General features: G+C 47.7%; 1 protein-coding gene, 1 long non-coding RNA gene and 1 other non-coding gene across 3 annotated transcripts in view; 1 reads left to right on the plus strand and 2 right to left on the minus strand.

Moving 5' to 3' along the window:
• Nucleotides 1–3,579, minus strand: part of LOC138985586 (uncharacterized) — a 7,914-nt gene extending 4,335 nt beyond the window's left edge. Inside the window, exon 1 of the long non-coding RNA XR_011462627.1 lies at nucleotides 3,419–3,579. This is a non-coding gene — a long non-coding RNA (uncharacterized lncRNA). The remainder of the gene's footprint in view (nucleotides 1–3,418) is intronic.
• Nucleotides 3,580–13,116: 9,537 nt separating this feature from the next.
• On the minus strand, nucleotides 13,117–13,189 carry TRNAG-CCC (transfer RNA glycine (anticodon CCC)). Its single transcript has one exon. It is a non-coding gene; the product is annotated as a tRNA-Gly (tRNA).
• Nucleotides 13,190–20,577: 7,388 nt separating this feature from the next.
• Nucleotides 20,578–45,172, plus strand: YWHAG (tyrosine 3-monooxygenase/tryptophan 5-monooxygenase activation protein gamma). Its single transcript, XM_005892823.3, has 2 exons — nucleotides 20,578–20,872; nucleotides 41,793–45,172. The coding sequence occupies exons 1-2, from the start codon at nucleotides 20,786–20,788 to the stop codon at nucleotides 42,447–42,449; spliced, it is 744 nt and encodes a 247-aa protein (XP_005892885.1). The 5' UTR covers nucleotides 20,578–20,785; the 3' UTR covers nucleotides 42,450–45,172.
• Nucleotides 45,173–60,948: the final 15,776 nt, after the last annotated feature.

The following is a 60,948-nucleotide window of genomic DNA, read 5'->3' on the forward strand; positions in this document are numbered from 1 at the left end:
GCTGGGGCTGTTGTGTTCAACTTTGTGTGCGAGACCTCATACACGGCAGGTGCTCAAATAATAGTTGGCCAGTGAACAGAGGACCTGAGCAAATATTTCTGGAGCGCCCGTGTGCTAGTCTGCACACTGGGCTGGACTCTGGGGCTGCAGAGCCCCAGAAAGATCTAGACCCGTTTCTGTTTGCAGGGCCCAGAGGTTACCTTCAAGGCAAGTCCCGTGAAAAGCCACTGAACAAATCAACAGCCAAGAGATTTGGAGCAGTGATTCGTGCTAGGAAGAACATGAAGCAGGGTGTTATGGGAGGGAATGGATGGTGAGGGAAAGCCTCTGAGGAGGTGAGACTTGAGCTGGGCCTGGGTGGGAACCAGCCATGAGCCTTCTGTGGACCATGAAAAGGTTTAGGGTAGACCATTCCAGGTCTGTCACTAGGGATTTAGCCTGGCCTGCAGAAGGACCAGAAAAAAGGGCATTGTGACTGGAGCAAAGTGCCAAGAGACAAGTCAGGAAAGCTGGTAAGGGTCAGACCGCTCAGGGCTTTCTGGGCCACAGAGAAGAGTTCTATTCTAAGGGCAATGAGCCTCTTGGCCATCTTCCGCATCTTTCAACTTCCTGACTGCACCTTGCCTCTTGAGATTAATTAAAAGGGCCCATTAAAATAGGATACCAAGGATCCCTACCAAAAATCTCAGGAATTCTTATGGAGGTTAGTGAAGTGAGTGAAAGTCAGTTGTGTCCAACTTTTTGCGACCCCGTGGATTACACAGCCCATGGAATTCCCCAGGCCAGAATACTGGAGTGGATAGCCTTTCCCTTCTCCAGGGGATCTTCCCAACACGGGGATCGAACCCAAGTCTTTTGCATTGCAGGCAGATTGTTTCACCAGCTGAGCCACAAGGGAAGCCTAAGAATACTGGAGTGGGTAGCCTATTCCTTCTCCAGCAGATCTTCCCAACCCAGGAATCAAACTGGAGTCTCCTGCATCGTACCAACTGAGCTATGAGGGAAGCCCCTTATGGAGGTTAGGTCCTGCTAAGTCCCCCTGACTTTTGCTGATTGCTGAATCTCCCATCTGCTTTTGGAGAAGGCAATGGCACCCCACTCCAGTACTCTTGCCTGGAAAATCTCATGGACGGAAGAGCCTGGTAGGCTGCAGTTAATGGGATCGCTAAGCGTCGAAAACGACTGAGCAACTTCACTTTCACTTTTCCCTTTCATGCATTGGAGAAGGAAATGGCAACCCACTCCAGTGTTCTTGCCTGGAGAATCCCAGGGACGGGGGAGCCTGGTGGGCTGCCATCTATGGGGTCGCACAGTCGGAAACGACTGAAGCGACTTAGCAGCAGCAGCAGCATCTGCTTTTACCTCCTTTGTGACTCCCCCTTTACCTGTTCACTGACTAAGCCCTTCACCCCTAAAGTTCCACCTGTTCCGGGCTGCGCACAGTGCACGCTTGGCCACTGATCGGGGGCAAGCATTCAACAAGCAGCTGAGGGACTGCTCTGGTGGTCCAGTGCTTAAGACTCCACCTTCCAATGCAAGGGACTCGGATTTGATCCGTAGTTGGGAACTAAGATCCCACACACCTTGGGGGAACTAAGCCCTCATGCCCGTGGGCTCTGGAACCCATGCAGTGCCACAACTCGAGAGAAGCCCGCGTACAGCAACGAAAGATCCCACGTGCCACAGCTAAGACCTGACACAGCCATAAATAGATAAATAAATGTTAAAAAATAAAGATGCAGCACGCCACAACGAAGATCGAAGATCCCCGTGTGCCAAAACTAAGACCCAGCACAGCCAAAAAAATAAATATAAAGAACAACATTAAAGAACCAAACAACTGAAAATTAAAAATTAGATACCCTGTTTTTTTTTTAAACTCAAGTCCATTATTATTATTTTGGCCATGCCACACAGCCTGTGGGATACAAATTCTCTAACCAGGGATGGAACCTAGGTTCTCTGCTGTGGAAGCTCAGAGTCCTAACCACTGGACCACCAAGAAGTCCCTACATATCCTGTTTTTAAAGAGCTCTTTTGTATATTCACACAGGGCCACCATCACCACCACTGCACACACAGGCACATTCCCACATCATTTTTATTTTGATTTTCTTTACTCTAGCCCTAACAGCCTACCCCAAATGAGACCCTCCCTGTCTCCTACCCCAACGTTTGCAAGCCCTCTGACTCCTACATTTTTGCCTTTTCTTAAACAACAGCATTACTGAGATATAATTCACATATCATAACATTCACCCTTTTAAAGTGTACAATTCAGTGGTCCGTTAGCTATTTGCAAGGTTGTGCAACCATCACCACTATCTAATTCCAGTACATTTCATCACCCCACCAAAAAAACCTCATATCCATTAGCAGTCACTCGCCATCTCCCCACCCCTGGGGCATCTGGCAGCCGCTAATTCACTTTCTGTCCAGATGGCTTCTAGACATTTTGTAGACATACAATCAGGCAATATGGGAGACCCAGGTTTGATCCCTCGGTCGGGAAGATCCCTGCAGAAGGAAATGGCAACCCACTCCAGTATTCTTGCCTGGGAAATACAATGGACAGAGGAGCCTGGTGGGCTACAATCCATAGGATTGCACAGCCAGACATGACTTAGCAACTAAACAACAATAGCACAAATGATAATAACATGCTTAACATTTTGAGGGATTACCAAATTGTTTTGCACTGTGGATGGGCCATTTTACATTCCCACGTGCACTGCACAGGGGTTCCAATTCTCCACATTTTTGTTAATTCTTGTCATCCCCATCCCCTTAAAAAAATTCTAGCCATCCTAGTGACTGTGAAGTGTTATCTCCTGGTTTGGGTTTGTATTTCCCTAAAGACTAATTATGTCAAGTATCTTTTGTTGTTGTTGTTATTGACAATTTGTGTATCTTCTTTGGAGAAATGTCTATCAAGTCCTTTGCCCATTTTTCGATTGGGTTCTTTCCCATTTCTTAGGCAGAACTGTTTATTTTGTCTACTGCCTAGCCTCCAGGACTAGCTTTCCAAAACTGTCCCTTTTGTTTTGCTAATCAAAGCTGGTTCTCCTAATTTAATTCTGCAGCCACCTATGAAACTAAGTGGTTTCATATACATTGTATTCATTGTCTCACTGTCTCAACCTAAGAGATGGAGATAAAAATCTTTCTAGGATTTTACACAGGAGGATTTAGGGACTGGCTAGGATCACACAGCTACATAATTAAGAGGGTGAGATTCGCTCCCTGAACTGTCAAACTCCAGAGAAGCTCCATGCTTTTCCTACTAACTAGTACAACCGTGTCTCCTGACTTCTCCTGGACGTGTTTATCGCTGCTGTACAAAAGAAAAACGCAGGGTCAGAGAAGGATCAGTTTTTCTGGGTCACAAAGATCAGGGATCAGGTCTAGGGATTCTCACCTCTGCCCCCAAATCCTCCTCCCAGTCCCACACGCTCAGTGGCGTGGACCTGGAGGGGGTGACTTGGCTCGGCCCTTCCGGCCCAGTCGGGTCGCGCCTTCCTGCTGAGTCATGGCGGAGGGGCAGGGCGGGGTGGACGCCCCAAGAGAAGAGAGACTAGGAGCCGCCCTGCGTGAGAACCGAAGCCCCACCTCTGGCTCCGGGGTAGCCTTCTGATTGGAGAGGCTTGGACTGACATAGCCAATCACAGCAAGCTGCGGCGTGCGGGTGGGGCGGAGCCAAAGGCAAAGGCACCACCTCCCCTCCTATCTGAGAATCTGCCCTTTCCGGGCGCGCCCCTTGGGGCTTTGGGGAGCGTGCTGGGCTCCGCTACTGGAGAGGGGGGTGTGCCTGGAACTGGGGTGGAAGCATGGTGCCACCTATGCGGGGTCAGGAGAAAAGGGTCAGGAAGAGCGCCCAAGAACCTGGGGTGAAGGCGAGCTTTTCTAGTCTGTGCGGCCATTCTCAGTTTACAAAGAGCGTTTGACACTCCACCCGCCCCCAATCGGACCAGGCTGGGATCTTTATTCTTGTTTTAGGGGAGGATTACCCTGCAGAGGACTATTAAAATTATAAGGCCAGTTTTTATTAAAACTGGCATTTGGAAGGGGCAGGCCCAGGTACTTGCAGACAGGTGTACTAGGCTGAGAGTTTCACGACCAGCCGCTTAGGGGCACCCGGACAAAGGCCTGGGCGTGCAAGGTTGGTCCTGAGGGTCTTTGAGATATAGACAAGGGGCAGGGAGGGTGGTCTCTGGATCTCAGCAGTTTGTTCATCAAATTCATAGTCTAGGCCCTGTCTCTCCCTACCCCCACCCCGCCCCCTCCCCTGCACCGCCCTCCACCGCTCTGCACGTCTCTGGCCTCTGCCCTTGGTCTTGGTCTGCTTAAGCTTATCTTACTCTCAAAGACTGCTAGCAGCCTTTCTTCCTCTCAGCCTCACTCAGCTACTCAGCAAATATTAATATTTGAGCCCTTCCTTGTGTCAAACTGGAACAAACAGCGCATCCAACCAGGTCTCTGCTCCTGTAGAGTTTACAGTCTAGGCAGGAGATAGACCAATGATTCCATGAAATACTGGTGAGAGTTGGATGGGAGAAGAAAAGAGTGCTAAGTCTGGGGCAGCTTTCAGGGCATTCTTGCCTGGAGAATTCCATGGACAGAGGAGCCTGGTGGACTGTACAGTTCATGGGGTCACAAAGAGTCAGACATGACCGAGCAGTGTAACACTAAAACTAAATGAGTACTCCATGGAGACTTGAGAGTCCCTGGACAGCCGGTAGATCAAACCAGTCAATCCTAAAGGAAATTGCCCACGAATATCCATTGGAAGGACTGAAGTTGAAGCTCCAATACTTTGGCTACCAAATGCGAAGAGCTGACTCATTGGAAAAGACCCTGATGCTGGGAAAGATTGAAGGCAAAAGGAGAAGGGGGCTGCAGAGGATGAGATGGTTAGATAGCATCACTGACTCAATGGACATGAGTTTGAGCAAACTCTGGGAGATAGTAGAGGACAGAGGATCGTGGCATGCTGCAGTCCATGGGGTTGTAAAGAATCTAACAATACTTAGCAACTGAACAAAAACAATTGAGTCTAGGAGGGACCAGGGAAAGCTTTTGAAAGAAAATAGCTTTTAACCAGATGAAAGGGAGCCTGGATTTCTTTGAGGAATGGGAAAAGAAGCAGGTGGCTGGAACAGAGGCTCAAGGGAGACAGTGGATTGAGACGGGAGGAGAGCCTTTGTAGGCTCATTAATGATTAGGAAGATTATCCTGATGGTACTAGGAAGCTAACCATAGGATTTTAAGCAGAAGAGAGACATAATAGGATTTGAGTTTTAAAAAGATCACTCTAAGCATCCTGTGGAGAAGGGGTAGATAGTAGGGGAAGAAGATGGAAACAGGAAAACCAGCTGCATTAATTCAGGGGAGCTGTGATGATGGTTCAAACTCTGGTAGAAGCGGTACAGACCATGAGCAGAGGGATGAACTGTTGACCTGTCCAAGGGGGGCTGTAATGCTTTTGGAGCCTAAGAGTGGCACTCCCTCTGTGAGGTCCACTTTATTCACTCATTTATTCTTTCATTCAACAAATACTTGAGCACCACTCTAGTCAGAAATTATGCCTGGTTTCCCAGGGAGAGAGGCTGCCATCTGACCCAACTGGGCTGGAAGGGAAAGGGTAATGTCTGCAGATGGGTTGGTACAGACCTCACTGGGACCCCACAGCTGTACAATACCGGGACATTGGTGTGGCGTTCCTCTGCATTCCAGCTCCTACTAGAGCCTCACCTCATCTCTGCTGCCAGCCAGCCAGTGAATTCAATTCCTACTTGGCTGATGAAGAAACTGATGCTCAGAGAAGGGACTGACCTGTCCAAGGTCACCACCCTGAGCTAGAGGCAGACTTGGAACCTGAGTATCCAGGCTCCCACTGGCTTCTCTTCCCACCACAGTCTGGCTGCCCACATTTGGGTTGTTTTAGGCTCCGAGAGCCTCTCCGCCACTGTCAGACAGGAGGAGAAGCTGCAGACAGAGGGGCGCCTGCTCCCTGCCTCTCTGCGTCCAACTCCGGCCCCGAGATTGCAGTATTATTAGCAACAACCCACGACTGCACAGAGCTGTGCAGCCTCCAGCTTGCCAAGGGACTTCACATGCAATATCTCATTTGATCCATCTGGCCTCGCCAGGAAGTGAAAATTATTATCCCCACTTAACAAGTGAAGAGACTAAGGCTTAAAGACATAAACTATTATGCATCTGATGAACTCTGCTGAGGTTCAAAAACATATGTATCCATTGACCTCTGATCCCCTGCAACTGTGCTGGGTTCCATAGAATGCAAAGATGAATAGGATCTGTACTCTGACCCCAAAGAGGAGACAATCTGTAAGGATACTGTGCATATACATTCCTAGCCCTTGAGTAAGACCCTGGTGTATGCAGCTTTGGAGAAATGTGGGCTCAGAAGCAGAAGGAGTCACTCCTAGGGACTTCCCTGGTGGTTCAGGGGCTAATTCTGCATTCCCAATACAAGGGGCCTGGGTTCAATGCCTGGTCAGGGAACTGGGTTCCACATGCCGCACCTAAGAGTTTGCATGCCGCCATGGCGCAAGGAAGATCGAAGAGCCCTTGTACTGCAACTGAGACCTTGCACAGCCAAATTAAATAAATAATTTTTTTTTTTAAAGAAGTCACTCCTAGAAGAAGTTCTGGGAAGCCTTCTGGAAGAGGAAGCACTTAAGCTGGAGTTGGAGGCCAAGGACTTGGATAGACGGGACTAGGGCCCCCTTGATGTCCCTTCCCAGCATCCTGGGCTCGTCTTCTCATCACATGTCTTTATTTGTCTCACCCGCCAGATATGATGCACCTAATGAGTACCCAACATTTGAATCAATGGAGGGACAAGTAAATGGTGGGGAGGCAGAATGAGGCCAGTGTGCCGGCAACCCTGATGATCAGGAGGGTCTCCTCCGGCCCAGTTGTGGAGGGCTGCCATCTGGGGCAGAGCTCTTAGGTAGGTGGGACAGAGCGATGATACGTGTCCTTTTGTCCCTGTGTCGTTGGAGCTTGACAGCCAGCATAAGTGCCGGGGTTTAGGGGTGAGGGGAGGTGAGTTGCTGTTGTTTAGTCTTCCAGTCGTGTCTGACTCTTTTGCAACACTATAGACTGTAGTCCGCCAGGCTTCTCTGTCTGTGGGATTCTCCAGGCCAGAATACTGGAGTGGGTTGCCATTTCCTTCTCCTGGGGCTCTTCCCAACCCAGGGATGGAACCCGAGTCTCCTTATTGGCAGGTGGATTCTTTACCACTGAGCCACCTGGGAAGCCTGGGGAGGAGCTTTTAATTAGTGAGATCTTTATCAGTGATTCCTGGGTTGGGAAGATCTGCTGGAGAAGGGATAGGCTACCCACTCCAGTATTGTTTGAAACGCTGGACTGGAAGAAACACAAGCTGGAATCAAGATTGCCAGGAGAAATATCAATAACCTCAGATATGCAGATGACACCACCCTTATGGCAGAAAGTGAAGAGGAACTCAAAAGCCTCTTGATGAAAGTGAAAGTGGAGAGTGAAAAATTTGGCTTAAAGTCAACATTCAGAAAATGAAGATCATGGTATCCAGTCCCACCACTTCATGGGAAATAGATGGGGAAACATTGGAAACCGTGTCAGACTTTATTTTTCTAGGCTCCAAAATCACTGCAGATGGTGACTGCAGCCATGAAATTAAAAGACGCTTACTCCTTGGAGGGAAAGTTATGACCAACCTAGGTAGCATATTCAAAAGCAGAGACATTACTTTGCCAACAAAGGTTCATCTAGTCAAGGCTATGGTTTTTCCTGTGGTCATGTATGGATGTGAGAGTTGGACTGTGAAGAAGGCTGAGCACCGAAGAATTGATGCTTTTGAACTGTGGTGTTGGAGAAGACTCTTGAGAGTCCCTTGGACTGCAGGGAGATCCAACCAGTCCATTCTGAAGGAGATCAGCCCTGGGATTTCTTTGGAAGGAATGATGCTAAAGCTGAAACTCCAGTACTTTGGCCACCTCATGAGAAGAGTTGACTCATTGGAAAAGAGTCTGATGCTGGCAGGGATTGGGGGCAGGAGGAGAAGGGGATGACAGAGGATGAGATGGTTGGATGGCATCACTGACTCGATGGACGTGAGTCTGGGTGAACTCTGGGAGTTGGTGATGGACAGGGAGGCCTGGCGTGCTGCGATTCATGGGGTCGCAAAGAGTCGGACACGACTGAGCGACTGATCTGATCTGATGGCTCAGTTGGTAAAGAATCTGCCTGCAATGTGGGAGACCTGGGTTTCAATCCGTGGGTTGGGAAGATCCCCTGGAGAAGGGAAAGGCTACCTGCTCCAGTCCTCTGGCCTGGAGAATTCCATGGACTGTATAGTCCATGGGGTTGCAAAGAGTCAGGCACGACTGAGTGACTTTCACTTTTAGCAGTGGTGCAGCCCTGGGAACTGGGGTCACAACCTAATGTCCTGACTCCCCACCTCTGGCCCAAACGGCTTGGCCAGATTTTTGGAACTCTCCTCAAACGATGCCAGGAACAGAAGACGTCAGTTGCCTCCAAGTTCTTGTGAGACCTGAAGGACAGCCTTGACGCCCAGGTTACTCAGGACCCTGTGGGGCAGGTGAAGACATGTCACAACCGCTGAGCATTGGGTGGCTCTTTCCATCTTACTGATGGTGATGAAGGGAGGTTAATGGCTGCCAGACCTCACAGTTAGTGAGAGGCAGACTGGGGTTGGGGGGGAGTGCTGTGTTCATGCCTCCAAAGCAGACCCCTTCTTCTCCCACTTCCTGCTGCCCTTGAGGAAACCCTGGGGGCACTCTTCAGTCTTTAGCAAGAGTCACCTGACTGGGCTTCCTGCAGCAGGTGGTGCAGATGGAAGGGATGCTGTGGCTGCCTGGCCTGGCGGCCTCTGCCTTCCCAGAACAGCCATCCATCTTGCACTGATTGGGTCCATCCCAGCAGCTTCCGGAATGAGCCATGGGCACGTGGCCAGTGAGCTCAGCACCTTCTCTCCACGATTCTGTCTCAGCCATCCTGCTTTCCTGTCTGTCTCTCTGTCCTGTCGGATCCTTGTCCCTCTGTCTCTGTTTATTTCTCTTCTCTCTCTTTTTTTTTTTTTGTTGCCTGCCTCGCGGCCTCCTCCTTGATCTTTCCCTGCCCCAGGAGTAGCCCCAGGACCTTCAGCGCCTGGGGAATTACGGCGGCCCCTACTCTGCCTGCTGCCTGTTCTTAGCCACCTGCGTGACCCAGTGGACAAAGCAAGTACATGGCAGGGGAATACTGTGGCCACACTCCCCTTTGCTCAAGCCCTTGGCTTCCTCTTCTCTGGTTGTGAAGTTCAGGAGGCCCAAATCATCCCGTCTTCCTCCCGAGGTAGAAGTGTTGGCCCAGAGATCAGAGTTACAGGAGCAAGATGCAAGGGTGGCAGGGCCCTGTGCCTGGCAGAATGGAAAGACATGAAGGTTCAAGCCACTAGCTGCCCCATGTGCCACGCTGCTTCTTCCAAACCCCCTGGGCAGACCCCCTTCCTTGGGGCCCAAAGCTTGTAGCTCTGTGAACTATCCCTGTGCCCTCAAAGCCTGGTCCTGGGTGGCCTTCCTGAGCCTTTGACCCCTAGTGGTCATTTTCCTCCTTCCCCAGGCCCTGCCTCATCCTGGGGACTTCCAGCATCCACAGGACATGGTGTCTTCAACTGGAGCCTCTCAAGAGAGTCTTTGCTCTAGAGCCTGTACATTCTCCAGAATTTCCTGCTGCTCTTGGGGGGCTTCCCACTCTCCTGATGCTCTGGCACCCCCACTTCACTGCTCCCTCTACCTGCTCTTCCCTGTCCCTGAGCCTTCCGGCCTCTGACCTCCTCCTGCCTTGATTTCCCCACCTTGCCCCATCCATGTCCTTGGCCAGTCCTAGCACCCACTCCTTTGATATATTGAGCCCTCTTGGCCCCCAGTCTCTTGGCCACAGCCGACCACTGCCTGCCCTGGGTGGTCTGACCTCCACCTTCGCAGCTCCTGATCCACAGTGCTGAGTGAGAACTGCTGAAGAAAACCACAGGACCCAGCAGATGGGGTTCCGGTGCACGCGGCCTCCAGGCCCAGCTGGTTCTTCTCCCAGCTCACTCCCCCACCCTCCCCAGAGGCTCCCTCAAACCTTCAGCCTGTTCACCAGCCTCTTCCCCTCCTCCTCCCATGACTCAGCAGATGACTTCAGCTTCTTCTCGGGGAAGAAGTTTCCCAGGAACCTCCCTGCTCTCCACTCGAAAGTCTCCACCTGCCTTCCTTCCCCGCTGGCCTCTCCTCCAGGGCTCCAGACCTCTCCCACATCAATTTATCTACCCGCTCCTCCCAACTTACCCCCATCCTTCCAGCCTCTCACTCTCCAGACTCTCCCCGAGGCTTTTAAACAACCCCCAGCCTTTTGCATACAAAGAAAACCCTCCCTCGGTCCTGAGCCTCCAGCAATATCAGCTTCTCCCTCCTTCATCTATTAAATGACTGATGAAGATAGTCATTTCTGTAACACAGTATTGTAAGTCAACTGTACTCTAGAATAAAATTAAAATTAAATTGAAAAAAAGAGAGAGACAACAGTCATTTCCAAATTCTGATTCACCACCTTGCTAACCCCTGCCATCCTGAGCCACTACAGCTCAACTCCACTAAAATCTCACTTGCCAAGGTTGACAAAGATGCCCTAGCTCAGCAAAGGCCTGCTCTGTGTCCTTCCAGTTTTCTGGAGGCACGTGGCACCGTGAGGAATGGATGGTCACATCTAGTGCTTCCTGGTGATCCCTCCAGGTCTCCAGAGCCCGTGTTCACTGGCCCACCCTGATCTCGGGTGGCCTCGGCCTGCACTGGCTTGGAGCCGGGCTTGGGTTCTGAGCCAGAGATTGAAGCTGGGTCACGATGGAGAAAGCACCAGACTCTAGCTACTAGACCCATGATCAGTGACAAGGGCCCTGGCCTTCAGCTTTGCAGAAAAGAATTCCCATAAAAACGGAAAGTAGTGAAGCAAGTAAAGTGTTTATTAAGAGGAAACAAGTACAGTATGTGTGGATAGATACGCACATGCACAGACTCAGAGGGAGAGTTCTTGAATTGCGCCCTCGTGGCAGTTAGAATTACTTTTGTGGGGTATTTCTTCTGGGTTTCCTTTAGCCAATCATTTTGATTTGCCTGGTTCACAGTCTATATTTGGTCCATCTCAGGATCCTCCCACGTGTGTGCACGCGTTTCTTAGCCAAGATGGATTTTACCGAAAAGGCGTCTGGGTAAGGAACATCCCTTGACATGACTCTCCTCTAACCTCCAAGAAGCCTTTTCTGCACACGTGTGGTTGGGGAGGTCTCCTGACTTTGAGAAATGAAATATGTGGTCTGGGCAGGGCCCAGCCTCCTCCCTTAGTTGTCCTGCTATTCTTGGAGTTGCAGTCCATAGGGAATGAATCTCCAATAGCTTTACTGTGGGAGGAAGGGGCGGGCAGGGCCCATCTGCCTTCTGCCTCAACCCCATACATCACTCCCTGCTCATTTATACTCTTCATTTAAAAAAAATACATTTAATTTATTTATTTGGCTGCACCAAGTCTTAGTTGTGGCCCTTGGGATCTTTAGCAGCAGCATACTGGATCTAGATCCCTGACCAGGGATTGAACCCGGGCCCCCTTACATTGGGAGTGCAGAGTCTTAGCCACTGGACCACCAGGGAAGTCCCCCATTTATATCCTTTAAAGGCCCATGGGTCCACCACCCACTGCAAACTCAAATTTCTATGTTGGGACCCAATCTGGGCATCTCACCTCCCAAACTGAGCTTGTCATTTTCCCCTTAACCCTGCTCTGTCGAGGAGAATGGGACTCTCCCTGTCCACCCACTTGTCTAGGAGTCGTGCTGGGCATTTCCTCCGGTCACCACTGCTGCCCTACCCTCACTCCCACACCTCCCACAGTGGCTGTTATAGGAACACCCCCACCCCAGTGGTCTCCCTTCCTCTGGTCTCCCCATCTGGCCCACCCTCTACTCCAGCTTCCAGAGTGACCATTCTAAAATGCAAACCTGACTCCTCCTCTCCCTTGCTTGAAATCTCCCCTGGCTGAAAAATCCAAAGGGCAGAATCTGGTCCAATCTGATCCAATCCAGTCTCAGATTCCCAACCTCAGGACTTTCTTGGGACTAGTTTTATTTATCCTCCCCTCCCTGATGCCCCCAAACCCAGGAAATCCCCAAAGTTTTCTTTGAAGGCTTCTGATTTGCACAGGGTGATTAGAGGTCAGGTTATTTCAACAAAGAGCAGAAAGTGTCAAGGTTTTAGTATTAACCCAAGTGGCTTTTTCTGTGCTGATGGATCATTAGTTCTGCGTTCCAGAATTAACAGAGATCCAGAGAAGATGTGTGATTTAAGGTTATTTAGCCCATCATTGGTTCAGCCAGTCTCCAGTGTTGTTTGCAGCCCCAGGTCCCTGAATCCAGCATGGACAGCCACTGCCTTGGGCAGGATGCCTGGAAACTGCTGTCCCTCCAACTTCTCCAGGAGGGCCTTGGCTTGGACTCATCCTCCTGGGGAATACACTCCTTCCCACTCTCATGAGAGAGCAGGTCATTCACTTCCTCTGTCAGGCTCCTCCTCCTACCCAGCTTGATCTGCATCCTCCCATGGGAGTGGTTAGAATTAAACCCAGCTGTGTGTGGGGAGTCGGGCCTGCCTCCACCCCTCCAGTGAAGTACAGGAGACATGTGAACCTCCTTCATGACTCAGCCCTTCCATTTACTAGCTGTGTGACCTAGACAGGTTACGTAACCTCTCTGTGCCTTGGACCCCTCATCTATAATGTGGAAGAATGGGGATAAATGCATATGCGCTCCTGTGTTTTCTCACTTAGTGGCCTTTCCTTGCCATCTGAGTGTTAGAAACAAGATGAAGACTTAGGGGGAGAGATTATAGACTTTGAGGCAGCCTCTGATACAGGCACCTGGCTCAGCCCAAGTTGGTGTGACTGCCCTGCCTGGGGTTGGAGGCCCAATCTCCACTTGTCATAAAGTGCTCTTAGGCCTTGTATAACCCTCTGGGCACACATTTCTTTCTTCTCTCTCACTCTCTTTTTTTCCTAGTTGTAATATATGGGATCTAGCTCCCTGGCCAGGGATCGAACCTGGGCCCCCTGCATTGGGAATGCAGAGTCTTAAGCACTGGACCACCAGGGAAGTCCCTGGGCACAGGTTTCTTGGCTTGGACGAGGAGAGAGGTGAGGAGCTCAGTACCATATATCTTGGTCATCCATCTCTTTGGCCATCTCTCCATTCCCGTCATGCACCGGACATTATAGATGGAGGGGGGTGGGGGGAAGGAACGTGCTAAAATCTACTCTTTGTTCCTGGAGAAATTTGTTCAGTGTGAAGACAAAAGGGCTTTATCTGTTCTGGCCTTAAATGTAAAAGGCTTTGGGGGAGAAGAAGGGCTCTCCTTTTTCTTATGACGTCCAAAGGTAGAATATAAGGAACAATGGGGAGAAGGACGTGGGAACCTGAGTGTTGTCCCACAGAGGAAGCGAGGGTTCAGGAAACGGTAAACTACCTGTGGCCAGAGGTGTGCGGCAAGGGCTGATGCACAGCAGGTGCGGTGCTATATAAGGGATTTCTCTATTGGATGAACAAAGGTCCTCCTGCTGTCCCTTCTGGTTTACCAACCTGTCTGGGAAGTCAGGGAGGGAACCTCTGGTTGGTTCTGAAACCTAGAAGACAGGGCAAGCCCCATGCTCCTGAGTCATCTCAATTCGCTTCAGGCTTGCTGCGGAGGGAATGCCTTTTGCTCCTGTCTATCCCCAGGCTCAGAGCGCGGAGTTGGTGCTGAGTGTCTGTGCCTACCTCCCGTCCCCTAGTGCAGCCTGGGCTCCAGTCTGCCCGCTGCGTCAGCACACCCGCGTTCCTATTACATGATCAAGTGGGGTTTGCAGTCTGGAAGCATTAGTGCTGGGCTGACTCTGCAGAGTAGCCAATGCAAGAAAATGCCAGTTCTGTACCTCTTCGGCCAGCTCTCTGAGGCCTCATGGCCATGCCACTTCCTCTTTGAGCAGCCTAGCATGGCCTTCTTCAGGGTTCCCAGGGTCTTTCGAGATCATTCTGGCAGACCACTGATGGTGGCAGAATCCCCCAGAGAGTTTCAGGTTCCCAGGCCCCATGGTTGGAGGTTCTGATCCACTCTATTGAACCTGAGACTCTGGATTCTAGACAAGTTCCCCTTGTCTGGGTATTGGCAGAGTGGCCATTCTGAAATGCAAATCGGACCCCATCTCTCCCTTGCTTGACATCTGCTCTGGCTGAAGAATCCAAAGGGCAGAAGCTGATCTGTTCTGAGATTCCTAGCCTCAGGGCTTTCTCAGAACGGGTTTTATTTCTCCTCCCTTGGATGTTGGGGGACTGCGATGCACAGCCAAGTTGAGAACCACTGCTGGGCATTACCTCCGAGTGGCCAGTCTTTTGGCCTTGCTTCTCTACTGGTCCCTCACCCCTGATTCCAGTCCTACCCTGCCCAGACTCAGCCCAGGCCATCACTGGACAGCTCCAGCTGGTGGAGAAATTGCCTCCTGGAAATGAACCGAAACTGATGGGCTCTCTGCAGCTTGTTAGTCATTCAGTCATGTCTGACTCTTTGCAACCCCATGGACTGTAGCCAGCCAGGCTCCTCTGTCCATGGGATTTTCCAGGCAAGAATACTGGGATAGGTGTCCATTTCCTTCTCCAGGGGTCTTCCCCACCCAGGGATCAAACCCGGGTCTCCTGCATTGTAGGCAGATTCTATACTGTCTGAGCCACCAGGGAAGCTTGGCGTTTTCTAAAAACAGAAAGCCCCTGCTTCATTCCCTGTGGTAGGTAGGTTGCCACCAGCCCCATCACTGTGGCTCCCCGCTGAGTCATTTGCTCTTTGTTTGAGTCAAGCATCAAGACCTTGACTTCAAACCCCTCTACTCATCCAGAGGGCATGAACACATTCAGAGTCAAGAACACATTCAGGGGGCATGATGGAGAGTTCCCTTTGAGATTTGGGGGGTGTAATGGGAGGTCCATATTGGAGAAGCACTTGGCCCAAGTTCACACAGATGAGTTTGAGGAGACGATTCTATCCTAGGCTCCTCTGCCCTGGAAAGTCCATCTCTTGTGAATGGAGACAGACCACACAGCACATGGAACTTCCCCGACTAGGGATCCAGCTCGTGCCCCTTGCAGTGGAAGCATGAAATCTTAACCACTGGACTACCAGGGAAATCCAACAAAGGCCTATTTTGCTTTTTTTTTTTTTTAATGGAGATGAACATTCCCTTGGTGTGGTAAACTTTGAAGTGGGCCTCTTTAGGGGAATGCAAAACTTGAAATGGAAAGATGTATCAGACTTTTCAATCTCTCCCTCCTTTCAGCCCAATCAGTTTTAGAGGATCTGAGAGACCCTAAATTTAGGGAAGCTGGTTTGGTGAGCAGTGGTCAGACACACGGAACAGAGAATTTCTGTGGTTGTCAGCCCCATGTCAAGAGGCTGTCTTTGAAATCCTGTCTGGCTCTTCTTAAAGACCGTCCTGTCTGGCTGTGGCCCTATCTGTTCCTGGATTTGTCTACACTTCTGCCTTCCTGAGTTTTGGCCACAATTTGATCATGGCCATTTGTTTGGAGGCAAAACCTTTTAAGTCCTCTTCAAGAGGTAAGACCATCGCCAGGTGACTCATTCTTGAAGCAGAGCCTTTTTCATTGAACAAAACTTCCTTGAGCATCTGCTCCATGCCAGGCTCAGAGCTCTGAGGTGACTCAGATGGATCTGTCTTTGAGAAATCCACTTGTAAGACCACAGGGGAAGACAAAGTCCTATACGCAGTGACAAGGTCTAGAACCAGTGCTGGGAGCTGGAGGGAGCTCCTGGGGGAGTGGTCAGTTCAACATGCAGTGTCTAAAGGCTGAAGAGGTGGGACGGTATGGGGGGTAAGAGTTGAAGGAGTTGAGATCCACTGCTGGGCAACACCTTTGCGTGGCCAGTATTCTGGCCCTGCTTCTGTGTTGGTCCCTCACCCCTGATTCCTGTCCCATCCTCCCATTCCTATCCCAGCCTTTGAAAAGGCCCAAAGTAAGAAGAGGGCACTGCCTGGTCAGGAAATGCCAGTCAAGTGTCCTATGTGAGATGTAGCCAGGGAGGTAGGAAGGAACCTCGGGAGAAGCCTGTGAACTCCAGGCTAGGGAGCAGGGATTTTGATGCATATGCAATGGGAGTGGCACGCATGGCAAAGCCAAGGCGAGGGAAGGAGAAGATCAAAGTGTTAGTTACTCAGTCGTGTCCAACTCTTTGCAACCCCATGGACTGTAGCCCGCCAGGTTCCTCTGTCCATGGGATTTCCCAGGCAAGAGTTCTGGAGTGGGTTGCCATTTCCCTCTCCAGGGGATCTTCCCAACCCAGGGATTGAACCCAGGTCTCCTGCATCGCAGGCAAATTGTTTACCATCTGAACCACCAGGGAAGCCCAGGAGAAGATGGGAAGCACATATAGAACCATCTTTCAGTTCTTATACTGGAGACGCTGGGGAGACACTCAGGTAGGGTAATTGACAGGCTGGAGGACCTTAAGAAGCATCCATCCAATTCTGTTATTTTACAGGTGTACAATCTGAGGCCCAGAGAGGTAAAGCCTCTTGTTCAAGGTCACTCCGCAGGATCAATATCAAAGTCAAGGCTTCAACTGGTGGGTCCTGCCTCCCAGCACAGGCTTCCTCCACTAGTGGCTCCCATATCCTCAGGGAGAGAGACAGCCCACTGAGATCTCCCTGTCGTCCTTTGCCTGTGAATCCGTCATTCGCCCTGCCCCTACTGCAGACCTGCCTGTTAGGGCAGCAGCTGGGAAGTGTTCCCAGAGGACAGGGTGGGGAGCGTTGCTGGTCTGCTTCAGAAGATGCTGCTGCTGCTGCTGCTGTTGCTGCCTCCGCACCAATCAGGGAGCTTTCTAGCCGCAGGAGGAAGCCAGGAGCCAGGGGATGGGGCTGCAGTGATTTACGACTGCCCAGAAACAGCAGGACACTAATGTCTCCAGCTGGCCTGTTTGTCGGCCAACTCAGCCCCAAGAAGATACCTCTGAAGGTCATATCCTCCAGCACTGGAGATGGAGCAAAGGGTTAGCCACACAGGGCACCTGCCCAGTGCCCCTGTGTCAAGTCGGTCCCCAGAGGACAAGGCTCCTCCTTTCCTGAGAGGTAGACTCTCAACAGTTTGGGCAGGAAAGGGTGCCCTTACTGCCTGAAGTCCAGAAGATCTGCCTGGGTTTGAATTCAGGCTCTAGGGGTCGCTGATGTGTGACCATTGGCCAGTCATACAGCTGATATCTCTGTGTCTAAAAAAAACCGAGATGGGGACTTCCCTGGTGGTCCAACGGTTAAGACTCTGGGCTTTCTCTGTACAGGGTGCAGGTTTGATCCTGGCCGGGATCCAAGATCTCACAAGCTGCACAGCCAGAAAATATTTAAAAATAAAATAAAAAACAAAGATGACTCTGAGCCTCTCAGCTCTGGCACTGAAGCAGCTCCCAGGTCTGTAGACAGATTCCCTGCTTCCACAGCTAAAGAATGTGAACAGCCTTCCATTTCAGATGAGGAACAGGCTGACTCTAATCTAGAACTCATCATGGCTGGGTGGAGCATTGAGTTTAATTCCTCACTTCAAAGGTGGGGAAATTAAGAGCCAGAGAGAACACAGGTCTTGCACGCAGAGCTGGGGGCCAGGCAGAAGGCAGCATGGCTGGCTCTCCCCGTCCCTGCTCCACATTTCTTTCAGCAGTACCACACAGCGTGGAGGAGGAAACCAGAATACTAAACCACTTGCTCAATGTCATGTCTCCATGCCTGTAAAGCAGCCCTCTAAACAGCTGGGGCCACTGGGCAGCTGCAGCAGTAAGCCTAGAGTCTTAAAAAGAATCGAAAGGGAAAGGAAGGCAGGGCCATCAGAGAGGGGTCTCAACATGGAGATTGCTGATATCATTCCTGTTTCCCTTTAGAAAATCCTTTTCTTTGCATCAGCTTTACTGTTTCCCCAAACAGATTTGGCCTGGATTTTTTTTTTTTTTTTTCCCCTTTCCATTGAACTGGTCAGGGAAAGAAGTGAGGTGGAGAAAGGCAGCATGAAATGTGCCAAAGTTCCTGAGATTTAGCTTCTGGGTCCTGAATCACTGACTGGGTCCTGAATCACTGATCCATTTAATCTACCTGCGGACAAGCACGGTTGGCTGTAATGGTTCCTTCTTACAGACCTGGGATGCCCGGGCCAGAAAGATTGAGGCCTGTCCTGCAGGGAGGAAGAGAAAGGAAGAGGAAGGACTTGGCAAATAGGCATGTAAGAGACAGAAGGAAGTGGGAGGGTTTATTCACCAGCAGGATTTCATGTTGCTAGGTGGTGTAGTAAGAGAGGAGGGACCAGATCCCATGTTGGAGGAGGGGTGAAGAGAGCTATTTCTAGGCTCTTCTCACTCAGGCCATCTCCTCCACTCCTGCCAGAGGAGTCTCCCTGAACACATGCGTGCATTCATTCATTTCTTCATTTCACACATTCTACATATGGATGCTGTGCCAGGCGCTGTACTCAGCACTGGGGAAGCAACGATGATGGAAACCAAATGCAAGCCTAGTCCTTTCCTGCCCTGGTTAAAATCTCTCACAGGTATTCTATTTATTTGGGAAGAAAGACTTCACTCCCTGGCCTGCCATTCAGGGCTCCCCAAGTTCTGGAACTCCCCAAGTTCAGTCCCCAGTCCCTACTACCCATCACTTCAGGCACCAAACACACTGGATTCTCTGTCTTACAATACATATGTCAGGTAGAAATCTGCCTCTGAGTCCCTTGTTTGTCCCCTCTGCCTGCTTTCAAATTCTACAGATCTTTTTTTTTCTTAAAAAGTTTTTTTTTTTGTTTTTGCCTTTCATTTCACTTTAATTAATTAATTTATTTTAAATCCTATACATTTTTAAGGGAGTGGGTTAGAAATGTTACCAGCTTTTCAGAACCTCTTCCTGGGAATTCCTTGGGGGTCCAATGGTTAGGACTCTGTTCTCTTGCTGCGCTGGGCCAGGGTTCAATCCATGGTTGGGAAGCTGCCTAGGAGCAGGCCCCCGACAAAAAAAACCCAAAAAACCACACACCAAACAACAAAAAACAAAACCTTTTTCTATCTAGCATGAAAGAATTAAAAAACAAAACAATAGTACTTAACACATTCTGAATTCCTTGAGGGCAGGGTTCCATGCTCTCTTCCTCCAGTGCCCAGCATAGAGCCTGGACTATTCCTTCACAGAAATTCCCTCATTCTCAGTTCTCATACACAACACTTCATGCCCACTAATTTTTTTTAACTAGGTATAATTTTCTAACGTACTCTACCCATTATCTTTAGCCTATTTTCTTGGGCAGAATTTTGTGTTGTTGTTGTTCACTGGTGTACCGCATTGCTTAGAACAGCTCTTGGAACATAGTAGGTGCTCAATAGATAAGTACCAAATAAATAAAACGTGCACTCAAAACTTTGGGGTATGTGAGCTACATGGAATATCAAAAAAAGGGAAGCATGTAAGCAAGAATTAGTCAGCCTGACCCCAGCGTGTATATCCTACGCGGGGAGAGAAGTGTTGGTCAACCCCCAGACACAACCCAATGGTAAGCATTCATTGGCTCTGGTAACTGAATTGAATCTTTAACGCTCCACCCTGGAGAGGAAGAAAGGGCTCCCCAGGGGTCAGGCTGCAAACAGCTGCATCCTTTCCTTATATTAACCAGAATGCCTGGCCAGTATTTATCTTTCCACATTTCCACCTGTCAGGTCCAAGAACCTCGAGGCGGGGAAGGAGAGATGGAACCTTGTGGGGGAGGGTGGCAGTCCCCCCCAAGGTTTGACTCTTAATTCAACCATCTCTGAGGTGGGTACCACCCAGCCAGTTTGGATCAATAGTGAATGCGTCCCATCTTCCCAGTCTCCCGGGGGCCTGCTGCTTTATCTCGGAAACAAAGTCCAGGGCTGAGGTCCTGGCCCCCTCCCCCAGTAATTTCCCGGAGAATATGGGGCGGGGCCGTGAATCAGCACTCGCTCGGACTCGGGCAGCCTTAAGTCCCCGCCAGGGGTCCCCAGTAGCCGCGGAATTAGACCTCCCCCCCACCCCCGCGCCCCACACCTCCTCCTCAATCGTCCTTCATCTGCCCGCTATGACCACTGGGAGATGTAGTCTTGACCGCCCCTTTGTCCTTGATCTCCCCAACATATCACCCCATCCCAGGGTGAACTACAACTCCCAGGGGCCCACGCGTCGGGTGGCCTGGCACGGCTGGGGTCTGCAGGTCCAGGGTGGGTGGGGGATCGTCTGGAGAAGCTAGGGCGCAGCGAGCCGGGTGAAGTGAAGCACGGGGCTTGTCGAGGGGCACCAGCGAAGAAGGGGATACCCAGGAGGCGGTAGCAAGCTGAGCCGGGGAGTGGAAACCCGAGAAGCGGAAGGGGCCGGGGCGGGGCCGGGGCGGAGGCCGCGCGCGGGCTGGTGGGCGGGGCCGGCTGCGTCACGCGGCGTGGGCGGGGCCGTAGGGGGTTGTCCGCCCGCGGCACGCACAGCCGCCGCAGCCGCCTCGCGCCCGGTCCCGCGGTCGCAGCTCGAGTCGCAGCCTCCGCGCCCGTCGCCTCGAGCCGCTCGCGTCTCGTGTGGGTCGGTCCCTCCGGCACACGGGCTCCAGCCGCGCCGCAGCCGCCCTCCGAGCCTTCCAGGCCGCCCCGGATCATCCTCGTCCGGCCCGACTCAGCCCGTGAAGATGGTGGACCGCGAGCAACTGGTGCAGAAAGCCCGGCTGGCGGAGCAGGCGGAGCGCTACGACGACATGGCCGCGGCCATGAAGAACGTGAGTTTCCCCTCCCCTCCCCTCCCCCTCCGCCTCGCCCCAGCCCTTTCGCGGACGCGGGCCTTCACGGGCTCTGCCCGGGGACTAGTCGCCCGTCGGCGACTGCAGTTCTGGATGCCCCTGAGGGGACCGGGGAGGGTCCCGAGAATACTGAGGACCAGGTGTGTGACGCGGCCTCTCCCCGAGCGTCCCCCAGGGCCGGCGGCCCGGCCGCCTCGGCCCTCCCCGCGCGCCCGGGTTGGGGCGGGGTCTTTTCGGGGCTGGGCTCGGGAGCGGGGTCTCCGGCCGCCGCGCCTTCGGGTCGGCTTGGGGACCTGAGCGGGGGGCCGTGCGCATCCTTTGTGCCCCACTTTCCCCTCCTCCCAGAGCCTGGGCGTGTGGGGGCGGGGGACCGCATGGATGCGGTTCCTCTTTTCTCCCTGATGTCTGGGCGGCGCCTTTCCCATTCACTCAGCAGGTCTCCGGGTTTTCTAATACTCCCCCCCGCCACCCACCCCACTCCCCAAATGTTCCCACTGCCTTCTGCAGACAGATCCTTTAAAGCTTCTTCGAGAAAAAATGTAGGCTCTCCTGAAAATCTGGACTCAATGGTGCAAAATCGAAACCTCCTTGCTCACGTTTTTCTTAACAAAAGGCTCCCCTCTCTCCATTCCCCAAAGCAAGCCCTCTTCTTGCCTTTAGGAAGGGGGGGCACGTTTGTCTCGCTAGCGTTTTCATTGATTGTTCTCGATATGTCATCTCCATTTTTTTCTTAGTGTGCTCGTATTGAAAGGGTAGGTATTGTCTCTAAAATAAAGGTTATGAATTTAGCCGACTGGTTCAATTTGTGACATATGCTGTTTCTTTTTTAAATACAGGCACACATCTGTTGAAATTCCTTTAAGTTGAAAAAAATATTCTTTCTGATCTGATATTGCAAACAAAGCGGTGGTGGGAGGCAGTATCAAGTCATTCCAGAAGATTCTGCATTTGTCATATTGCAGAGAGCCTAGACTGGGTGGAGGCTGGGGAGGAGTTATTTTAAAGGGGAAAAAGTCTTTTTTTTTTTTAATTTGTTTTGTTAGACACATCTGAAGCTTAAAAAAAAAAATCTAGCGCATCCTCAATGCTGATGAAAAGAGAATACTGATCTCCAGTTGTCGCATTTTGCAGATTCCTGCCTGTATTGCACCATTTTGTCAGTAATGCTACATTTATCTGATGGGCGGTCAACCAGTTTGATATTAGAGGAGGGGGACGTATTGAGCATTACTACATGAAACATACATCTAATGATTTCAGTCTCTCACTATTTTAATATCTAACTTCCTGCCTTATGTAACAAAGGTTTTAAAATGCATCTCCAGTGTGCAGCGGATACAGGAGTGTACCTTGCACGTGAAACCTTTAATGAAACAGTATAGGCATTACAGATTAATTCTCGAATAACTTTACTGGTTCACAGGAGATGACAAAGCTGATGCCTTTACATTTAAACCAGCTACATTAACACAGAAGATTTTTATCTCATTAAGGAAGAGGATTGGTTCTGAAATTGGGAGTACTGCTGTATTAATATATTGTCACAGTTGCTGTCTTTATAAGGCGCAAATGATAATTTGCACTTCAGTGGATATCAATATCTTTAGTTCACGTTATTTAGACTCTTCTAATTTTTCCGTATTTCTAGTTTCACAGGAAAGCGAGTGACCTCGCACCTATATCCATAGCAACCCAGTGATGTCACACACAATGACACAGAGGCTGCAATGCACCTCAGGGCTGGTAGGGAGTATGCAAATGGCATTTGTCCAGGGTAATGCAGAAGTTAGCAGATAAGCCAGGTGGAATTGAGCACTTCCTCTTCCGCCAGATGAGAATTGGTCCCCCAAAGAATGTCCTTTATCCTGACACAGACACACCAGGGATCTGTAGATATGCCTGTTCACCTTTCCTATTTCCAGTTTTCTGGAAAGTTTATAAGATACAGTCATGTTTTTAAACATTCATCTCAATAATAATCTTGGGCATTGAAGGGATAGAGATGGAAATTTTTAAAACAAGAATATGTTTTATACTCATAGTGTAGGGGTATATGTGGGTTTATTGCAACTTATTAACTTGGCAGGTTTTAATAGAAACCTTAAAAAAGATTATGACTTCCTACTAGGGCATTTTCAATAAACGTTAGGGAATGAGAATCTGCTACAGACATTTCAGCTTGAGATTTGGAAAACTTCTCTCGCCATGCTTATGCTCCTTAATGGAGTATGGAGGAAAGAAAACAGTTTTATAAAATAAAGCAGACGTTTTTCAAAGCAAATCTGTTCACTGTGATTTTGAGGAATTGGTCTTACGTCTGACCTTCCTTTTCTCATCTGTAAAATGGGTCAACACCTACTTGAAAAGTTGTGAGGATTAAATAAAAAATGTAGATGCTTTAAAAAGGTAACTATAAGACTTGTTTCTTTGTTTATATAAGTCACCACAGAATTTGGAAAATACAGGAAGATAGAAAATACTCAGTCCTACCACTTAAGTGAGTTCTAAGGTTTAACTCCTCCAGATGCTAGAGTGGTGAAATTTATTCCTATCTAGTGAAGGTACCCTAGGTAATAAACAGGACCTGTGATAGTTATAGGTGTGCGACCAAGATAGAAATAAATACGTGAGTATTTTGAAAAAGAGGGAAGAAGGAAGTTTAGTCTTTTAAGACAAATGTGTAGGCTTGTATCTAAAAAGAAGCGAACACCTATATATTTCCTACTTGTTAGACAATACTGACTTGTCCTTTGGATTTTAACAGCCTCTTGAGCTACTGGTATTTGCCTTGGGAGGGGGTGGGGAGAAAAGGTTCTAGGCAACTAATGTTGAAGTTACTGGGATAAACATTTGATGGTGTGTTGGCGGCAGGGGGGCATTAGTGGCAAAAGGCTATCCTAGTTACGTAAGAATGCCTTCCTAGCAGAATCTATATACTTAAAAAAAATTTTTTTTAAACTATGTTAAATATTCTGTTTTTTCTACTAGCTCTTCCAGGAGGCTAGATCAATAGCCATTATCACTAATGGAGTAATGACACCTCTGTAGACTCTTTGTGGAGTTCTGCCAGCCATTATTATAATCGAAATCATGTGGCTTCAATTGTTCTCTTTGGAGTGGAAGAATACAGATAACAGTTGGCTTTTTATGTTCACCTTCCCAATAACTGAAATGACTACTAAGTGCCTTTTCTAATTATTTAAACAATTTCATATGGGTTTTTTTTTAATCGAGATAAAAGATGTTGCTGAATGTATATCTTCATTACAGCTCATTAGATTAACTACAGACCCTGGGAGGATTTCATCCCTTGGTACTTGGAGGAAGCCTTATTTATTTATTAAACCAAACTCTAGTTAAATTATTAAAAAGAGTAGAGGAAATGATTTGAGTCTTTTTTGTTGAGGTAACAGTCACAGGGCATGAACTAACCATTTTCAAGTGTACTATTCAGTAGCACTCTAGAAAAGGGAAAAATGATATTTTTAAAAAGTGACCGTGGTTGGCCATAGCTGGCTGGATTTCAGCACATGATTACTGATTCAGGAATGTGTCAGTAATGAAGTGCTCACAGCCAGTGGTAATCAGTATCCCTTTGTCTTTGTTTTCTAACATCTGAACCTTTTCAGCCTAAACTGGAAAAAAAAAAAAAGGGGGACTTCTTTTGGCTTGGTTCGTATTTCCATTTTAAAAGTTCCAGAGCTTAAAAACTGTGTGATGCCCACCCAAATAAGAACAGTTTACCTGAACTCTGAGCAAACTATTGTTAACTATTTGGAGATTATAGGAGTTATGCTGGTGTTCTTATGATCACTCATTCTCCACCCCAAGACAGACTGACTGTGTTAGACACGCTCGCCCTGCTGTGTGGCGGTGGTTCTGCAGCGCTGAGAGTCTGCAGTTCTGAGAGTCTGTTCACGCATGGGCTTCCCATAAATAAGACGCTGAATACATTGTTTTGGTGCTTCTGAGGCAGTCAGGAGCAATGTTTTGCCTCTGGTATGATCAGCCCTAACCCTTTTATCTGGCAGGGCATCTGATTATTTCTGTATTCCTCCCAGATTCCATGAGATGAGGAAGAAAAGTAGGCAAAGGCCCTATATACATTTAATAGAGAAAAAAGTCATATATAAGCCATTGTCTTTTGTCTTATTTTCTAAGCTCTTTTTGTTAGACTCAACAACTGTGATTATGGGGCACCCATTGTCTTTCTAGGTTATAAAGTCTACCAATGCGAGCTGCCTTACGGCCTTTGCTCTCATAACCATTTTTCTGTTGTCCTCCCCAGATTCCCTTTTAGGTATTAGTTTTGGTTTAGTACCAAACCCTGTTATCTTACTTTAGATTGGCACTTGCAGGGATCCTTGAAATTTTGATTTTACTAATTTAGGAGGGAAAAAATAGTTACAGGAAGAGCGATCAACAAAAATTCCCAAAGGAGAGCTTTAATTTTAAATAAATGGTTACATTGGATTGGTTCCATGATTTTGCAGAAACAATAAAAATCTATAAATCTTTTAAGACTAGTCTTTTTCTCTCGCTCTTTTGAAAGAACTGAATAAGTCTAAACCAAATTTTTGTCAGCATATTACTTAGAAGAGTGTCCCAAGAAGTAGATTTTTCCTTTACCTAATTTGAACAGTTAATGGGGTGCATAGCTTTAGTTGGGTTGTGAATAGGTAGGTAGAAATGAGAGTGTTCTTACATATAAGACATGAAAAAAATTCCAAGCAAACTCACTGGTCTTAATCTTGGTAGCAGTGTCTTATTTTTGGAGAGGTGTAAAGCCAGACTTGGTGAGCAGGATCCAGGTGTAGTGTCAGCTTTTCCCTCTTGAAAGTTCTGTTACTAGAAGCAGGGTGCCAGAGCTGGGCGTGTGACAGTGACGGCGGTGGGCAGCTGAACGTGGAATGACGGTAGCGCGGGAGGAATCCCCTTCCCCCCTCCCCACGGCCGAGTGTGAAGAGCAGCTGTGGCCGTGTGAGAAGTGAGAGAAGCCTAAGAGGTAACAGGAGGAACGCTTTGAAAAACACAGGTTTGTTTTGAAGAGAGATCATTTCAAACCCCTTGAGCTTTCTGAAAGGAGTTATTAATACGACACTTAAGCTGCCATATTCAGTTAACCAAGATCTAGGAAAAAAGTTGCCTATGAGTGAGGTACTTAAAGGATGTCAAAATCAGCTTAAAATTTTTCGACTGATGGGTGCAATCCAGTGCCATTCAGTTTAGCACAGTGTTCCTTTTGTGCGGGTCTAACGTGAAGTAGCGAATGAGTGTGTCTTTGCAGCAGATGCCTGGCATGGAAACTTGCAAACCAATCCCACACTCCCGCCAGGACATTCATTCTTACCTGAGGGCCTGTCTGGCATGGCTGGACCCACGGATAGATGTTCTTTTCAAATCATACTCCGCGATCCACGTATGACTCATCTCTGGACTCTCACTACATCTGTGTAATAAAAACAGATGTTGAGTTCAGATCCTGGATTTTTTATTTTATTTTTTTAAGTAGGTTGAAAATGACCCAATCCATGAGGATGAGGAACATTAACCAGGATAGGATAAGAACAGCAGAATAGCATTCTGAGACAAGGACAGCTGGATGAGTATGTCCAGCTTGAATTTGGGCATGCTCTGATCTTCTAAGGGAGTCTGGTTGTTGGAAGGCTGTCACCATTGAAACTGACAACTGATGACAAAATGTCTGGCCTTCAGAACACTAGAAAAATTTTTGGAGGGATGACAAGTATCCATAATCCATATTCCAGGGATATTCCCATCATGTCATTCTACAGGATTTTGTACCTTGAATTTTTCCCTTGATGTTTCAAGATATTTTCTTCTGTTAATCAGTATTTTCAGTAGCTGAAGAGACCTGTGGATGTGTCAATTTTAAGTATTTTTTGTTTAGCATTTAAGCTGTTTACAAATTTATAGATATTGCCATGAGTATCTTTGTGGCTAAAGCTTTCAACACATATTGCATATTAGGACAGAAACCCAAAAGTGGAATTGTTGCAAGAACAGCTGAGAATTTTTAAGGAACTTGAAACTGTCACCAGTAGTGGTGTTTATCTCAAAAGTTCTGGAAGATGTAATTGTTGAGCTAGAGTTTACATACCCATGGTTCAAAGGTCAAGGATATTCTATTGCCCTTTTGGCTCCAAAAAGAAAAAATATGGTTGAAACAGGAAAGCTTGACTGCTAGCTTATGTGCTGCAAGCCTCCCTTTTGCTGCTTTAGTGAGGATGGATGGAATGAGTGCCTTTAAAAAGGAAGTTGAAAAAATAAAAACTAGTATGGGAACTTTATATGCAAAATAAAGATAAATAGCATGATATAACCCCATATAACCAATTTCACCATTTGTCAGCACATTGGCCAGTCATCCATCTGTATACTTTACTACTCTCTGGTTCCCTTGGTATTTACCATCTTGCATGATGGCTTTTTATTGACCTAAAATTACCCCTTATTTCCCACAAATGTTCCAGATACCGGCAAGATCGCTTTACATTCAAATTTGGCAACCTCAGAGTGTAGTTTCTTGCTTAAAGCATTTAATCCAGATGGCAGATGAAGTTTTTCCTAGATTTTCAGAGGAGTGTTTCTCTTCGGTTGACATCCAAAGCACTCACTGCTTCCCATCAGCCTTTGCTCATGAGGAGAAAAAGGCCGGATGGGTCTTGAGTGGGAAAGAGGATGCTGTGGCTGTAGGTTTGCAGAAGGGTTCTCTCATTACAGGACTTCTTTTCTATTGCCTTTTTTGGGAAGGGGACAAGAGAGGCTGATAGTTTTTCTCAGTTCTGACTATTATCACCAGTTTGATTATTGTTTAGCCCCTAAGTTGTGTCCAACTCTTTGGCGACCCCCTGCACCATAGCCTGCCAGGCTCCTCTGTCCATGGGATTTCCCAGGCAAGAATACTGGAGTGGGTTGCCATGCCCTCCTCCAGAGGATGTTCCTGACCCAGGGATCAAACCCTGCGTCTCCTGCATTAATTATTAGCAGGCGGGTTGTTTACTGAGCCACCAGGGAAGTCCCACCAATTCGATAGGAGTGCTAAAACCCAGTTGATTTGTTGAGAATGATGTGGGGAAACAAGTTTTACTTTTGTTCCATCTCGTTGCTTGCCAAGCATCTTTTTAAAAATCACTTTTGCCTTAAAGTCAGCTACTACTGGTTGTATGTGTGAATAGGTAAAAGTAGGTAGGTAGATAGTATACACCGGAGGAGGCAATGGCACCCCACTCCAGTACTCTTGCCTGGAAAATCCCATGGACGGAGGAGCCTGGAAAGCTGCGGTCCATGGGGTTGCTGAGGGTCGGACACGACTGAGCGACTTCACTTTCACTTTTCACTTTCATGCATTGGAGAAGGAAATGGCAGCCCACTCCAGTGTCTTGCCTGGAGAATCCCAGGGGCAGGAGAGCCTGGCGGGCTGCCGTCTGTGGGGTCGCACAGAGTCGGACACGACTGAAGCAACTTAGCAGCAGCAGCAAAAAGTATACACACTAGCCGTCTGGGCCCAGACATCCTGAATTCGAATCCATGCTCAGAAGTATGGAGTTGACCAATTTAGTGACATCAGTAATAATGGGTGAGTGTACTGCCTTTTTATTTTTTACCATTTGAAAGTCGTGCAGAAAAAGGCTAGATTTTTGGAACTAGACTCATTTATTGAGGAAGAAAAAACAAGACGGTAAAAACCTCAAGCAGCTGTAGTAACAAATTGAAGTTTAAAACTTGCATAAAATACATTTCTAAAAAAAAAAAATACATTTCTATTGGTGTTACTTATTTAGAATTATGTGTAGCGTATAGATTCCCCCCAAAACAGATATTATCACTTGTTCTTTCTTTGGATTTATGGTACTCTTGCATTTTGGTCATGTTTTTCTCTTCCTAATCTGGCTGGCTGTATATACACATAATAAACTTTTTAATAAAGACTGATTAAGACCAGTTTTTTAGCAGGTGTTTATATATGTTGTGAAAATCACATGAGTACTATAATTTGTTACGGCATAGCATTACCCTGAAGTGTTGGTGCATTAAACTAAGCATCTGGTCCACAGTGGAAAACCTAGTGTGCTTTTTGGTGTGACTTTTCACATCTGTTCTGTAGATTTCTGCACTGACACTGATCTTTTTGAGAAGACAAAAATATTTTAAGTTACCCCCACTCTTAAATAAAAATATTGCAATATAATTGAATATTGACTATCACTTTGGCTGTATTTTTCCACATTTAATTTCACAACAGTTTTATAAAAGTGATGGTCCCATTTTATAGGCATAAATGTTTAATATGCTTAAGGCTTGAGTTTAAAGTTGTTTTTTTTTTCCCTCTGAATCTCAGCCTCTTTAAAAGGCTTTTTAGTTTTCAAAAAAGAGTCATAGGTAAGGTGTGTATATGGAGACTGATGATCTTTTAGCTGTTGTCTCAATGACCTGTTTTCATTAATTTTTAGTCAGTGTTCCATTGTTTGCAGAAGCTTTGAAATTCTTTCAAACTGTTGTATATTTAATACTTTTCCATTTAGTTGTCCCTGAGAGGGTTGTTGTTTAGTCTAGATTTTAAATACAGAACAAACTTCTTTAGGACATCACTAAGATAAATGTGAGTGTATTTATCATAAATAAATTTGAGCCCTAAGACTGCATATGAATGTAACCTGGTTTCTTTTAGAAAATATTTGGTCCCATGATCTTGGTATGTTTTAAGTATCATTTACCGAAGGAGAACTTGTAATTTTTGGCATAAGGAGATAAGTACCATGGTTTTGCCATTGGAATCTTACAGATATTGCCCAGAAGTAAAGGATGCCGCTTAGGCTGAATGCAAGAGTATTCCTCACTTGAAAGAAATGGGAGGAAGCTGTGACTTTTTTGTTCATCAAAAGTAATACTATCTTGTGTGGAATTCACAAGCAGGAGTGTGGAAACATGTTGGTTTATTTTTTTTGGAAACATATTTCTAGGGGGTTTCAGTGAAGATCAAAGGAAGAAAAGAATGTTAACTTGAATGTTTTGTAGGTGCTCTAGGCAGTGGGAGAAGTGAACTGCCAGAGTGGACTGATCCAGAAATCACCCAGGGGAAACAGAGCTGTGAGGGGGGGTTATTGAACATCAGTGGGTGGGAATATTCAACACCCAGGAAGAGAAGGATAGCCCAGTGCTGTGGAGTCCGAGGACAACTGAAGTCACCCTGGGTGTCGGGAGGTTTCCTGGAAACGATAGCAGAGGTGGGGGTGTGGTGGGGGTGTGGAGGGGAGAAGGCTGGAGGCAGGAGTGTCCAGGCAGAGGGCCTGGCATTGTTCAGGTTCAGAATGTACAGACAGCTGAATCTGCTGCATGATTCACACCCTTACTCTTGGTTGCCCTGAGAGAATGTTAGGAAATGAGTCCAGAGAGGGGCCAGTTCACGAAGGGCCTTACAGAGTTTGAATTTTTCTTAGGCTATGGACAGTCATTGAAGGATTTTCAGCAGAAAGGGATCCTCATCCCATTTTTGGTTTGTTGAGAGCCATGGCAGCAGTGTGGAAATTCAATAGGAGGAGAGTGGGACAAGACTGATAAATAATTGCAGAGTCTAGTCTAAAAGGCAGAGAAGGCAATGGCACCCCACTCCAGTACTCTTGCCTAGAAAATCCCATGGATGGAGGAGTCCGGCGGCCTGCAGACCACTGAGCGACCACAGACAACTGAGCGACTTTGCTTTCACCTTTCACTTTCATGCATTGGAGAAGGAAATGGCAACCCACTCCAGTATTCTTGCCTGGAGAATCCCAGGGACGGGGGAGCCTGGCGGGCTGCCGTCTATGGGGTAGCACAAAGTCGGACACGACTGAAGCGACTTAGCAGCAGCAGTCTAAAAGGATGAGGACCAGGGCAGGGACGGTGAGGGCGGATATGAGAGAGAATTTGATGGCTGGAGATAGGAAGACGAGGAAGGAGAAATGATAGAGATGAAGTCAGTTGCTGTCGTGCTGAATTTGAGGAAACATTTAAGTGGCAATCAGTAGAGACATCATGGCTACACATTAACTCAGGAAAAGCCCTTAGAAGAGTGCATGGCACAGGTTAAGCTCTCAGAGTTACTTATTACTCCTTCATAAAGGAAACAAATTACTTAGGAACCACTAATGACCAGACTACTCTCAGACCTGGAGAATGTAATATCCCCTGCCCTCATAGAACTGAGATTCTAGTGGGTATCTCCTATGAATCCATGCTAGTTAAAACCAGGCACAATAAGGTCATCCAGGCAGAATGGAGAGTCAGAGTCAAAATGTGAACCCTAGGGAATCACACTTCTGTGGTGCCTGGAACAAGATTTAAGATGAAGACAGGAGAACACAGGATATGTGAAGTAGGAAGACAGTTGTAACAGTAATAATGGGCTGAGGAGTGAATGAAAGGTGGAGAAATGGTAACAAGTTAGACTTGTTTTCAGAAACTTGATGTTGCAGAAAGTAGGAGATGTAATTTAAAGGGATCATTTACTTATTGTAAACCTGAACTTGGACTACATGTTAATGGGCAAGTACAGGAAAGAGGGGCCCAGCCTGAGGTTTAAAGAAAAGCCTTAATTCCTAGTGACTACAGTCTGGCTTTTTTTTGTTGGTCTCTCTTCATCCTCTTCTCTCCCCTCTGTTTTGGGTGTAAGAGTAGAAAGCAGGCTGGGTGGTTGTATTGATTGAGGATTTAGGGATTGTGCAGCAGCAGGATGAGGCTTAGGAAAGTTGATATTCATGCAGAAATAATTTGATGGATCTGCCTTACAAGGAAGAAATAAAGCCTAAAGGGAAGGGGCTGAAAGAAAAAGGAGATTGTTTAAGAGCAAATCTAGTTGGTGGGAGTGAGGCCTGGTAATATTGGAGGATAAGAGTTTGATTTTCTTACTTATTTATTTTTGGCTGTGCCACATGGCTTGTAGGATCTCAGTTCCCTGACCAGGGACTGAAACCCAGGCCAGGGCAGTGAAAGCTCTGAGTCCTAATCACTGGACAGCCAGCAGACTCCCAGGAGTTGGATTTCAACGGTGGTGGTTGTAGCGGGTTGGGTAACTTAGGAGTCTGGGATTGACATATACACACTGCTGTATATAAAATAGATAACCAACAAGGACCTAGTCTGTAGCACAGGGAACTCAGTATTCTGTAATAAGCTCTGGGAAAAGAACGTGAAAAGGATGGATATATGTATACGTACAACTGGATCACTTTGCTGTATAGCTGCAAGTAACACATGGGGAGTTAACAATAATCCAGTATAAAGCAATTTTAAAATGAATGGTTGTGAATGAGGTCAAAGGTGTGGTTTGAGGATAAGTTGTCAGAATTGATGAGATCAAAGCGAACTGTTGTTTATAATTAATTTGAGGGCATGGCCGGCCAGAGGTCTGGACACAAGTCAACAATCCCAAAGAAAGGGAACATGACATCGATTCCAGGAGAAATCTGAGAAGCAAAGAAAAGGCAAGAAAGAGGAGATGATTGTGAGGGACTCAGTATGGGCTTGTATATATAAAAACCTGTTAAGCTAATTTTGATTGAGCTAATTTTTAGAATAGGGTTATTTGACTGCTAGCCAAGGGTGTGCTGGAGCATAGCATATCTGTTTCCTGACGTGTGGGGTTAAATGGCGTGCTGCGGAGCTTTGGCTTATGTCCCAGTTGTTGAAAAGTGAGATCAGGCTGGAGCAATGGGTGGAATCTGGGCTAATGAAGTGGCCTTGTTTTTGCTTCAAATCTTGTACCTTGACCCTAAAATTAAACTGTTCTTGTATTTGGTGCTGGTGGCACCTAACAATAGCCAGCTTAATAGTAGTTAAGTTTTTGTTTGTATCAAACTACCTGAAACAAATGTTTCTTATTTGTCTCAGTTCTGTGGACTGGCCAGGTAGTTGGGGGCTGCTGGGGGCTCCTTGGGGGCCAGATGAACTATGGAGAGGCTAAGGCCTCTTCACATGGTCTCTCGTCTCCAGGTGAACCAGTCTTCCTTGGCCTGGTTCTCAGCAGCAAGCCCCGATTCACAAGCACTTTTTGGGCCTTTGCTTGCCTCATACTTGCTAATGCTCCGTTGACCAAGTCGCACGATCAAATTCAGATGACAGAGGTGAAGTACATGCTTGTTCTTGATGGAAGGAGCCTCAGAGTCATACTTAAAAGGAAGAGGCTATACACGGAGTTGGGCTTCCCTGGTGGCTCAGACGATAAAGAATCCATCTGCAGTGCGGCAGCCCTGGGTTCAATCCCTAGGGTGGGAAGATCCCCTGGAGGAGGGCATGGCAACCCACTCCAGTATTCTTGCCTGGAGAATCCCCATGGACAGAGGAGCCTGGCAGGCTGCAGTCCATGGGGTCGCAAAGAGTCGGCCACGACAGAGCAACTAAGGGCACACGCATACACACAGTTGGAAGGAGTTCTGTGGGCCATTTATGCAGTTAGTCTGGGCTGGATATATCCTGTGAGATTCATGTCACTTAGCAAACATTGGGAAGTGACTAGGTTGTGTGGTGATTCATTGACGAGTGCAGTGTGCTGCCTGCTCTTAAGGACTTTAATCTTTTGAGGAGGAAAAAAGGTACAGGGTTACACCCTGAGGCATGAGAAATAAGCAGTGTAACAAGTGCATGGTGAAACTTAGAGTAAACAGTAATTGGTTCTGCCTGCGAATTTTTCAGGCTTCAGGAAATAAGTGCAATATTTGAATTAGGGCTTAAAGGATGACTTACAGAAAATTTTTCTTCATGAGTTCTGGAAGTGCTTTTTGGGTGGTAGGAAAAACATGAGAGCAGAGGAGTGTGTAGTATGAGGAAGACTGTGAGACCTGGGTCTGGGTGTTGGTGACTTGGAGCAGGGTTTTTTCTACCTTGGCACATTTCTTTTGTGTATCCCTAGGAGTGGAATGGGGAGAAGGTGATGGCACCCCACTCCAGTACTTTTGCCTGAAAAAAGATGGACGGAGGAGCCTGGTGGGCTGCAGTCCATGGGGTCAAGAAGAGTCAGACACGACTGAGCAACTTCACTTTCACTTTTCACTTTCATGCATTGGAGAAGGAAATGGCAACCCACTCCAGTGTTCTTGCCTGGAGAATCCCAGGGACGGGGGAGCCTGGTGGGCTGCCGTCTTATGGGGTCACACAGAGTTGGACATGACTGAAGAGACTTAGCAGCCCCAGGAGTGGAATGAATGAGTCGATAACTCAACATTCTGAGGAACGTTGACCTGCAGTTCTTCACCTGGAGAAAGACGTGTGTGGATCCCATGCAGTACTGAGTCTTTGAGGGTTAGGGCTGCTAAGGAGAGTATTTACAAGAAGCTCCTCCTAGGTTAAGAACTGGTCATATAGTGGAAAGCATATGGGATTTTAAGCCATGAGACTTGGGTTCCACTCTTTGGCTCTGAGCCTTAATTTTCTACTCTTTAAAATGGAAATAACAATACTGAATCATAAAGAGTTATATGAAGGACCAAAGAGGAATTATAATTTTGGTCAAAGAACTCATTTCTGATACTACAAAAGTTATTTAGAAAAATACAGAATATATGAGTATTTCTTAAATATCTTTTAAACAAAGAGTCGGGATTTAAGAATGAAACCCTGGAAGTATTGTATTAAACTCAGAACGAAACGAAGATGCACATTATAGCATTAATAATACTGTCCTTGTTTTTGCAGCAGATATCCTTGAATCAGTGGTATTTGGGAATTATAAGATTAGTAGTGAATAAACTGGGAAAATATTAGAATTAAATTAGTAATTAGTTCAATGAAACAGGGCTGAAAATCTGTGGTATATATACTACTATATATCAGTCCTAATCTGTGTAAAGATATAATGAAAGATTTTTATGCAACTAAGTTTATTTTTAAAGGTATTCTTGGTAGAAGTGAGGTGGTGAGTGCAAAGCAGCAGATGTGGGCTTGAGTTAGTAATTTATTACATTAGTAAACTTGCTCATATAAAACTGCTGGCTTTAAGGTTTTTTTTTTTTTAAACTTGGTTCGAAAAAGTTTGGTGGATGTGATTAACTGAGTAAATTATGGAGAGGTTTTGTTTGAATAGGTACTACTGGTAGCAGGTCAAAAATTCAACCTCATCAACCTTGACTGCCTCTCAGCCACTCTGTTTTCAGCGATACAGAAATATCTAGAAACATTTCTAGAGATACAGTGAGAATATACCAATACTTTTAAAATGACTGCCTAGAATTCCCTTGTATGGATGTTCATAAACCAGACTCCCGTTGACCACCATTTAGGTGGTTCCAGAGTTTAGCTGTTAGAAATGACACAGTGAATCCGTTTCTAGAAATGGAATGGCAGAGTCAGGTTTTTTAGTATTTAATTTTGATAGTTGTTCCAAATTGCCCTCCCTGAAGTTCGTACTAATCTGTGATGTCCAACAATGGATGGTGGTGGTGCCTGTTTATCCGCACTGTCGGCCTTCACAGTCAGTCATCAAAATATTTAAGTTTTGCCAGTCTGATTGGAGAAAACTTAACATTTATAAAATGAATGACTTTGAGTTATAGATATATAACTATATATATAATTTTTTCCTTTTTTTCAATTCCTTTTGCTCACTTTTCTATTACCCATTGGTTTTAAAATCGTTTTAGCAACTGGGTGAGGTTTTTGGGTTTTTTTTTTGGTCTTTGGTCACACTGTGCGGCTTGTGGAATCTTAGTTGGATCAAACCTGGGCCTTATTGGTAAAAGCATGGAGTCCTAACCACTGAACCGCCAGGGGAATTCCCAGCAGTAGCATGTCTTAAAGTACATCTTTTTTACTGAAGTATAGTTAATTTACAGTTTTGTGTTAGTTTCAAGAGTATAGCAAAGTGATTCAGTTTTTTTATATATATATATTTTAGATTCTTTTCCATTACAGGTGTTATTATAAGATATATATATATGTACATACGTATGTATGTTTTTCAGATTCTTTTCCATTACAGGTTATTATAAGATAGTATAGTTCCCTGTGCTGTACAGTAGGTTCTTGTTATTAAAAAAGTACTTTATCGTTAAAAGTTGCTAGCCATCAGTCTGGCAAAACACGGCTGCCCCAAACCGTCAGTCTCCAAGCCCCAGTACTGTGAAGTGCAGTGAAACAAGGTGTTGCCTGTGTTGGAGAAACTGTTTCTTTCTGTGATACGTTGCAGGGTTTACATCATCAGAGACTTGGGATCTGAAACCAGAGGACTTGAGTTCGTGTCCCTGCCCTGCTGTCTGTCAGTGGGCTGATTTTGAGGGGAAAGTCTATTCATTGCTCTGCAGCACACCTGTCGAGTATAAGGTCCACCATGTCGGGGTAGTTGCGAGAAGAACACGGTACCTGACAGCTGTCAGAAAAGCGCAGGTTCTCCGGCAGCTCCCCTCATCGCTGAGGCCTTGAGCTCAACCCTGAATATGCCGTGGAAGTTCCCTGACTCTTCTGGGACGTTCCTCTTCCTGGAATGTTTCCCTGCAGCACAATTTTTATCCAAGATCATTGCTGCTGCCTTTTAAAAGCCTAACGAATGAGATTCCCAGGCAGACTTGGCTGCCTTGAGAGTCTCTGTGACTGGTGATCTAACGTGAATACATTTGTGTTTCCTCCTCATGAACTAGCACCTTGAGGGCATCTCACAAATGTTCTGTCTTTGGTACAGTGAGGTATGATGTGACGCACGCTAGGTGTTTGGTGAATGCTTGGTGACTTAGCTGGTAAGCGGTGGCCTTTAACTGTATTTTTCTTGTCATCAGACCTTACGTGACATGTTATCGAGTTTCCCAGAATGAATAGGTAATTGACGTCCCTAAGGCTCCCTCCCTGTTCAGTGGTTTGCCAGGACTCAGCATATAGAGCCATACTTTTTTTTTTTTTAAATTATTTATTTATTTGGCTGTGTCTGGTCTTAGTTGAAGCACGCAGGATCTTTGGTCACGCAGGATCTTTAATTGTGGTGCACAGATTCTCTAGTGGCGAACGGGCTTAGTTGCTCCTTAGCGTGTGGGATCTTAGTTCCCCAACTAGAGTTTGAACCCAAGTCTCCTGCATTGCAGGGCAGATTCTTAACCACTGGACTGCCAGGGAAGTCCAGAGCCATACTCTTGACTATGATGTATTACAGTGGAAGGATGCAAAGCTAAATCAGCAAAGAGGAAAGGTCCTTGGGGTGAAGATCAGAGTAGGCCAGGTCTAAGAGTCTCCTCTCTCTGGAGACTCAGGTGGACTGTGTGTGAAATGTCTGCTGGGAAGGAAGCTCATTAGAGACTCAGTTCCCAGAGGTCTTTCTGAGGCGTGTTCGAGGAGCACTTTGTGCCTCGCAAATACCAAATTCAAGACTTCTGGAAGGAACACATTGTTTGGACAAACTTTTTAGGGCCAATGGGCCATTCTTAATCGGGGCTAGTGGGAACCCTTCCAGAATCCTAGTTCTCAAATGCTAGCCAAGGGTCAGCTTCGCAAGCAGACCTTTCTAAAGATAGCAATCTCAAGCCTGTTGTGTTAACTCTTTTTTTGCACACACTGTACTTTAAGTTGAAGGCGTCTTGTCCGGATATGCATGACATGAACTTCAGATTGTTTTCAGAAATTTTAATTTGATATTTAGTAGGTCGTCTCTGGGCTTCCCTCATAGCTCAGTCCATAAAGAATCTGCCTGCAGTGCAGGAGACTGGTGTTCTATTCCTGGGTCGGGAAGATCCCCTGGAGGAGGGCATGGCAATCCACTCCAGTATTTTTGCCTGGAAAATCCCGCAGACAGAGGAGCCTGGCGGGCTACACTCCATGGGGTCGCAAGAGTCAGACATGACTTAGCGACTAAACCACCAGATCGTCTCTAGAATATATGGTTAACTATATGCAAACAGCAGTGTCACATTTCCTTGCAGTGGGTTATTTTTCCCTGTGCTCAGAATATAGATAACATGGACACCGATGCTCGTCTTGTGTCTTCTCGTGTTTTTCTTTTATTTTTGGTGTAGCGTGTTCATTTACCCTTTTCATAGCCTCTTGGCCCTTTGAGGTGATAGCACTCCAAACGCAGGAGGACCAAAAATGCTTGAGGGGGCCAAATGTTATACCTGGTGTCTGCTAATATATATATATTTTTTAATAGACTTTTTTAAAGCAGTTTTGGGGTCACAGAGGAAGGCACAGAGATCCCATATGCCCCTTGCCCCCTCCCTCCATGCACAGCCCTCCCCAACTGTCAGCATCCCAGAGGAATGCATTTGTTACCATTCGTGGGCCTGCACTGACTCATCATTACTGCTCAGACCACCCATGGTTTCCATTGAGGCTTAGTCTTGGTGTTAGCACTGTCTGGGCATTTTTTTACAAGTGTGCGGCCATTGGAGTATTAATATCATGCAGAATAGTTTCGCTGCTTTAGGAATCCTTTTTTTTTTTTTTCGTATTTTAAGTAAAGTAAGCTTAATTGAAGTTATTACTTAAGGAGTTTAAACATTCCAAGTTGCATTCATTACAGTTTAAGGTTCTCAATAGATAAGTTGAAGAATTGTGAATGACTTGGTGCTCCAAGACCACAGGGGTCAGAAAGTCATCTAAGTAACATTCCAAGAATCTCAAGAGTGGCTAATCTTAGGGAGAGAAGGTTTCTCCCCTCATAAACTGTTAGGGGAGAACAGTTGACACTAATTAATGTCTCAATGCCTTAGCAGCTAGGATTTGGGGCGTTCTGTTTCTTAAACTGTTGGTGAGAATAACAGATTTTTCTAACCTTTCTGCTAAAAGCTGTCTTTAACTCACTAAAGAAATTTGAACTTGAGCTAGTATCATAGGAGTTGAAAAGAGAAACCTTAATTTTATTTTTAAACAGTGTAAAACTGGAGAATTTGCCACGTTTTCCAGTAGCCATGACAGCATGCTTGGGGAACCATATATGCAAATGGTCTGTTCTTAGAGACAGTTCAGTGGCTGTTTTGAAAAACACTACCTTCCTTTCCAAATGATGCACATCTCACACCCTCCCACACTGAATACTCATTCTATCTAGGTTAAACCTTTTTAGGTTTATGATTATGTGAATAATTTATTTGACCTTAAAAGTTATCTTGACTTTTGAAACTAGTATGGTTGGGATCTCTATTTTAATTAGAAACCACAGATTACCTCTCATACAAGTCATTTTGATCTTAAGGATTTAAAAAAAAAAAAAACAACCCTGATTTAAGGTTTTTAGAGACATCTTAGTGCCTTTGAGCAGACTTTTTTTTTTTTTAAGTGTTAAAGGTTTTCCCCTCTAACTTAGTTTTGCAGTAGCAGAGAACATCTGGGTATGTTCCAAATGTGGTTGAGTTACTGTATCTAAAGGTGATGTTGGCATTTCATAATCTTCATGTCCAGTTTGTCTGAGGCAACTGGACAAGCGTTACATAAGTGCAAATGGCCAGCTTTGGGCTCTGCAGCCCCGCAGCGGAAGACGTAACAGTATAGAGAGCTGCTGAGGTCACTGGGACTTTAAATAGTCCCTGCCTCTTGAAATAAGGACGGCATGATTTAGGGGAAAGGCCTGAAGCCGACCCCAGTGGCCTTAGGTACTGGGGCTTCTTGCATGGGAGACAGTTCTCAGGTTACACCAGAGGCGGCTAGTCTTCAGTATCTGCACATTCAGTGACTATGGGCGGGTGGCCTGTGGTGTGCAGGGCTCAGGCCTACAGAGGCTGCAGCCTGTTGGAATGCTAGTCTGGGGAGTTATTCCAGGCTATGTGATACTAAAGTTCACGGAAAGGAAGTGATATAGGGAGCTAAGGACTGGAGAACCACCTGGAGCAGAGAAGCGAGACTTGATTCGGGAAGACAGGCTGGATGACACAAGAAATGCAGAGCCTTCCTACACGGAGAGCTAAAGTGCAGGACATTGTCCCTGGCTGCCCAGTAGTTAGGACACCGCACTTTCACTGCTGAGGTTCCGAAACCTCGTCCCCCAGTGTGCATCTGTTTCCCCTCGGCCACCTCTGCTAGAGCTATTTGTGCTTCACATTAGAGTGGGGAATCAGTAAGGCGTAATAAAAAGGTAACATAAGAAAACCCTAAGTTTAGAAAGAAGTTGAGTATGTATTATTGGCCAGATGTTGTGAGAATTAGTAAGCAAAGCATATAAACCTCTAAGTCTGGTTTACATTCTGATTTAATTCTGAGAGAGTGTGTTAGTTGCCCAGTCATGTCCAACTCTTTGTGACCCCATGGATGGTAGCCCTCCAGGCTCCTCTGTCTATGGGATTTCCCGGGCAAGAATAGTGGAGCGGGCTGCCTTTTCTATCTCTAGGGGATCTTCCTGATCCTGGGATTGAACCTGGGTCTCCTGCATTGCAGGCAGATTCTTTACTGTCTGAGCCACCAGGGAAGCCTTAATTCTGAGAGGAACTATTTCAGTCACATAACCAGTTTCATTAAGTGTAACCATCTCCCACTCGACTCCTTCCTTTATAAAAGAGGGATATGTATACCCCATGTAAGTGATCCATACACAAGTAAAGTCTCCTGGAATCCCAGCACAGCATATCTTTTTGGACTGTGTCCCACCACCTTTCATATCTGGCAGTAATAGAACATTACGAGGATGCTGTAATCTGCACGGTGAACAGAGAGTAGCCAGTTTAACTGGGGGTGGGAGGAGTGGAGTGGGCAGGATTTCACAGAAGATAGAACCTGGTTCTTGTGTAAGTATTTTCCAGGCAGGAACACTGGTAAATGCTCTAGGCAAAGGCAGAACAAAGCAGAAGTAGAACAAAGAGCAGAAGCTGCTTGCAATTAGTAGGTTACCACTAGAGTGCAGGTACCTGAGAGGATGAAGGCAGGGAAACATCTCTGTTGAAAATCTGAGGAAAGAGCTCATGGTCTGGGCTTTCTGATACTGCCGGTGACTGTGTATGTACCGGTTTGGATGTGGTAGTCAACTAGACAAGTAAAAGTGTGACCTCAGAAGAGGGAGGAAAAACAGGGAAGAGCAACAAGAGCCTAAAGTGTATGGCTCTGACATCACAGAAATCAGGTAATATAACAAGAAAATGTAATTTTAGTCATTTGATCTAATTTCTTGATTACATGCAGTTGTTTGGTAGTCATAAAAATATGCAACATAGATGTGCTGTCGCTTTGGTTTGCTCAAGGCTCTTGGTGTTTGGGATGATGGAGACCCTTTAGAAATGCATGGTTGAAAGAAACATTAATTCCTGTTGGCCACCTCAGCTCAGAAGTGCTTTGCCTCTCTCTTCATCTTGTTGCTAATTGTATCCAAACACTAAAACACGTGTTCCCCAAGTTGCTAATACCTCAGTGATAGAATCAGCCCCGTGCCTGGAATTTATATCTTCTTAAGAGCAGAGAAAGCGTATTTCTCAAAGTCAAGTTGACAGTGACTCTCTTCTCACCAAGTATGCAAGATACCCTCACCCAAAAGAAATGGGACTCGTGTTTGCCAGACAGGGCAAGAGTAGGAGGAAGCTGTCATTCTGGTTTCTGTTTCAAACAAACAAACTGATGAGGTATAAAAGGCACCTCTAATTAAAATCCTTGGCATTGGTGTGTATGTAATGCTGCTCAAGAGAACTGTTGATGTTTGTAATTTAGATCAAAATTTGGCTTTAATCTAAGCGTTAGACTTTGAGAGTTCTTTCCGGAAACAGCTGAGCACGTGTGTCCTCTAGGGAGGAGGCGGGGGTTCATGCACCATTGAGCCAGCTGCGGCTTCTCCCCTTCTTGCTGCTCATTCCCTCTCCATCTCCCTCCCATGTACTCACACAGCCTAAAGTCTGTGTGTTGATGACTTTAATCAGCTGATCCATCTTTGTGTTTTAGTAGCATGAAAGATAGGATTAGCCCAACTTGCCATCACCTGTACCATAACAACTCTTTCTTCTTTCCTCTTCAATAGGTGACGGAGCTGAATGAGCCACTGTCCAATGAAGAAAGAAACCTTCTCTCTGTGGCCTACAAGAATGTAGTCGGGGCACGCCGTTCTTCCTGGAGGGTTATCAGTAGCATCGAGCAGAAGACATCTGCCGACGGTAACGAGAAGAAAATAGAGATGGTCCGTGCTTACCGTGAAAAAATAGAGAAGGAGTTGGAGGCCGTATGTCAGGATGTGCTGAGCCTGCTGGATAACTACCTGATCAAGAATTGCAGCGAGACCCAGTATGAGAGCAAAGTGTTTTACCTGAAGATGAAAGGGGACTATTACCGCTACCTGGCCGAAGTCGCCACCGGCGAGAAGAGGGCGACCGTCGTGGAGTCATCTGAGAAGGCCTACAGTGAAGCCCACGAGATCAGCAAGGAGCACATGCAGCCCACTCACCCCATTAGATTAGGCCTGGCCCTTAACTACTCCGTCTTCTACTACGAGATCCAGAACGCCCCGGAGCAAGCCTGCCACTTGGCCAAGACCGCCTTCGACGATGCCATCGCCGAGCTTGACACCCTCAACGAGGACTCCTACAAGGACTCCACGCTGATCATGCAGCTGCTCCGTGACAACCTCACGCTCTGGACGAGCGACCAGCAAGACGACGACGGCGGCGAAGGCAACAATTAAGGCCCCCAGGTGGACTGGCAGCGCACGCTGATGCTACTACTGCAGTCTTTATTTTTTTCCCATGAGTCGGGGGTCGGGTGGGGAGGGAAAGGGAGGGATGACCTTCCTAGGGAGAAACCCACGACCTGTCCTGTCTTTGATCGCCTCTTTTGACATTTTTGCCAAAATACCACTAGTGGAAAGTCAGGCTAGCTGTGCTGGTTTTGGAATAGCAGCCTCACACTGGCATATGGACTGTTCTGTAGATTAATGCAAGTGGAGCTGTCTTTAATTTAACTTATTGCTAGAAAATAGGGTTTTAAGATGAAAAGAAAACTTAAAATGGAATGGCCCTCATTCAGTAAGTTCTGTGGTTCCAGTAAGGATTTTTATGTACATATGCTCTCGTCTTTTAAGTTTTGGGTACTTCCTAGCTCATCTGTTTTAGCTGTGCATTTTGTTTTTCAGGGTGTACTCTTAGCAGACATGGAATATTAAATCCCAAGCTGATAGAACGTAAGGTCTGTTTGTGGTTTAGACCATGCCAGTTTTCAGATTAGTTGACAGTATTAACACTAAATTGCAGTTTACAGTATTTCTACATTACAGCCATATGTTAACATCAAGCCATTGATTGTGTGTTTTTCTTTATTTTGGCTCTTAACATCCTTGTTCAGCCTTATCCAGGTCGGTTTTGCTGTTCTCTGTCTCCTAGGCCAACAGGCTTGCCTGAGGAGAATCAGAACTACTTGTTAGGTTTTGGTTAATAGGTGCTTGGCAGGTGGCTGTGGGATTTTTGTCCTTCTTTCTTCTTAAATCCACCACAACAAACGATTAATCACTTTAATAGAAGCATTGAACATCACAAAACTAGAGAAAATTCAGGTCTGTATGTCATTTATCATGCTGATATTTCCAGAGAAATGCTGGGTTTTTTTCAGTTGCCACAGCTTCCTCGGGTGGCACTGCCGTTTGTCTCCTCTCTTGGGTCTTCCTCATTGTACCTCGTTCCCACAGCATGCACACGGATGGGTTGAAAAGCTGTTGGGTTGTAGAAGCTGGCGGTCATTTTGAGAAGGTTCGTGGTGCAGTGTGTGAAAATTCAGGTGCTAGGAGCTTACTGGTAGAAAAATCCTGAAGGAAGAGCTCTCTCCATGAACATTCTGTCCAGTTTTGGGAACCTCGTGTATCCGTTTTTCCTCCGTGAAAACACTCCTTCCCCAAAGAATTGTTGTAGGAAAATAGCATCATTATCAGATAATAAATCCTCAACTCCTATTTGACCACAATTTTTTCTAATTTTTTCCTTTTAATGAAAATATAGAAGTTGGAGATTGGATTGTGCCATCTTGGCACGTTTTAGAATCGATGGAAACCACCACGCTCTTTCCACACATTTGTTTCAATCAGCCTTAGGTCCTTCGTTCTCATTTTGGATAAGTCTTTCTGAAAACACGACCTGTTGCATGTGCGTTCAGCCTTTTTTACAAGTAATAGCATGAACTGCTGAGATAGGTAACAACACCAGATTTGTTTGTTTCTTTGTTTTATTTAGGCAGGCAGAGGAATGAGTCATAATTGAGGAAAAACCTGACAGTTGCTTTTGTTAAAACCAGAATGGAGCTTCCAGTTGTGAAATGCACAGTGCCCAGGGTCCAGGTGACAGTGAAGACAGAAGAGTGACGATGCCGTCACGTGGCACAGTCTACCCAGCATGACTTTCCTTAGAAGGCCCCCTCCATGTGCTCTGGAGCGAGTCCCAATTAACCGAGCCTACCAGAAGAACTAAGAGAAGAGAGCTTTATAGCTTCTGCGCCCTAGCAGGGGCCTAAGGTCAATGCCATGGATGGGAAGAGATTGGGGCGGGCGGGGGGGTAGGTGGGACTTTCCTTAATTTTATCTTCATGTCCAGTGAGCAGTGCTGTGTCCTTCCCTTGTAGCATTTGGAAATGATTTACTGGAATTACAAAACCTATTTTTCTTTTAAATTTCAGCTTTGGCTCTGGCTGCTTTTTAGAATAATGCAAGATAAAAACCACATCTGAGGGCTAAAAACAAAATGAAGAGGGAATAGGAGACTTGATATTTAAGCAGCTTGAATGGTTTCTTTTCTTTTCTTTATTTTTAAAGAAATGCACTTGCCTATGATACTGTCTCCAGTGAAATGATTACTTCTCCGTTACTCTATTGACACAATATTGTGCATGCTAGTGTTGTATTTCTATACAGTAGCTTGGAGTTTATTAACTTATACTGTAGGTGTTATGTATTCCTATGACAAAAAAAATTAAGTCTTCAAATTTTTTAAAGTTTTTTTAATTTAATTTTTTCCTTTTGGGGGTAAAGTTTGCTCTACCAAATAGTGATCGTAACAAATTGATCTGTTTTGGATGTTGCTATAGTGACATGCAGTTATACATTTTGTTTTTTTGGGGGGGAGCAAAAGAAACACCAGTGTTAGCTTAATCTTAATGTCTGGTGTTTGTCATGGTGAAATTATAACTATTACAGTGTAGGAGAACACTGAATATGTTCTCTGAATGAGCCTTTGTGCTTTTTGTCCTGTTATGCAGTGAACTATTTTTAAGGTCTAATCAGTGGTTCTTTTTTTCCAACTCCGTGTTTCTCTAAGGAATTCTTTCACACACGGACCATTCTTAGCAGTTTTCCTCAGTGATGGAATATCATGAATGTGAGTCATTATGTAGCTGTCGTACATTGAGCAAATAAACTTACAGATCTGATGTCAGTGCTGCTTAGTTTTATTTAACGAGTTGAAATTTTCCTTTGCTTTCGAAGGTTTGATTGGACCTGGTGTTTTTTCCCCCCTTCACCACTCAAAGAAGGTGGTTGGATGGGGGGAGGGGCAAAACTGTATTTTGGAAAGTGCCTCTGTCTGGGAATCAGGCCTGGGTTTACTGACCTCGAAAAAGGATCGCACATTTTGGGGCTCCATCGTTTCTCTTAGGAAATGAACCCTTAGTTTAAATCATGGCTCCTTGTGATTCTCGGGTGAATGACTGTTCAACTTCCAAGCCCTGGGGGTGGGGGAGGTAGGTCTCAATGAAAACTGGCTCACGTGCCCGGCTTGATATTTCTGTTAGGTGCCCATTGGATATCTCATTATGCCTTACATGAGATGGGTTTCTACACTTTAACATCTTCACGTAGTATCTTGGGTGGTGTTTTTTGTTTTGTTTTGTTTGGTCAAGTCACATGGCACATGATATATCTGTGTTCCCTGACCAGGGATTGAACCTGCGTGCCCCACGCCGCCTCCCTACAGTGGGAGCGTGGTGTCCTAGCAGCTGGACTGCCAGGGAAGTCTTTTCTGAGGAGGTCAGCAACCTGAGTTGACGAGCTGGGCACTCAGCGACCTGCCATTGCGACAGCGGCTGTCAGGACAAGCTCAAGGCTTGAGTTGTACCCCCAGACGTGGGGTGTTCTGCCCTCCTGTTTACAGGAGGAAACACTAGGGCAAAGGCTTCCCACCCCCGCCAGTGTGGATATGCTCTAGCGAGGCAGGGAGGGGGCTGCATTGGTTCATGGCAGTGGAAGAAGACAGCTTTTCAATTTTTTGAGAAATTTTAATTCACGTTTTACGAGCCACGCTGTGTGACTAGGTTCCTGTCATGTTAACGGGATTCACCTGATTTGGCTCATTGTCCCTCAGGACCGCCCTGAGAGTGCTACTGCAAATAGAGCTGTGGACACAGAAGTGACCTTTGTGCCTAAGGGCCCACAGCTCACATGACCCATGTGCTGCTCAACTGGGAGATGAAACTGAGCACCCGGCACGCACTGACCAAGCAAGACCTCAGGACTGTGGGAGTCACTAGGGTAGAGACAGACATGTCTTGCCAACAGGGGAATAGAAATACAGGCAAGATGAGAACAGGCTCACCAAGGCTCTTCAGAAAGAAGGGTATTGAGTTAACTGGCAACAAAGTTCATTCAGGGTTTTCCATAAGATACTATGGAAAACCCAGAATGAACAAATCCACCCTTGTTCCTTTGGTGTAACAGCATCCCATAGTGAAGGGGCTTACCAAGTGGCGCTAGTGGTAAAGAACCTGCCTGCCAGTGCAGGAGACTTAAGAGATACAGGTTTGATCCCTGGATTGGGAAGATCCTCTGGGGGAGGGCACGGTAACCCACTCCTGATTTCTTGCCTGGAGAAGCCCATGGACAGAGGAGCCTGGCGGGCTACAGTCCATTGGGTCCCAAAGAGTTGGACACGACTGAAGCTACTTAGCACACAGGCATGCCCATTGTGAATGCCTGGAATTTGCTGAGAGGATTTTTCACAGACAAAACTTCTCTTGAGATGAAATGCTGTCTACTGCTGCATTTCTACCCAGTTTTAAGAGTTCTTTAATGCAGGTGTTTCTTAAACTTCATCTCAGGACCCCTTTACATCACTCTTACGCAACGTATAAGTTTCGAGGCTAGTTTATGTCAGAAACCCGAAGCTGAAAATACTCATTTGTTTAATAGAAACCTATTACATGTTATGATATGTAACAGTTTCATGAAAAGTAATTGCTTTCCAAAACAAAAAAAAGAAGAGTAGCCTTATTTGACAGTTTCACAGATCTCTTAGAAGTCATCTGGACTCTCATAGCTGGTCCTGCATTCGTCTCCCTTGATGGATTTCATATGTGAAGTATTGGCAGAAGGAGGGGATGACCCTTCATCACAGTGATGAGTAGTTTGGAAAGAACGGCCCTGAAGAGCTGAGGTTAAGAAAGCTCTCCTAATGCAGTAGTTGAATGATACCATGGGTTAGGCACCAGTGGTAGAGGCCCTCTTCCTCAGTGCATTCTAGAACTTAGAAAACTGATAGAAGGAATTCAGTAAAGGTGATGGGCAGGAGGGTAATTGTAAAGGAGTGAATGATCTACTTGGCTTCAGGCCTCCAGAGCAGGGCTTTCCATTCCTGCTTTAAATAGAGCTTTGCAGGTGGAGTGGGGGGGACATCAGTTGGGACTTGGTGGCAAGGAGCCTTTTAGTTAGCAAGTAAGTTGCCTGATGGAGGGAGTGTAGTCTTCCTCTGCTCTATTTATATGTAGTGACCTCACACTTCGGCCTCTGTGCCGGTCAGCGGAACGTATGTGTGTTGACTCATACTCGTTGACCTGAGTGGCCAAGAACGGCAGCTCCCAACTGGGCACAGTTCTCAAAGCAAACTTGGAGAATCGGCCTTCTGAACACTACCTGGGGTAACACTGTTCTTGATTTCTAACAGCTGACGGATCCTAGTGGTCTCCAGCCTAATCAGCAATAAAATGTGGTGTACCAACTTAGTAATTAGCTGCTGGTTTGAACCTTCCAGTTCTGGTATGGGTAGCTGTGGTTGGATCTGAATGGCCACAAACCCTACCTCTGATTAACCAGATACCTGTGGTCAGTGAAGAATTGTGGCGAGAGTGGCTGGGTCACACCGACTGAGTCCCTAGTACCAGCCCATAGGATTTTTGGTATTTAATCTGCATACTTAACCCATACCTAGCTTTATATTTGTAAAGGGCTGTAAAGGGGGATAAAAAAAGTGCAAAGAAACAGTATGTTGCCCATGAAACTTAAAATTTCCTATCTGGTCAGTAGTTTGGCAACATCAGGTAACACTTAAGTCTCTCCTGACTGTTTCCCAGCCACCCATTTCCCTTCCCACAGGTAGTGAACCACTGTCCCTAATCTGGCTCAGTTGGAATCAGTTTGAGGTGGGAGGATTTTTGCTGCTTTTGAGCTTTGAGTGACCTGTGGGTCATAACAAGGTTCTGCCTTGTGCTTGTCTTTTTTTGGCTGTACTGTGTAACTTTGGGGATCTTAGTTCCCTGACCAAAGGTTGAGCCTGGGACTTTGACAGTAAAAGTGCAGAGTCCTAGCCGCTGGCCCACTGGAGAATTCCCTGCCTTGTGGTTTTTACATGCGAATGTTTTGGAACTGGTAGTCCCGGTTACTGCCTCTTGTGTTAGATTTAACCCTGTTCAAAGGATAGCTAGGTGGTATCAGGGGACTTTGCCCCCAGCCTTTTATTTTGAAATATTTCAAACACAAAAATTGAAAAGAATGGTGCAGTGATAACTAAATATCTACTGCTTTGCGACATTTGCTTGATATTTGTCTTGTGGAACCTTGAAAGTAATGCCATTTCACTCCCTACGTTCATATTTCTCCTAAAAAGCATATTCTCTTAGGACGATCCCATTGTCATCACACCTAAGGAAATTACAGTAGTTTCCTGATATCAGCCCATATTCCAGTCTCCCCAAAGTGTACCCAGGATGCCTCTGATAGCACTTTATAACCACCCTCCTCTGATCTAATGGATCAATTGGAATTCATTATTAGGTTTCTGTAAACCCTCTACTCCTTCCACTACTTGTGTAACACTGACTCTTCCAGAGACTAGGCCACTTGGTGGTCTTACAGAAAGTGCCAGATTCTGGGTTTGTCCATTTGTTTCCTCCTTTGTCATTTAATTTGTTCCCATCTCTGTTGGGGCACTTTTTTTTGGTCTTGCATAAAGGTTTTTCTTTGTCCCTCCATCTAGCCTTCTCATTGGTTCAGATGGAATTGAATTTGAATTGAATGATGGCTGGCCCAAGGCTCATCCTTCAGAATCAGGTGTTCTTAAGCAGCAGTCAGCACCAGGGTCTGTGTGACCCGAGTCCACAAGGACAAAGTTACCTGCCCGTTACACAGGGGAACTCTTGTTTTCTGACTAGTCCTTTAGGTTAAGGCGTTTTGCCTCCTCACACCCATCTCCTTCCCTTGGATGGAAAAAAAAAACAAGGTGGGTGTCCACTCAGCCCTTGTGTTGACTCAGCAACCATTTACTAGGTTTGGTGAGTCCTGGTGCTCTGCAGCTGTTCTGCCCCTATGCCTGGCCTAGGTAGCGAAATAGTGCAGCCCACCGTATTCCCAGAGTTGTCAGGAACCCGCAATCATGTCTGACAGGCTGCCTTCACACTGGATCTACCTGGGAGAATGAATCTAGACTTGTTTTAACGCAGTCTCCACGATGGACAAGTTACCCTACTGCTTACTGGCTCTTAGCCTCCTGAAGCCAGAATTGAGATGGGGAGTTTGGATGGTCCCTTCAGTTGTTTAAAGCCCGACTGACAGCTCATTTTGGATTCCCTTATGAAAGTATACTGCTGCTGGCGCTAAGTTGCTTCAGTCGTGTCCAACTCTGTGCGACCCCATAGATGGCAGCCCGCCAGGCTCCGCCATCCTGGGATTCTCCAGGCAAGAACACTGGAGTGGGTTGCTATTTCCTTCTCCAATGCATGCAAGTGAAAAGGGAAAGTGAAATATGAAAGTATACTGCCTTCCAAAAGTCCTTGCCTCTGAAAATATGGAGGTGTTAACAGCTTATAGGTGGTTTTCCCTGCTCAGCTTAAAAAAAAATTCTTTGGGGGGAATGTTGTGGTCCCTCAGTGATGAGTGCTAGGTTGGAGAGGGTAGTGGGTGGACCAAGTGAAAAATATTCTTTTGACCTAAATTAGGGATTACATTCATTGAATACACAAAATAGATTTAGTAAATGGCTGGGTAACACGTATAAAGGGGGAGCAGCTTGTCGCTGACTGCAAGCACTGTGGGTGAATTCCTTTCCATTGTAATTTCCCTAAGTGCTGTCCAGATCCTCAAAATCAGACACACACTTCATTACACTGCTGGGCAAAGGCAAAAGGAGCACCCTCCCCCCCAGTATCCTAAAGGTTAAGGATTTACAATGTATTTAGCCCAGTGGTGACAGCGCCGTAACAACCAAGGGAAGAAAACAAACGGCCTTGGTCCATCCCTCAGGGCTTCAGCACTCAAGAACGCACTTGCGACTGGTCTGGCCGCTCCTGACCCATTACTTGGTTTGCAGGGCCCTGGAGTTAGGAGGGCTCAGCATCCATCCGGGGCCCGACCCCGCCTCACCTAGGCGCCTGCTTCTGTGGCTCCATCCTCTGCTGCCCCCCGCCGGGCACTGCCCGGCTCTGCAGCCAAACCCGGGTGCGGCCAGGTTCGGCTTCCTGCAAGCCTTCGCGCGCCCCCGGCTGGGCCCAGACCCCGAGACGGCAGCAGGGCCGTGGAGCTCGGCCCGTCTCGCCCCAGCTCCAACCCATCGGGGAGAACCATCCTCGGGCTTCCCTCGGGTCACCTATCTTCAAACACCTAGGCCCCGGGGGGCAGGATGTCGCCCCCTGCGTGTACCCGGGGCCTGTTATGCGCCGGCACCACAGGCGCGCGTCGACACCGGCGACTCCTCATGGGTGAGCCGCACGAGCCCGCGCGCCGGTCAGCCGTGTCTCCGGGGGCGCTGCCCCTGGAGGTCAAGGGGAACCCGACAACCTGGGATCGGCGACGGGGCCAGGCCAGGCCAGACCACCCCGGATGTGAGCAAGGGCGGAGACGGGGCCGCCTTCCAATCGGGGGCAGCAGCGAGAGCCAATCACAGCCAGCCTGCCCCGCTCGTCCAATGGTCGGCCTGTCGCTAGGGCTCTGCTCCGGAATCAGCCTGGCGGTTGCCCGAGCCCAACCGCTGCGCTCCGCCCGGGCTCTCCTCCCACCGCCGGGCCGTCCTAAGGCACACCCACCCCGCCTCCGTTCACTCTCCCCTCTCTCCTCCCCGGGTCTCCGCCCTCCTCGCGGGCCTTTGTCACCCGGAGTAACCTGGCCAGGCCTCTGTAGGGCATTACAACGCCTTATAGGGAGTTAGCGACCTCTGCGGGCCTTGTCCGTTGCCGCGATCGGTCGGCCGAAGGAGCTGGCTTGGAAGGGCGGGGTTTGGGCTCCCGCGGGGCCCGCGCGACCCAATGCCTGACCCTCAGAGTTCCCTTCTGGAACAACGACGCAGCCTGTCAAGTCCAGGGCGGGTTCGCCATGCTTTCTAACCTACGTGGATCTTGTTCTGGAACCAGCCCCTGGAGGTCTCCGTTATTTTCATATTGCAGAGAAAGCCGGGGGTCTCTCTGTACCACTTGCTTGCCTGACCCTCCCAGCAGTTGGCGGGACTCAAGGGGTTGGCCACCGAGTTCCATCACCTCACACGCAGGCCCCACGGTCCAGAGGACGCCGAGGCCAGACTCTGCTGCCTTGGACATCAAGGCCTTCCATGGCCAGGCCCCCGCCCAGGTCTCTAGCCTTCCCTGCCGCTTGCAAAATGCCCTCCCACTCAACGCCCTTTCCCCCACACTTCCGGGGTGGCCGCTCTGAGCGGTGGCCAGCCAGAGCTCTTCCCCCAAGAAGCGGATGTCAGAAATGTTAGGAAGCTCAGACAACCCCAATCTCCGCCCTTCTCATCTCCCAACCTAGAGCTGTGTAATCTGAGGCTAGGAGGGGAGATGGGTTGCCTGAGGCAGTGTCAAATCTGGAGTGAGGAATTGAAGACCAACTTCAGTGTGGCTACTGGCTATTTAGAAAGGTGAGATTTCTGTCCCCAGCAACATGTGTCGTTTTCCAGATGAAGGGATTTCAGTGGTAGAAAGCTTAAGAGTTTAGGATTTGAATTCTCCCATCCTGTTCTAGTTGTGAGGCATAACTTCTCAAGTTCCTTAGTCCTTCAGAAGTCAGTTTCCGTATCTGTGAAATGGAAGCCCAGTCCTAACTCCTGGACCACCTGAGAATTCCCTCACAGTCTGTTCTTTTCTTTCTTGGAACTTTATGTTCCTGGTTATAAATTAAATCTCATTATCAATTGCTCCATTGCTTCTCTCCATCCATCCTCACATCATTTAAACTCGTTAAGTGTCTTTAGTCTTGAATGGAAATCTTCTCTAAAGAAGATTACTTTCTAAAGCTCAAGTCCCATTTCCTTCCATTTTGTAATAGAACTGAAAGAACAGTTACTGCTTCCTCATATTGCCTTCGACTTTTTTTTTTTCTTTTTGGCTGAGATGCAAGCAAGCAAGCAGAATCTTAGTTCCCAGACCAGGGATAGAACCTGTGCCCCTTTCAGTGGAAGCACGGAGTCTTAAACCCCTGGACGACCAGGGAATTCCTCCCTCAACCTTTGACTTACAAAGATCACCAGTGATTTCACTTTGTAATAAGGGTGATCTCCATTCTTAATAAGATCAAAGTTATCTTCCCATAATTCCCATGAGTGTTTCTTACTTGAAAAATAAGTAACTAAAGACTTCCCATGTATTGGCTTCCCTTGTGGCTCAGCTAGTAAAGAATCCACCTGCAACTTGGGAAACCTGGGTTCGATTCCTGGGTTGGGAAGATCCTCTGGAGAAGGGAACGGCTACCCACTCTAGTATTCTGGCCTGGAGAATTTCATGGACTGTTTTGTCCATGGAGTCTCAAAGAGTGGGACACGACTGAGCGACTTTCACTTCCCATATATTAATTCATATAACCAACTTCATTTTGCAGAGGAAGAAATGGATTTAGTAACTTCCCCATGGTCCCACAGCTCGTAAGTGCCGTGGTGGGGATTTGAACCCAGTGTGACCAGTGGCCACAAGCGCGGCTGTAATCCTCTGCTGCCTCTCAATGGCACAGGGTTGCTATGAGGGTTTAATAAGCTAAGGTGTGACTGGCAGCTAGCAGGTGCCCAGCACACTGCCTTGGGCCCGTGTGATTCGTAACATGACACCCATGTGGCAAAGGAGCAGAAGGTGGAGTAGGCTCCCAGATCCTGCAAAGGCTGACCTAGGAAGTGAGCTAGGTGCTCCAGGAGGGAGGCCTGAGCTGCTTCAGCGACTGAGGCCCAGAGCAGAGAACAGGACCAGAGGAATGGGGGGTGCAGGGCTAGGGCATGTCAGTGTTTTCCAAGACTTGGGTTTTCTGCCCCCATTTCTGCTCTGGGCCTGGGCAGAGATTCCCCAGGGCTGTCTGGAGTGGGTGGTGTCAGGTATCTGGGGATCTCTGGGAGAGCACCAGGGGGCAGTCACTTACCATCCTATCTGGGGTTGGGGCGGGGAGAGGAGGGAGGCTGGGGAGGCCGAACCCAGGGCATCCTGCAGGGGGCGTCAGGGCCTGCCCTGGCCCTGCTCCACCCTCTTCACAGGTGGGGCTGAGACTTCCCTTCTGGAGTCAATACAGCCTGACACCCTAGAGGCCTGCTTTCTGCTTGGTGGGAGCCAGTTACTCTTCCAGAACCGTTCTGCCCCACCCAACCCAGAGCCTTGGGGCTCCAGCTAAGGGACTGGCCTTTGAGACCACTTCCAGGGTTCAAGCCTTTCAGGCTGGTCACACCTAGAGAAGGGTTTTGTTTTTGTTCTTTTGTTTTTTGAGATCTTTAACAGGGCCACCAAGGGGATTGTGCAAGGATAGCTCTGCCTCCAGGGCCCAGAGAGGTGGGGGAGGAAGCTCCAAAAGCGGGAGAGCTTGGTGATGGATGTAGGGGTTCAGAGAAGTGGGAGAACTCCCAGAAAGGAGGGAGTTCCAGTGTGGAAGAAGGGGCTTGGTGCTGGGAGGGGGTTGTAGTGAGGGAGTGGAGGATCAGAGAGGGACCCAGACCTGGCAAGGAGGATGGGGGCTCAGAGGGGGCTAGGGAAGGGGGCTCAGGGACCACTCTGGTCATCCATTCACCCGCTGAAGTTCTCAATCCCCCTGCCCCGCTGTCTTCCCAGCCTCAACACAGCCGCCCCTAAAGGACTTTCCAAAGGACTTTCATGAACCCATCTGATGAAGGGGAATGAAAGTGGTTGTCTAGACCTGCCCCGGGGTCAGGGCCAAGACTGAAGGCCTTCCTTGTACCAGGTCCTGGTTGGCCTAGTTAGAAAGCCATCCTTATACCCTTGGGCCCCCCTGGGAATTTGGTCTTCCTACCATTGTTAGGGAATCCTCGGTAGCCGCCAACCTTGGCCATTCTCCCTTGATTCCCAGCTCGCACAGAGCTGGCAACACCGACAATCCAAACAGGAGGGGCCTCAGGAGCCACCCAGACCCCTCAGAATGGAAACTGAGCCCAGCCCAGGGCTGGACCCCAGGCCATGCCTCCAAAGGGACAGAGCTGACTCAGACTCGGACCTGGCCTCAGCTCAATGCATTTTCCTGAATGCAAAGCTGCTCCTGCAACCTCTGTTGGTTCTTTAAACCGAGCAGGCTCTGCCCTATTCCTGGCAGGCTCTGCCCAGTTCAGCCCTGAGGTGGGGGTGAGGGTAGATTTCCTTCCACTGATGCGGCCTCTGGACCACCAGGGCTGCATCTTGACCCAACCATTGCCACTTAGGCTGTGCAGGGAGGTGTTCCAGGCTGGTTGGCGTGCAAGGCTGGAAGGAAGGGTAGCGGGGTGGGGCGGATATGAAACTGCAGGGACCTCTCCTAGGGAAGGTCAGTTTTCCCCTAGGTCCCCAGACATGACCTTTTCTCTCTGGGTTGGAAGTTGGGAGGCCTGTCTGAACGCTTGACTTTCCCTTGCCCTCAGTCTGCCCTTCAGAAGAGATGGAGGTGCTGACAACTGGCCAGTGAGGCTCTTCCGCCCTCCATGCTCCTACCCAAGGCCATCCAGAGATTCTGTTATTAATCTGGAGTTGTTCCTTCTTAGCCAAACCTGGGGTTCCTGGGATTTTTCATGCTTCCAGCTCTCCAAGCAGAGCTGTCTCATAAGTTGTTCGGTCGCTCAGTTGTGTTTGACTCTTTGTGACTCCATGGAACACAGCACACCAGGCTTCCCTGTCCTTCACCACCTCCTGGAGCTTGCTCAGACTCATGTCCATTGAGTCAGTGATGCCATCCAACCATCTCATCCTCTGTGGTCCCCTTCTCCTGCCTTCAGTCTTTCCCAGCTTCAGAGTTTTTTTTTTTCCAATGAGTCGACTCTTCCAGTGAGTCAGATTTTTTTCATGCTTCCAGCTCTCCCAGCAGAGGTGTCTCATGAGAGGCCTATGAGAATATAGTTCATCTTCAGGAGGCAGAGTTCGATGCATACGATGAAGTCAGAGTCACCTGGGCAGGTGGAGGAGGGAGGGGAGAGTCAAAACTGCCCAGAGACTAAGGGGAACTTGCCATGGATGGCGTCATTCCCGCCTCCGGGCTCTTGCTCTTCAGGGCTGGAACCCAGGGACGTGGTAGATGGACAGGTGGTACACACTTTGGGGTGGGGAGCACACATTCCTAGGGGCTGCTTCTCTAGGAGAGCAGACGTGAAGGCAGGGCTTAGCCCCCATGACATCAGGGTCTGAGCAGCAGGGCCCAGTGCCAGTCTGACTAAGGCCCGCCCAGGCTCGCCCAGCTGCCCACAGCCATGCTGATCCTCTATCCCTGGTTTGATCCTAAGAGGTAACTCAGTCACTGCTGAGCAAGTCCGGACCCGGGGCCAAGCCCTGGCTGCAGGGTTGTCCCAGGTTCCTCTGTGTGCATGTAGGGGTTGGGTGCAATGTAGAGGGACAGAGGGTCCAGGGTAAGGCCAGCAGATAATGATTTCGGGCACTCGCGGCAGTAAACAGCAGCTTGAAGTAAGGACTTAGTCTCCCAGACCCGGACTCCTAACCCCTGGACCGCAGGAGCCAGCAGTTAGGGCTAGAGTCCCTAGTCCCTGCCTCACTAGTCAAGAATGAATTCAGGCGAGGAGGCAGAAGGTAAAGAGTAAAGTAAAAAGTTTATTGAAAAGAAAAGGACATGCAGAAAGGCACTTGGGCAAGTTCAGAGAGAGAGTTGAGCCTTCGGAAAGTTTAAATCCTTTATAAGGGGGCAGTTTTCCAGATCTCTGTCTTCCCTCAGGCCAGTCATCCTGCTTTGTCCTTCCCTCTACCCCCCACAGTTAATTTGTCTCAGGACCCTCCCCTGGGGTGCGCACGGTCAGCCAAGATGGATCTCGAAGTGAAGGCTTCTGGGAGGAGCAAACTCATTATGGCCTGGAATTATGCTCTGACTTCTGACTCTAAGGAGCCTTTCTGCGCATGTGTAGTGCCTCCCTTATCCTAAAAACGGGGAAGTGGAGAACCTGTAATCCTTCACTCAGACAAGGTCTTGCCTCTCTTTGTCCATGCCATGATTATTGCCTTGAGATGTTAACAAGAGACAAAGACTGGCTATTTAGCCTGTTCTTCACCCTGGCTATTTACCTATTGTTACTTCCATTTCGGAGAGCAATCCGGAGGCTGATTGTAAATTCCTCCGTTGGAGCCCACTTATCTCCTGTCCCAGAAAATGCAAACAGAAGGGTGGCTGATTGTAAATGTCCAGTTCTGAGCCAGTCTATCTCCTACCTCAATAGGACCTCTCCAGCTTGAACTCCGCCCCACCCTGGGCTCTCTGTCAACTTCCTGGCCAAGCCAGTTCCTGGCCGAGGGACTCCAGACCTACCCCACCCTCCTCGCCATTCTTCCCTTGGTTGCCCCTCTCCCATCACAAAAGTGGTCCGGCCGTGCCCTTTGGACTCAGCCCCGAGGTCCTCTGCAGCCATTCTCTGGGCAGTTTTTACTCTCCACCCCACCCTCTCCAGGAGCAGTCTGTGCCTGGCAACCCCCCGGGGCTGATTCAGTAGCAGGGAAGATGAGAACAGCTGGAAACAATTCACTCTTCCTGCAGCCAAGGTCTGGGGGCTGCCTGACTTTGCGGAGACAGGGAGGTCAGCAAGCCCCAGACGGCGTCATGGCAGTCAGGAGCTCAGGACTTCAGAGGTCCCCTCCTTTTCCCACCCCCAGCACCTCCACATCTGGTCTGTCACCTCCACCCTGCAGAGGCCTGATTGCTGCCACCCCCTGGCCTGTGGCCCCCTTCCCCCCTCCCCTGGCAGGACCTGTGCCCACTGCATCTCAGCCGCACACTGCCCCCTGCCTCTCGGCAGGCCCCTGCCGAGCATTCTCTGAGATCTGGAACCCCGTTTCTAAAGCAAGGATGCTTAAACCCTTTGATCAGCCTGCACTTAGTGTGGCCTTCAATTGCCTCCCAAGACGGTCCCCCACTTCTCCCTCTGTTGCCCTGTCTGCTGGCAGCCCCTCCTCCAGCCTGACCTCACCAGCCTTCCAACCCTCACCCATGCAATTCCTGCCTTACCTGTCACATAAGATACACTTCCAGAAATCCCTGTTTCCCACTCCACAGAGACCCCCCTGCCCCCCACCCCCCGGCTGTGCAGGCTCCTGTCTATGCTATGCGTCACAAGGCTGTGTCCTCCACTTGCCCCCGTGGGCTCAAGCAGGGACTTGGACTGACGAGCTGGGTGCTGGGCCCAGAGAAGGTGCCAACAGGGAGGGCAGATTTCACAACTGGAAGGGAGAGAGGAAAGAAGAGACCCAGGGATCACTGACCTGGAGCTGAGAGTGGCTTGCGCACCCCATGGGTCCCTAGGGGAGCTGGGGAGGGGTGAGCGGCAGCCTCAGGGGTTTGAGGTCTGAGAGGGAGCCTTTGTCGTTGACCTGGAGCAGGGGCATTGCCCCCCAGATGCTCTTCAGCTGAGCAGAGGGGCCTGGATCCTAGCGTTCACTGAACCAAGGCCAGTGTCTGAGTCTGCAGCCCTGAAGGACATGGGAGGCCTTTAGAGAGCAGCCCACTGGAAATCAGAGAAAGGCCTGGAGAGGCGGGAACAGCAGTAGGCGGAGTCTCACCAGGTCTCTCAACACCCCAGAGCCAGTCTCTCCCAGTGGAGAACCCAGACCTGAGCCAGCCTGCCCAGAGGCGCTGCCAGGCCTACATCTTCTTCTTTTTGAAAGATATTTATTTATTTGTTTGGCTACGCCAGGTCTTGGTTGTGGCACGTGAGATCTTTAGTTGCAGCATGCGGGATCTAGTTCCCCTAACAGGAATCGAACCCAGCCAGGCCCCCTGCATTGGGAGCGCAGAGCCTTAGCCACTGGACTGTTGCAGAAACCAGTAATGGAGAAACCAAGCACCACACTTGGAGAGTTGGAGAACTCAGGTTTATTATGCCGGCGGGCCCAGAGGAGTTAACACTCCAAGCTCTGAGCCCCGAACAAAGGGGTTACAGAGTTTTTATAGACAGGCTGTAGTGGGCAACACTAGCTGCTAATAGGCTGGTTTAAACTAAGGGAGGGGGATGCCTGACCTTTACACGGACAGGCATGATGAAGCAGGTTTGCAGGGGCTGAGCAATTGCAAAGAGCAGGACAAAGGTGAGGGAGATAAGCTCCAGCTCCTAGTATTGTAAGTCCCCACGTTCTGAGACTACGTGACCTACGTGATCCAGACTTTTCAAGAAGCCAGCTGAGTTACAGAGGCAGAAGGAGCGGGAGGTGATGTAAAATTTTAGCTTTTCCTCTTCATTCCCCCTTCTTGATGCTTCTATCACTCGTTGCAGAAAGCATCATCTCATGTTTTGGTAGGACGTTCAGAGCTCCCCATCATTTAGGGGGCTGTATTGAGCTATTGGACTTCCCTGGTGGATCAGAGGTTAAAGCGTCTGCCTGGAATGCGGAGACCCGGGTTCGATCCCTGAGCTGGGAAGATCCCCTGGAGAAGGAAATGGCAACCCACTCCAGTGCTCTTGCCTGGAGAATCCCATGGAGAGAGGAGCCTGGTAGGCTACAGTCCATGGGGTTGCAAAGAGTCGGACACGACTGAGCGACTTCATTCACTCACTCACTCACTCATTGAGCTATTACCATTTGCAACTTTATGGATTCAATCCAAGAGGTTATGAACTGGGTAATTGCTTTGAGAATACAAGGGCCAAACAATAGCACTGCAAAGAGCGTGATGAGAGGATCTGTTAAAGGGAGAAGTCACAAGGGCCAGCTCCAGATATTGCTCGAATTACCCCAGGAATTAGCTAGTTTTTCTCTCCTTTTTATGATTTGTTCACTTAGCTGTTGGGCCATGTCCCTGACTATTTCTATTCGTTTACATAAAAGCAGCATTCTTTATTCAAAAGAGGCAGAGTCCTCTCTTTTCAGCTGTCAGTAGGTCTAGCCCTCTCCTATTCTGTAAAACCACCTCAGCCAGGGAGTCTAGTTGGTCCTGTAAAGAAAAGTACAGCAATAATACTGATTAGGGATGGAGGCCAGGGTTGACAATGAAAATCCGTTGATATTTTGATAGCCGGATCCTCAGGCTTCCGCCGTGCGTTGACCAGCCAGCTGCCAGTGTGTGGCTGGAGTAAGGATGAAGAATCAATCCTCAAGCTTCTGCCAAGCGTTGACTAGTTAGCTTTCAGAATGACTAGAGCAGGGCTCAGCGTCCTTCGTGGTTGAAGGCCATTGTCTTTGGAACTGGACCTTGAGGAAGTTTTTGGGGTCCCAAACTGCTTTCCAGGTGTCCTCATCACAGGAAGCTGCTGCTTTCTTGACTCGGGTGCGGTGGATCCAAGGGATAACACCTATAACTTTAACGGCAGTAGGGGTTGCCAGGATGACCGTGTGAGGGCCTGTCCAAACTGGCTGAAGTGGGTTTTTTTTTTTCTTTAACCCATACCTCATCTCCTGGCTGATAGGGATGAACCCGATTGCCCAAAGGAATGGGTGTCCTTTCTAAGGTTTCTTGGGCGATATGGCGGAAGACTTTTCCAGGGCCTGGAGGTGTCGGGACATCTCCAGGTCAGCTAGTTGTTGGTGGTCTCCCTTGAGCTTTTTTATCACTGGCGGTGGTCTCCCGTATAAGATCTCAAAGGGAGAATAGCCTGAGGACCTCAGGGTGCATTTACGGAGGGAGATGATAGTGCACAGAATGATAAGGCAGCTTGTCCTAGCACTGTCTGGGTGATGGCCAGGGGATATTCTTGTCGTACTACTATTTGGAGAAACTTCAACAAGAAAGTTAAAGATATACGGCCCAAAGATTAATAGAAGTAGGAAAGCTGCTGGGGGGCTAGCCAGGAGAACCAGGTCCAGACATTGGTTTGTGATGTTAGTGTTTCTCTAGGTATGAGAAGAGGTAAGAATTTGGACTCATAAAAATCTTTACCTGAAAACATCTGACTATCTGAAGGCCTGTTTTTCCAGGGTTTTCCCAGAGCATGGAGTGTCTTATTTTTTTGTCTCCACCCTGAACTCCTTTCAAGAGGGTGTTGAAGGTCAGCATCTTATAGTGGTCACAATTTAATTTTTGTAGAGGCAGCTGGCAAGGGCCAGCTTCCAGGCAGCAGGGCCCTTCATAGCCACATATTTGACCATGTTTTGGGGGCATTTCAAGGTCATTGTGTCCCGCGGTGCTGGGAAGGCTCACTCCCAGTCTAACAAAGATTCCACTGACAGGCCACTCACTGTGTTGTCACTAGGCCAGGCCTTGTAAGTAGCAAATTCTCTGGACCATACCTGTCTTACTAGCCTCTTGGTCCAGGAAAATATTTCCTCTTGTTGCTTCTTCCCATATCTAGAGTTACGTTATTACAGTTATTGATCTCATATGGAATTGCATATCAGCATTTTATCTCAGGCTCAGTCACACCTTTGGTAACGTAAGAAATAATCTTCTGAAACAAGCTACATAGAAAAAATAATATAGCTAGCAGTTATTAGTAAGGTCACAAACAAGAATTTAGGTCAAGAACTTTCATTGGGTATAGCCCGGTATACCCCAGGTCATCTGACTCAGTTACGTGATTATAGCCAAGTGTTAATCTCCTGGTTGTACATCATGGACCATCTGACCTTTATCCAAAGACTGGTTA

Source organism: Bos mutus, chromosome 25, assembly GCF_027580195.1.
Source record: "Bos mutus isolate GX-2022 chromosome 25, NWIPB_WYAK_1.1, whole genome shotgun sequence".
NCBI lineage: Eukaryota > Metazoa > Chordata > Mammalia > Artiodactyla > Bovidae > Bos > Bos mutus.

Coding starts and splice junctions, on each gene's coding strand:
- YWHAG (XM_005892823.3), top strand. CDS start 20,786: ATGGTGGACCGCGAGCAACTGGTGCAGAAAGCCCGGCTGGCGGAGCAG. Junction 20,873..41,792: donor TGGCCGCGGCCATGAAGAAC/GTGAGTTTCCCC, acceptor CCTCTTCAATAG/GTGACGGAGCTGAATGAGCC.